The 70,301-nt window shown below is 49.3% G+C and overlaps 3 protein-coding genes across 4 annotated transcripts in view; 2 read left to right on the forward strand and 1 right to left on the reverse strand.

Moving 5' to 3' along the window:
* The first annotated feature begins 233 nt into the window (after nt 1–233).
* On the forward strand, nt 234–17,562 carry LCA5L (lebercilin LCA5 like). Its single transcript, XM_062175193.1, has 7 exons — nt 234–436; nt 4,638–5,152; nt 6,968–7,105; nt 11,054–11,138; nt 12,584–12,690; nt 13,281–13,398; nt 16,754–17,562. The coding sequence occupies exons 2-7, from the start codon at nt 4,706–4,708 to the stop codon at nt 17,476–17,478; spliced, it is 1,620 nt and encodes a 539-aa protein (XP_062031177.1). The 5' UTR covers nt 234–436; nt 4,638–4,705; the 3' UTR covers nt 17,479–17,562.
* Nucleotides 17,563–26,023: 8,461 nt separating this feature from the next.
* Nucleotides 26,024–43,506, reverse strand: GET1 (guided entry of tail-anchored proteins factor 1). The gene is made up of 5 exons (XM_062204894.1): nt 43,363–43,506; nt 32,925–33,090; nt 30,424–30,491; nt 27,901–28,015; nt 26,024–26,870 (listed from the first exon to the last, which is right to left on the reverse strand). Exons 1-5 carry the CDS (start codon nt 43,462–43,464, stop codon nt 26,797–26,799), a joined length of 525 nt encoding a protein of 174 aa, XP_062060878.1. The 5' UTR covers nt 43,465–43,506; the 3' UTR covers nt 26,024–26,796.
* Nucleotides 43,507–67,887: 24,381 nt separating this feature from the next.
* The window catches only part of HMGN1 (high mobility group nucleosome binding domain 1), a 6,622-nt gene continuing 4,208 nt past the window's right edge, over nt 67,888–70,301 (forward strand). The window contains exons 1-4 of one of the 2 annotated variants that reach the window (XM_062204896.1): nt 67,888–67,974; nt 68,186–68,218; nt 68,308–68,337; nt 69,093–69,143. In XM_062204896.1, the coding sequence (XP_062060880.1) occupies nt 67,960–67,974; nt 68,186–68,218; nt 68,308–68,337; nt 69,093–69,143 (129 nt within the window). In that variant the 5' untranslated portion in view covers nt 67,888–67,959. The remainder of the gene's footprint in view (nt 67,975–68,185; nt 68,219–68,307; nt 68,338–69,092; nt 69,144–70,301) is intronic. The other variant, XM_062204901.1, reaches the window with a different exon arrangement.

Consider the following 70,301-nt stretch of genomic DNA (forward strand, 5'->3'; position numbering starts at 1 on the left):
TCACACTCCTAATTAGCCATTTATAGCTAAAGAGAATACAGTAAGGCATGGGTTATTTTCACGTCAGTAGTGATACGTTAAAACATCTCTTTCTTTATTAGGATGTCTGCTGTGTCTCTGGCTGATCCCACAAAGCCAGCTGTCGATGACCATTTCCCCGGCGCGGTGCTGGAGCCCAGCGCGGCCCCTGCGGAGCGCACGGGCAGCCCTGGCGCCCGAGCTCCGTCGAGGAGAAGCACCGCGTCCGACAGGAGCGTGGACTACAGCAGGTCGCAGTGCTCCTGCGGCAGCCTGGGCTCCCACTGCGACTACTCGGAAGACTTCCTCTCCGAGTGCTCCGAGGCAGCCGAGAAGAGAAGCCATTTAGAGCAGCCTGCGGCCGGAGGAAAGAGGGAGAAGAAGAAGTACAATGCCTGCAAAAGCTCCCAGCCTAGAGGTGAGAAGCAGGCTCTCCCGTCGCGTCGGCTCGGCTGGCTCTGATCCCGTTGCCATTCACTGCGCTAGTGACGGAGGCGACCCGTGCTGTCTCACTGTCTTTTTCATAATGTGAATGTGCATTGCAGGCCAGCTTTGAGAGGAGGAAGTAGGAAACAGAAATTAGAGCAATGACATGCTTGAACGGGATGCCTACTCCTCCTCCCACAGCTGGCTGTGCTGGAGCCCGCTGGTGAGGTTCGTTGCGTTTGCAGTTAACAGGTGGCCTTGTTACAGAGCACAGCAGTACTTGGATTTCACTGGCTTCTTGCCTTTCATCGCCACTGAAGAATCCAGGTTTGAACCAGCAATGAAAAGTAAATGCGTGGCTCAGCACCCCAAGAGGATGTTCTCCAAGTGCGGTGAGGCATATTGGCAAAGACGGTCTTTTGAAACAGACATGTTCAAGACACTGTCCATAATGTCATTTCCTTACGGATTTTAACACTACCCGACTCCATCAATCGCCCTCTGTCCAGATTGGAACGTGCCTTGCGCTACCCTCCATCTCCCTGCCGTGTAGACCGTAGTTCCTTCTCCTACGTGAGGCAATCTTGATCTGACAAGTGTTTCTTATGTAGAAATAGCTGTGCTGCTCTCCACTTTGACCATCACAGCATCCTGGGCCAACTGCTGGAAAGTGCTTACCAGCCTGCTGTTTGTGGTCCACGTCTACCATGGTTACAGTTACTCCGCATATTTCACCCCCGGCCTGGCATAACCAGGTGTGTCTGGGGCCCTTTGTCCCACTTCTGGAAAATCTAGAATCTTCAGTTACCCTTTCTTCTAGCAGCAGACTCATGTCTGTGAGCCTCCTGAAGCTCCATGCATTTTTTGTGTCCATTGAACTTGGGAATTTTGTAGAGAGAAGGAGCCATGGATTTCAGCTGGGCCTCCTCCACCCACTGGTGAGGCCCAGGGGAGAAGAGAAGTCCAGTTCCTTCTCTAACAGTGAGACTCCACCAATGCAGGAAGTCTACTCATGGCATTAGGAAGAGATTATTTCCAATGGAACATCACCATGGTTAGGTCCTACAGTTTCCACCATTCCGTATCCACATGTGAAATGTATGAGGCTCTGGAAACCACCCGTTGACTCCAAAACTGATTTGGCAACAAAAACCTGATTTGGTCTGATAGAAGGCTGGACTATATTTTGCCTAGTGTGAATAGTCATGTTTTAATTATAAAATATTGTTTGACTGAAGGGTGCTGCCCCAGATCTTACTAGGAGAACTACATGAAATGCTATACATGCGTTGACCTAAAAAAAATAAAACCCAAAAAACTCTGAACAATTCTGGTTCCAGGAGTTTATGACCTGGGATCACGACTCTATATAGTACATTCTATATTGATCTAAGCTTCTACGGGACTATGGGAGAAGGCAGTTAGCATCTATAAAAGTATTCCTACAAGGAACAAGCTGCTTTTGAGTTCTACATGTCTTATAATTTTGCTTTTTAAAAGTGATTCCTTATTTATTTACACTACAAATATCTACTGAGTCCTTTATGTAACATACCTATTCATAAATTAGGATCAACCTCATTGGTTCACTCACCTCACAGAGACTATAATTCTGAATTCCATTATCCAGAAGAGTGAAAGGTTTCATCTTCAATGTCCTTTTGTGAATAAATACTCTGAAATATTTTAAATAATTTTATGCATCTTTAATTAAAATTTTATATCCTGAGGACCTTTCCCAGTGTAAGATAAACTTGAAACAATAATTGTAACTGTAAGCTTTGTCACAGGATGATAAAATATTTTTCCTTGTTTTGTTTTCTTGTTTCTTTTGTTTTCATACAGCTCATGTTTTGCAAGTGTTTGCCGAGGTAATTTAAGCAGCAAGTAATTTGTTCCACCCCAGGGTAATATAATTCTGACCCAAAGCAAAGAGGCTTACTGGTAGCCAGTGCAGTTCTTTCTACAGTGAATGTTCAATTTCCCTTCAGCTTTCTGATATATTAAAAGTATGTCTCTGATGCCCAGGGCTGGTAACATTGGACTGGGAGCTACCCGTGGAGATCCAGGATTCACTGAGGAATAGGAACATCAGAGATTATTTTCAATTCCTATCTGCAAAGCAGATTTTATGGCAGGAAAGCAGTTGCATAGACAAAGATGTTGAGGATGAAGTGAGGACTTCCGTTGGATAGGACATTGCTTTGATCAAACCCTGGAGACATTAAGTCATTGTAAACAGCAAGTATATTTCTACAATGCGCTTATCAAAATTGTTTCCTTTTGTAGAAAATGTGCTTTTAGAATTCTTTCAGTTACATAGCCTGTTAATTAGAAAATTGTTTCCTTGATATATTTTGTCAATATAATACCAGAATGTGTAGAAATCATTCAAAATCTTGGTATGCAAAAAAAAAATGGTAATCAAATGCTTGGACAACTTTTGCACTGTGGTCCTTGGTCAGGTATAAGTGGAAAACCTAAGACAGTGTTGAAGAAACACCTCTGTCACACAAACCTTGGATGCTACTGAGAACAAACAAGGCAACACCCCTCCTTTGAACCCCTACTTTCCCCTGAGTCCTGACCTCCAGGGTCAGACCGCCCGAGCTGAAAAACATTACACATTGGGGTTCAAGTTCAGTTATGCTGGCCGTGGTGTGGAACACAGCCCCATTCAGCCCTTTACAATCCAGCCTGACCACCCTGCTCGAGGGCAGGGTTTCCCTAGCCAGTGCTCAGAGCGTCCAGGGTCTGACTGCACCACAGCTGACACCTGCTCACCAGCCTCCGGTAGGTGGCCCGGAGCTTCCATTTGTTCCTGCTCTGGAAACTGTTCTCAAATACTCAGATGTTCAAGCACAGGTCCTGCTAAATTGTTCCCAGTGGGAAAAAAGTATCTTTGAAGGGCATAGTTGCAAAAATACTCCACCAGTTGTTGTTGGGAATACCAGTGCTGTGACTGCTGTAAAGTCTGCACGGCCTGTCACAGTCATGATTCACATGTTCATCCTCAAATCATGCTTCTTTTTCATTGGTTCGTCATTTCCATCACAAGCAGAATTGCCTTTCCCACTACTTAGTCAAAATAAATGTGTCGGGCCGGCGCCGTGGCTCAATAGGCTAATCCTCCGCCTTGCGGCGCCAGCACACCAGGTTCTAGTCCCGGTCGGGGCACCGGATTCTGTCCCACTTGCCCCTCTTCCAGGCCAGCTCTCTGCTGTGGCTCGGGAGTGCAGTGGAGGATGGCCCAAGTGCTTGGGCCCTGCACCCACGTGGGAGACCAGGAGGAAGCTCCTGGCTCCTGGCTTCGGATCGGTGCAACGCACCGGCCGTAGCAGCCACTTGGGGGGTGAACCAACGGAAAAAGGAAGACCTTTCTCTCTGTCTCACTCTCTCTCTCACTGTCCAACTCTGCCTGTCAAAAACAAAACAAAACAAAAACAAACAAACAAACAGGGTAATGGTACAGTACTATTACACAGACACTGATTATACCCAGATTCAATTATAAAAGCCCAGTGATTTTTTTTTAGATAATCTTTGATTAAAATGGACCCTTGAGCACATGCCAAGTACTTCACTGCGTGGCCAGCCAAGGAGGAGGAGACAGCTGGCTGCTGTGGACTTGTTGAGGTGGAACATCCGCGTTGATTCCAGTTATATTCTAAGCAGTTTAATGGCTTTTTAAGGGTCATTCTGAATATATGACATCTCACATTGCGCTCTCACATTACACTCAAATTACCTCATAACATATTGCCGAAAGGATTAGGTCAGATAATCTATATATAGCATTTAGTCCAATGCCTGCCACACGAAGCACTTGGCAACGTTAGCTAGTCCGGTATCGTGAGTTTACCGTAGCTTTTCTATAGAAATCTTGACACAGCTTTTAGAGTCAAAGAAAGCTTGGCCTTCAGTGCCTTCAGGGTACCTCATAGCTCTGCAACCTTGGGTAAATGACTAAAATTCTTCAGCTATAAAGTAGAATAAAAATTGTATTAAATTAAATATCCATGTATAAAGTACAAAGCCTCAATCATAGGTATTCATGAAATGCTAGTTCTTTCTTGTTCTGGTTACACTCATGTTTGTATATATGTGTGCAGGGTGGGGCGAGGGCTACGCATATGGGCATATTTTTGCATATGTGATATATTGGTAATAAACTGGATTATCTGCTTACACAGGCCAGAAGGAAATCTCAATTGAAAAAAAGCACACCTGGAATGCAGCATTTTTAAATTCTCAAATCAGTATGATTACCCAGAGAAGGGACGCTATGGTTCATCGCATATTCTCAGCAAGGATTCATAAGTTCAAGGAACTAAAAAATGAATTAGCTGATGTACATCGTAAATTGGAAGCCATCGTCATAGAAAACCAATTTTTGAAACAACTTCAGCTTAGGCACTTGAAAGCTATAGGAAAATACGAGAATTCACAAACTAATCTACCTCAAATTATGCTTAAACATCAGAATGAAGTGAGAAACTTAAGGCAGCTACTTAGGAAATCCCAGGAAAAGGAAAGAACCGTGTCTAGGAAGCTCAGAGAGACGGACAGCGAGTTACTGAAGGTGAAAGATGCCTTGCAGGCACTGCAGAGGCTCAATGAAGACAAAAACCTGGCAGAAAGGGAAGAGCTCACGCAGAGATTGTCTGTTCTCACATCAAAAATGGAGGCCAATGACAAAAAAATACAGGTCTGTATGTCAGAGGCCAGCCGAGACATTTTAATATACCAGAGTGAACGCAGGGAGGGAGCACCTTGCGCACAGGTGCCCCTCCACAGCAGAGCGCTGCACACAGCCCAGAGTGGCAAGCCACCTGGAGCGCTTCTGCTGGCTCCCAGGCGGGGCGGGCAGGGAGAGGCCGGAGGCAAACACCAGGTTCAGAGCTGGAAATGTTCATTCTGTTCTAGGGACAGCGACGTTCACCCTAGTGAGGCTCGTCTCTGCAAATGAGGGCGCTATGTTAGGGAAGTTTGTGCATGCTCGCAAACTTGCATTGTGTTGTGTGAAACCTTAGAATCCAACCCTCTGCTCTAAACTGCTTCTTTGAAGGCCATTTCCCTAAACACCTGACCAGTGTCGCAGTCAGTCTGTCTCCTGTCTGGTAGTCTCCTCCAGCAATCTGGCCAGTCATTGCCACAGACACTTTTAGTTATTTAAGAAATAGGAATTTTCCCAGATAACAATCCTGAGAACAAGGAAGGAAAAGGAATTAAAATGACTAAGAGGTCAATGACAACAGCACGTGGTTGTCATATCATACCACAAGGGATGGTTTCAGGGAAGGCCCTGCTTGCTGAGAATTCTCCTGCCTGTTTTACATTGTGGATCGTTTTGGTCTCTATGGACATAAACATAAACGGGATTCATTTACTGTTTAATTCTTTAATACTTTATGGTAACAGGCAAATATCTCCTATGATCTTGAAATAATATCAGGTTCATGTTATCCACATCTCAATTATTTCTTCGATAAGATGAATACGTAAGAGCCAGAAAATAACAAGCAATGTGATTTGGTCTTTTAATTCATATTGGATCCATCCAGGCAAATGTCTCTTATGTAAAACTAAATATGTTTTACCTTATCTACATATTTTACATATAAATATTTAGGTAGTTCATGTGTTTGGACCTACAGACAAAATCAAAATTTACTAATGAACTAGTCAATGATTTTCCTGGCTGTCAGAAGTAGTTGGTAGCATGGGAAATTTCTGTTTGGTCATAGTGCATATGGTGGAGAAATGTTTTCAGGCCAAAACATGTAGTTTGCTTTAGCTCTAGTATTTTGTGAAGTGGTATTTTTAGTGATTATTTCATCCTTTTAGTGTTTGCCTTCCCCTTTGCCTTACTGGGGAACTATCAATATTAAAGGGAAGGCCCTATTTTATATTAAAAAAAAAAAACGTAAGTCTTTCGGGCCAAGCCTTCTGTCAAAATCCAGACCGCAGGGTCCTCAGCCGAGACAGCAGTTGAGTGTGTGCATATAGGGCTGCAGAGTGGGATCGGTCCCGGCTCAGCAATGGGTGTGGCATGGCAGTGTGAGTCCCTGGTGTATCTTTGAGTCTCTGTCGCCTGGGGAGTCAGGGTCCCTGATGGCCTGCACAGATGCAGAGCCTTTGGTGGAGGGAGACTTGTGCGGTTTTTAGAGTATCCTATGCAAGGACAGAAGTCAGTTCCTTGGGACAGGACTCATTAGGGTCTGTTTTAAAGTATGATGTCGCTTGTATTGATTGATTTTCAGGATCTATTCAAATTTTTTTAGCAAATTCCAAAGTATGTAAAAAAAAAAATCATGCTTGAAACATGTGGTGTTGAGCAAGGATCTGGGTTTTTTACTTTTGTTGGGGGGTTATCCTTAGTTCTAATAAATGTCCCCTTTACAAGCCATTCACTAAAACCATATTGAAAATTTACACAACTTAATTCATAATTACTTCGTGTTATAGTTTTTGTTAACACCAAATTGTTACCAAATAGTTGAACGATATATGCCATTTTCAGAGCTTGGAGAAACAGCTGAGGCTGAACAATAGAGCCTTTAGTCGGCAGTTAGCCACTGAAAACCGGAAGACCTTAACAGCCCAGACAGCTACCAAGAGTCTGGAGATGGAAGTAAAGCGCCTTCAACAAAAACTTAAGGTATTGCTTTTAAAGCAAACTGGAGGAAAAGTTGTGAAATTCTGTATCCCAAAAGATCAGAACTACTTATGCCTACTATATCTTTAAATTACTTAACTTAGGGGCCTGCATTGTGGTGCAGATGGTAAAGCCACTACCTCCAACACCAGCATCCCATTTGGGTGCCAGTTTGTGTCCCAGCTGCTCCACTCTGGATCCAGCTCCCTGCTAAGGGCCTGGGAACAGCAGCATAGGTGGTGACCCAAGTGTTTGGGCCCCTGCACCCAAGTGGGAGACCTGGATAGAGTCCCAGGCTCCTAGGTTCTGCCCGGCCCAGCCCTGGCCATTCCTGCCATTGGTGGAGTGTACCAACAGATGGAAGACCTTTCTCTGTGTCTCACCCTCTCCCCTTGCAACTCTGACTTTCAAATAAATAAATAACTTGAAGAAATTATTTAACTTGATGAATATGTTTTTCAAATCAAGTTTCTTCCCAACAATCATATGAACAGAGGATGTGCAATTATTAGAATGAGTTAACAGCCTGTGCGTATTTACTACAATTGGAAAAGTAGTGTTTCTGGTATCATTTTTATTTCATAACATTAAGTAATATTACTGCATTTTGTTAGCATTTTAAACCATTAAAGTGTTTAATTTAAAGCTTTTAATTAATTTAATCAATTAATTGATTTTTTAAAAATTAATTAGTTTAAATTGTTTAATTTAAACCCATCAAGCGTTTAATTCTGTGGATATTTCAGTGATATGATTTTTATTTCAAAGTCACCATAAATGGTAGAGTCATTGCTCAGTTAAGACTTTGTAGATGTCCTATAGACAGGATGATGAGACATAAGGGATTCATATAACCCAAAATAAGGTGGTTTTTTTTTTAAGACTTATTCTATTTATTTGAAAGACAGAGTTACAGAGAGAGGTAGTGACAGAGAGAAAGGTCTTCCATTCAATGGTTCACTCCCCAGTTGGTTGCACTGATCTGGACCTGCGCTGATCCTAAGCCAGGAGCCAGGAGCTTATTCTGGGTCTCCCACATGGGTGCAGGGGCCCAAGGACTTGGGCCATCTTCTACTGCTTTCCCAGGCCATAGCAGAGAGCTGGATTGGAAGTGGAGCAGCTGGGACTAGAACTGGGGCCCACATGGCTTGCCGGCACTGCAGGCCAGGACTTTAACCCACTGCGCCACAGTGCCAGCCCCTCAAAATAAGGTTTTAAATTTCAAAATTAATTTATAACATACATAATATATAGGGTAAAATATAACGGCCCATAAATGTTTTAAAGATGCATTCCTTTGAAAAGGTAGAGTGATGGAGGAAGACAGGGAGATTTTCCATCTGCTGGTTCACTCCCTAAATGGCCACAGCAGCCAGATCTGGGCCAGGCTGAAGCCAGGAGCCAGGAGCTCCATCCTGTTCTCCCACATGGGTGGCAGAGGCCCAGGGCCTCGGGCCATCTGCTGTCTTCTCAGATGCATTAGCAAGCAGCTGGATTGGAAGTGGAGCAGCTGAGGCCTGCACCAGCACTCCAGTGTGGAATGGCGCTGACACAGCAGTGACAACCCACTGCATCACAGTGGCAGCCCCTGGCCCACAAATTTATTTTAAGGTTTCACTTGCAAATATGTTTGCAAAACTGTCTTTTTTAGTGTGTGCACTGCTTTAAAGATAAGAATTTGTAAATAGTTATCTTTTTAGACTGCTTTTTGCCATCAAGATTTCTAAAATTTCCAACAGTTTGGAGAAACTAGATAAGACCTATTTTAAAGATTTATTTATTTATTTGAAAATCAGAGTTACACTGAGAGAAGGAAAGACAGACAAAGACAGAGACAGGTGTTCCATCATTCTGGTTCACTCCCCAAATGGCCATAACCACCAGGGCTGGGCCAGGCCAAAGCCAGGAGCTTCTTCCAGGTCTCCCACGTGGGTGCACAGGCCCAGGGACTTAGGCCATCTTCCACTGCTTTCCCAGGCACATTAGCAGGGAGCTGGATCTGCAGTAGAGCAGCAGGGACTTGAACTGGCGCCCATATGGGATGCTGGCACTGCAGACAGAGGTTTAACCCGCTGTGCCACAGTGCCAGCCCCTATTTGTATTTGTTTGAAAGGTGGAGTTAGAGAGAGAGACAAAAGAGAGAGAGATCTTCCATCTGCTGCTGCACCCTCCAGATGGCTGCAACATAAAAGATAAAATTTTCCAGGTAATCAAATGTGCTCCTCTAGCAGTAGGGATTTGGTGCAGCAGTTACGTCTGCATCTCCTACCAGAGCTCCTAGGTTCAAGTCCCAGCTCAGCTCTCCATTCCATCTCTTGCTAACAAGCACCCTGGGGGCAGCAGGCGACAGCTTGGGCAGTTTACTCCAGTCCCTGCCGCCCATATCCAGATTGAGTTCCTGGCTCCTGGCTTCTGCTTTGTCCAGCCCTGGTTGCTGCTGGCATTTGGGGAGTGGACCAGCAAGTGGGAGATCTGTCTCTTTCAAATAAATGAAAATTATTTTCTAAAAAAACTAAAAGACAGTATGCCCCTCTAATATCAAAATCTTTGTCTTAACCCGCATAGATGAGAACTCATTCTTCAATGCTTTGTACAATGGCCTTCTTAAACACCCCATCCAGATTATATGAGCGTACTTTAAAAAGGTCATGGATAAAAGGAATTAGAAGTTATATTTATTCTGGGGCAAAAGATCTGAAATTCATCCATATGTGGGGTCTTCAGAAGGTTAATAAAATGCATATTATGAAAAACTGATTTCCAAAATTTTGGGCCCCAAATAAATTTATCTTTTAAAAAATTCCATATCCATGCACTTTTTAAAGTGCTGTCATACTTGATCCACTTTTGCTGGTGATGAGTTGTCAGCAAGATTCTTGTTCAGACTACACATTACCACCATGAGAAGGAAAGGGAGACGCGGCTTTGTCCCCACTTTGGGAACCTGGACGCTGGAGAAGAGGAAGGAGCGTTCTGTGGAGCCCGAGTCTGTGCCTCTGTAACAGGCCAACGTCATGCCTGCACGGCACCAGAGCCTGCCCTGTACAATCAGACCTGCAAAACCCACTGTCCTCTCCATCTTCCGTGTCTGAACCTCTTCCTGCGAGCCCGGGGGGGGGGGGGGGGGGGGGCTGGAGTTGCACCGAGAATGGGCGATGTCTTAGTCTAGGTTTTCTACATCCTCCACTCATCTAAATGCAGCCCCAACAGCAGTTTCCATGGTGATGGGAATGTTCTGTCTGCACTGTCCAGTACCGGGGCCACTGGTCACATGCAGGTGTTGGGCACTTCATGTGCAAGCAGTGGGACTGAGGATGGATTTGAACTGTTTCATCCACATACAACTTGCAACATGGAGCTGGTGGTGACTGCAGTGGCCAGGGCACAGGAACAGAGAACGTCAGGCAAGGCCCAGGGACAGGAAGGGGGCAGTGAAAGCAGCGTGCCTGCAAGGCTCTTCACATGTATTGTCCTCAAGTCAGCCCTGCGGCGCAATGGGCCAAGCCACGGCTCGAGACACCAGCATCCCCGATCAGAGCTGAGCCCCAGCTACTTCGCTTGTGCCTGGAAAGACGGTGGAAGACCAGGATGAGGTTCCTGGCATCTGGCTTCAGCCTGGCCCAGACTTAGCCTTTGTGGCCATCTGTGGAGTGAACCAGCAGATGGAAGATCTTTCTCTGTCATTCTGCCTTTCAAATAGATGCATGAATGAAATCTTTTTTAAAAACAGAAATGTTGTCATCACAATAATGTGCCACTGTTAGAAAGGTAGGATTTTCTGATGTCAAGAGTGGTATGCAGTGATACAACCTATTCCTGTTTTTCTAGAATCTACAGATTTTACTCACAGGATACTGAGCTCACTTAAACTGCTTTTTTTTTTTTTATAAAGAAATCAATGTCCATAAAAGCAAACATTTATAGAAAAATTGGTACTGTGTCTCTTTTTAGGAGAAGGATCGTGAGCTTGAAATTAGAAACATCTATACTAATCGAATTCTTAAAAATCTGCTTGATAAAGATGAGTATCCAAAAGGTAGGTTTTAATTACTTCTGATCAAATTCTGTTTTTAAGTATCTAGTCAGATCTCCCTAATTAGCCAAAATAATGGATCGCTTTTAAAAATCACTTCATTAGGCACTAAAATATATTTTGTGATTCTACAAGATAAAATAATTAAACTGTGATTGACAAAAACATCCAGGAAAAAATGGAAATGCCTTATTTCCCCATTTTCGCTTATTCCCTTATGTCCTTCTCCTGATGGAACAAAGCATAATGTTTCTGCTTGAAACAAAGTACCTGACAAAAATTGAACTTTCCTTTTCTTTTAACCTTCCCAACCCTGCAAAAATTGAACTAAGTATATATGTTAGCCAATGTATAGCTTTTGAAAATGAACTTCACAGAGGTTTACTTTATCTCAATAAAATGCGCCCACTTTCAGCGTGCAGTTCAGTGGGTTTTGATGAGTGTTATGCCCATAAAACCATCACCTCAATCAAGGTATTGCACACTTCCACCTCCCCAGGGCTCTCATGCCCCTGTCCCAACCCCCGGCTGAGGCCACCCCTGAGTTCCCTTGTCACGTTAACTTCGTGTGCCCACTGCAAAACTCCCTTCCGGCAGATTCACGCCTGCTCTTCTGCGTCCGGCTTCTCTGCCACAGTGTTTTCAGGGTCATCCGTGTCGACGCTGATGTCATGAGTTTGGATCTTGCTATAGCAAAACGGTGCTTTTCCCTTCAAGACAGTGTGTCCTGGTTTTCCCCCAAGATCTCCCAGAATTGGAGCCTGCTCAGCCGAGGTCCAATAGGAACACTCACCTCTATTTTGGTCAGAGAAGTAACTGATGTTTACTTCCAAAGGCAGCAACCTCAAATGTCCTTGCCTTCCATTGCTTCTGGCTTATAATACTGGGTAGCAGCCACCAGAACAAATGGTGAGCCAGCCAAGGGAGGGTTAAGTGAGAGAATAGTCAAGGAATGTGAAGTCTAGATTCAATGGTCAGGCAGTTGAGCATGAACAACCTGGCCTCTCACAGGTGCACGTCTACAGTTCTGAATCCCATCTGCGAGGTCAGCCTTGTCCTCAAACAGCAACTGTCTTACCCGCCACCCACCTGTTCTGTATACAAACGCTGTGATCCCAGGAATAACCCTTGGCTCAAAAGAAGACAACTCTGTTTGGCATGGACCCAACCCAGCTTCTAGACTTCTCTTTCTCCCCAAAATAGAGCCCTCACTCTCCTGCGCATTTCTCTCACTGAATAAAATCCTTAAAAACTTTAAAAAAAAAAAAAAAGATAAAACCGGAGCAATGGCAGGTCTGACAACTGGCAAATGTTATACACACACTGAATATTTATGGAATATCTAGGATGCTCTGTTTTATTACTGCATTGCATACTTTAGTGTTGTTACTCTATATTGCTTTCAACTGTAAAACATGTTTCTTACATACAATCCACCTGTCCTGTAGTTTCTTCAACAAAATCAGTACAAGCAGACAAAAAAAGTTTGCCATCTACTAGTGTGAGACACCAGGAAACCCAAAAATCAGCAGAGGTCCCATCCCTGACAACCAAGGTATGGCTACTCGGGCAGTGTTTAATTAAATGTCTTAACAAAAATATGTTAGGCTACGTCACCTATTCTGAATAAAAAGTATTTGTGTCCATTAGAACAAAATACAGTTTAAAAGTATCTAGACCGGGGCGGGCAGTCAGCCTAGAGTTAAAGCGTTCCCTTCCCCTATCTGACTGCCTGGGCTCCCATGCAAGTTCCAGCGCTGGACTCCAGCTCCCTGCAGTGTGGACTGTGGGAAGCAGCTGGGTCCCTGCCGCCCACACGGAAGATCTGTGTCGTGTTCCTTGCTCCCAGTTTCAACCTGGCCCAGCCCCAACCATTGCATCCATTTGGGGAGTGAACTAGCAGATGGGAGGGAACACACTTGTGCGTGTTCCCCCCTCCCTGCCCCCCTCGTTCCCTCCCTCCCTCTCTCCCCCCTCCTCTTGTTCCCTCCCTCCCTCCTTCCCTCTCCCTCCCCCTCTCTTTTCCCCTCTGTTCCCTCCCTCCCTCTCTCCCCCCTCCTCTCTCCTCCTCCCTCCCTCCCTCCCAAACAATTTTAAAAATTATCTAGACCTTAAAAATGTTTTTGCTGCTTTTCTAAATTATAGGATAAAAAGGCAACAAGAAACATTGGTCATAAAGAAAAAACAACCGAAATAAATTACGAAATTTCACACAGTATCAGTAAACTACTAAACCAAGAAGATTCTAAGAGAAAATACGAAGGTAATCTTAAGTCTCCTTTTCCCTTTTGATTGTTTTAAATTGTGTCACTATGTATGAATGCAAATGCACACACATGAAACATAGATTTTCTAAAACAATGACGGAGTGCCTGTGTCCCCGGTGTGTCTCTTAGGAGACAGAACATCAGCGCTCGTTAGAACACCCGCAGTCCCTTCCGCCCGCTGCTCGCCCTGAGCGCAGGAGCCGCGGCCATCTAGAGTTTCCCGCACCTCATTCCCCGGTCTCCTCACCGCGCCTGTCCTCCCGGAGCTGTACTGGTCTGCCTGAGCTGCCACCACAAACCACCAACAGACACTGACCTCGCAGTCCTGGGCGCCAGGGAGGCCAGGCCCAGGGCCTCGTCACTTGGCTTCCGCTGAGCTCTGTTCTGGCTTGCAGCTGGCACCTTCCCTCTGTCTTCATGGCCTTCCAGGCGCACGTGCTGGGAAGAGCACCACCACTCTGCTATTTGTCCTTTTAGAGAGCATTTATTTAATACATATACATTTCATAGGTACTGATTTAGGACGATAGTGGTTCTTCCCCCCAACCCGACACCTGCCCTCCCACCCCCAGTCCTGTCCCACCTCCCGCTCCCTCTCCCATCTCATTCTTCATTAAGATTCATTTTTAATTATCTTTATATGCAGAAGATCAAGTCTATATTGAGTAATGATTTCAGCAGTTTGCACGCGCACACGCACACACACGCGCACACGCACGCGCACACACGCGCACACGCACACACACACACAGTATAAAGCACTGTCTGAAGACTAGTTCTGCCATTCATTCTCACAGCGCACCTTTCAGAGGGTCCCACACGCACACGCACACACAGTATAAAGCACTGTCTGAAGACTAGTTCTGCCGTTCATTCTCACAGCGCACCTTTCAGAGGGTCCCACACGCACAACCTCACGTAACCTGAACTACTTCCTTAAAGGCCCCATCTCAAGTACAGTCTCACAGGTTAGGACCTCAACATTTGAAACTGGGGAGGACACAAAGTCTTAAGTCCATAACAGTATCCCTAAACAGCGGATTCAGATCTGAACAACTGACTAGCAAATTCAAATCCGCCGAGCACAGACCAGCATCGCCTGTTGAATGCAGACTTCAGGAAGTGAGCTAAGGGCGACGCCAGCGGCAGCTTCCTTGAGTGTACCAGGGCCCAGGGGGCGAAGTCCTGAATTGTCCTGGGACACAGAGAGGCCATCAGACCCACAACCTGGCAGAGCTCCTCTGAGCGGATCCAGGAGACGTGGGGTCTGGGGGAGTGAGCTGCTCAGAACCTCCGAGAGCGACAGAGCGTGCCTCCGGCTCGGCTCTCAGCAGCAGGTCCAAGCAGTGTCTCTGCAGGGGAGTGTCCTCCGCTGGCCCAGGCCGCAGGTCTGATAGGGACTTCCATGCCCAATCAGCCCACGGCCAAGCAGGCCACGGCGTTGGCTCACTCGGCATCAGGCAGCCAGAGGTCAAACGAGCAAGGCTCTTGGTCTCTCTGCCTAGCGTGCGGCTGTCTTCCTGGAGGAAGGCAGGTTCCCACAGCACCCCCTTCTGTTTGCTAAACCATTTCCTCCTTGCAGATTCCATCAGTGGTAAAAGCCATGCCCTCTGCCAGCTTCTTGGGGATGGTGCATCTAAGCTGAGTTTGTAAGCCTTCCACCTGGGAATGGCACCTGATTGACGCGTTCCTGGATAGAAGATTCCAGGAGGGAGACGATTTTCTTCCAGGCACCTGGAGACACCACTCTGTTGTTTTCACGTTCAGTACTGCAGCCGGGAAAGCTGGGTGAGGCCCCCAAGGCCGGCAGCGCTCACGGGGCTGCGCATCACAGGTGTTCCCTCCGTGGAGAAGCCCTAGATAGACTCAGCGCGGACACAGCGCGGCAGAACTCACCGTGAAGCCGCTCCGAGCGGGACGGACGCCCACCACCAGCTGCATGCTCTCTGCTCACTGCTCCATTCAACTTTCCCACTTCGTTTTTAATTCATTTTGATAGTTCACGTTGTTCTAGAACGCTTATTCTTTCCTTTACCAAGCACCTTTGCAGCATTTAAGCGGCAGGCACTATTCTGGGCGGTGGAGAGATGGCAGTGAACAAAGACAAAACACCCCATGCTGAGGGTTTGTACTCTAGCGTGAACACACGTTCCGGCATTTCACACTCAGCCACCGCATTCTACACGATTGCCTAGAATCCCACAGGCTGCACCTGCGGTCCTGCAAGCATTGTTTTGCTCTGACAGATACTTAGGACATTTGCTGTCACAAAACCACGCAGCAGTAAGCATCCCTTTGTCTGTTTTTGTAGTTTTCCTTGAAATGAAGTCGTTGGGTCTACGAGTATGTTCACTTAAAATGTTGATAGAACTGCCACACTGGCCGGCGCCGTGGCTCACTTGGCTAATCCTCCGCCTGCGGTGCCAGAACCCCAGGTTCTAGTCCCGGTCGGGGCGCCGGTTCTGTCCTGGTTGCTCCTCTCTGCTGTGGCCCAGCAAGGCAGTGGAGGATGGCCCAAGTGCTTGAGCCCTGCACCTGCATGGGAGACCCGGAGGAAGCTCCTGGCTCCTGGCTTCAGATTGGCACAGCTCCGGCCGTAGCGGCCATTTGGGGGTGAACCAATGGAAGAAAGACCTTTCTCTCTCTCTCTCTCATATTAAATCTGCCTGTAAAAAAAAAAAAAAAGAACTGCCACACTGCCATCCAAAAAAGCTGTCTCGACTTACACACCTACCAAGGGGACTCAGGACTTCCCACACTGTGGGGGAATGTGTGGTGAAGCTGGTGAAGCCACTGTCCAGGATACGCACATCCTACATCAGAACACCTGCTTCAAACCCTGGCCATCCCAGTCCAGTCCCGCTGCCTGCTGACATGCCCGGGAATCAGCAGATGACCTATATACATGGTTCCTGCCACCCACAGGGAACACTGGACCAAGTTCCTGGCTCTGTGGGCAGCGGGGGAGTGAACCAGCACATGGGCACTCTGTCACTCTGCCTTTTAAATAAATCAGTCTTTTTTAATAATTCTAATTTCCCCATATTCTCACCATCTCTGGAAATTATTTGCAAATTGAATGGCTGAAATGTGTTTTCACTGACACCACATCCAGCTAATGAGGTCGAACACCTATTAATAACCTTATTGGCCTGGTTTCATAATTCCTGTTTACTTGGGATGTTCTAGGAAAGTATAACTTTTAGGCTAGCTTGTATTCTAGTGTGGAATGCATTTTCTTTTTAGTCATTTTAATGTGCTTTTCATAAGGTATAAATAAGTGCGCCTGACAGGCCATCTTGGTCAGAAATCCATTCATTTTAAGAACACAGAACTGTTTTTCTATCGTAGATCTACCAAAGAAAGAGGAACGTTTGGAAGTACAAGCAGCTCTGGAGAATACTGGAAGACAGAAAAAGGAGGATCAAGAAAAGGAAATCATTTTTATGAAAGAAAAGCAAGAACTACCACCACAAAGAATTCAGATAATTCATCCCGAAACAGAAGGCAGCCCGGGAGACGCCGCGGTAAAGGAAAACTGTGAACGCAGCGTGCAGGTGCACAACACGGGTGAGACGCCCGAGAGACACGTGGCCCCGAACGCCAAGGTGCCCTTGAGACACAGAAAGCGTTACTCCTTCACCGAAGCGACCGAAAACCTGCATCACGGCCTTCCTACCACGGGCGGGGTGGCCAGCACGGGCGGCACGAGGCGCCACCTCGGCGCGAGCCGACGGCGCAGCCACACGGAAGAGATGAGGCTGGAGCACCCCGTGGGTGGGTATGAGCCCTCTTTCGGCAAGTCTTCCAGAACAAAGGCCAGAGACACCGCTTTCAGGGACAAGAAAAGCAGTCTCATGGAAGAACTCTTTGGATCAGGCTACATCTTTAAAAGTGACCAGGCAGGCGCTGTTGTCCCAAGTGCAGCTGAGGAGACCCTGAAGAGCAAGAAGATGCCCCAGCCCCCTCCCAGCCAGGCCTCAGCCAACAATGCTTTTGGAGATTCTAAAGTAACGGTGGTGAATTCTGTGACGTCGTCTTCACCTGCAGAAGAGAAAAGAAAGATAATCATTTAAATAGAATCGCTATGCTAATACACCCTGGTTTGATACACTACTCACGTGCCTCTACGCTTGTGATTTTCAGTGGGAGAGACGGGGTTGTGTGTGGACGTGTGCCAGCACTTAAACTGACTTCGGAGAATCAAGGTCTTATTTTATTGCTAATCTAGTTTTCAAACCCACTGTAGGTTACTCACTGGTATTTTGTTTTGTTTTGGAGAAAGCTGTGGGGCCATCGCCGGGCTCACCCTCAACTTCCGAAGCGCCCGTTCCTGCTGACGGACGTCAGGGCAGGCCCTGGTCTGCACCCGCTCCTCTCCCGCCTCCTACCAGCGGGCGGTTTTCCCCTCGAGGCTGCTCACTGCTGGGCTGCTGGCAACCACGGCCCGGTGGCGGTAAAGCCTCTGGGTGACGACTTCCTCTCCAGATTCGGATCCTGACCTTACCCGCTCTCTCATATTCCACTCTGCTGAACCTCGGCCAGTGGTCCAGCGGTCACATTTTAAATACAAATGTTCATCTTATTTTTTTCTTGCAAGTAAGACTGCTTTATTATATGGCATTAGTACTCTGTGGAGTCCATGGCCAGTACTCAGGTCAGTCAGCCCAGACATGCATGTCTTGGGACAGGCCTTTGGCCTCTCAGTTAGGACACCAGAGTACCCGGGTTCAATTCCAAGCTGCAGCTCCTGATCTCAGCTGTGGCTGTGCGGGTGACACAGCTCCTGCCACCCACGTGGGAGGTCTGGACTGAGTGCCCGGCCCTGGTGGGCATCAGGGGAACGAACTAGCAGATGGGAGTCTGTGTTCTCTCATTCTCAGTTTTAAAATTTTTATCAGCAACAGTTTGTTGTGGCTTAAAAACATTCCCTTGGAAAGGATCAGTCACTATTTGAAGAAAAGTGTAGCGATTTCCAAGTTTGGTTTTCGGAACATCATTCCTGGGTATTCTCTAACTTAGCTAAAGTGGGCATCCAATATCCTGCTTCTATTGGTGACACTTTCCTCATGTACACCCAAGATTTGGTATTTTTTAAATTGGGATTTATTGCATACTTGTTCCTTGACTGTTTTTCTGTTAATCTTGTGAAAAAAAATAAAGGTATATCAGTGTAATTAATGTTCACTCAGGCTAGCTGCTCAGTCCTAACTAAAGTATTTATTCCATCTGGGATATCTGAAATCAGGACTATAGAAAGGCGGCTGTACTCCCAAACCATCTCCTTTGAATTTACCTTCATTGAGTTAACAAGGGCAACTTCTTTACAACCCAGACTATCAGACAATTCGTCAAAAATGTATACAGATTGTATGTAATAGTAACACACTTTTTAAAATTAAAAGAGCAAAAGTCATGATGCAAAAAGCATTGTATGTAAAACCATGCATAGGATAAGTACTAGAGTTGGCATAAGCATTGAGCTCATGGAAGTTAAGGTGGAAAAAAAGACAAAGGAAGGGAAAAGACGCAAATGTCCAGCAACTTTGAAACTGTGTTTTCTCATCACATAATTCTAACACATATACAAAAACTTGATCCCAGTATACTGAAAATCAAGAAGAAGTGGATAAATCTGTACAATAATGTGCTAAAGTTGACTCAAGAACAAATAGAAAACCCGAGTATGGAGCCAGCGTGGTAGCTTAGCGGGCACCCCATATGAGTGCTAGTGAGTCCCAGCTGCTCCACCAGTCCAGCTCCCTGCTAATACACCAGGAGAGCAGTGGAAAATGGCCCAAGAGCTTGGGCCCCTGCCAGTCACGTGGGAGACCCATCCAGCCCCTGGCTTTGGTGTGGTTCAGTCCTGGCTACTGCAGCCATTTGGGGAATGAACCAGCAGGTGGAAGATCTCTCCGTCTCTCCCTCTCTAACTCTGATTTTAAAAAATTCCTTTTTAAAAACATTTTTACTGGCCTGCCGTGGCTCACTAGGCTAATCCTCTGCGTGCGGCACCGGCACCCCGGGTTCTAGTCCCGGTCGGGGTGCCAGATTCTATCCCGGTTGCTCCTCTTCCAGTCCAGCTCTCTGCTGTGGCCCGGGAAGGCAGTGGAGGATGGCCCAAGTGCTTGGGTGCCTGCACCCACATGGGAGACCAGGAGAAGGCCATTGAACCCATGGGGGAGACCTGGAAGAAGCTCCTGGCTCTGGATCAGTGCAGCTCCAGCTGTTGTGGCCATCTGGGGAGTGAACCAGCAGATGGAAGACCTCTCTCTCTCTCTCTCTCTCTCTCTCTCTCTCTGCTTCTGCCTCTCTGTAACTCTGCCTTTCAAATAAATACATAAATCTTAAAAAATAAAATAAAGCAAAAAGGTGTTAACAATTCACAAAAATTTTTCTTTTCAATTTCATGATCTATTTTTTTAAATTGTCTCTGGGTCAGAGTTGTGGTGTAGTGAGTAAAACCACCACCTGCGATGCTGGCATCCCATATGGGCACCAATTCAAGTCCCAGCTGCTCCACTTCTGATCTAGCTCTCTGCTATGGCCTGGGAAAGCAGCAGAAGACAGTCCAAGTGCTTGGGCCCCACATGGGAGCCACATGGGAGATTTGAAGAAGCACCTGGATCCTGGTTTCTGCCTGGCCCAGCCTGGCTGTTGCCAACCATTTGGGGAGTGAACCAGCAGATGGAAAATTCTCATCTCAACTCTGTGTCTCCCCCTCTTTATATAACTCTGTCAAATAAAAAAATAAATTGTTAAAGACTTTTTATTCATTTGAGAGGCAGAGTTACAGATAGAGAGCAGAGAGAAAGGTCTTCCATCCGCTGGTTCACTCCCCAAACGGCCACAACAGCCAGAGCTGGGCCAATCCGAAGCCAGGAGTCAGGAGCTTCTCCCAGGTCTCCCATGAAGGTGCAGGGGCCATCTTTTACTGTTTTCCCAGGCCACAGCAGAGAGCTGGATCAGAAAAGCAGACAAGACACAAACCAGCACGCATATGGGATGCCGGCACTGCAGGCAGAGGCTTAGCCTATGATGCCACAGCATTGGCTCCATAAATAAATCTTGGGGAAAAAAAAAAAAAGGCGGGGGGTGGGGGGCAGTGCTGTGGTACAGTGGGTTGAAGCTCCAGCCTGCAGCACCAGCATCCCATATGAGCACCAGTTCGAGTCCCAGCTGCTCTTCTTCTGATCCAGCTCTCTGCCATGGCCTGGGAAAGCAGTAGAAGATGGCCCAAGTCCTTGGGCCCCTGCACCCGTGTGGGAGACCCAGAGGGAGCTCCTGGCTCCTGGCTTCAGATCAGTGCAGCTCTGATCTTTGCGGTCATTTGGGGAGTGAATGAGCAGAATGGAAGACTTCTCTCTCCTTCAAATAAATAAAATCTTTAAAAAAAAAAAAAAAAAGAATTCTTTCAATGCATCTTCTAGGCTAAAGTCTTTTTTTTTTTTGTCTTTTGGGTTTTTTTGGTGTGTGTGTGTGCAAATCAAACTTGATTATTCAACTTTTAGTCAGTTCTTATCTGATTCTCTACCTCTGGCTTGTTCTAATGTATTTAAAATGTTCCAAGCAATGAGAGATGTCATGTACTAATTATTTTATTCAACATTTTTCTGTTTCTGTAAATTATCTAGGAAGCAATGATTTTGTGTGTCATTAGGAAAGTTTCATTATTCTCCTTTGTCTTTACTGAGTTCTGACTGCTTAAGAAGAGCTGAGTTCTGGGCCGGTGCTGTGGCTCAGCGGGTTAACACCTTGGCCTGCAGTGCCCGCATCCTATACGGGTGCCGGTTCTAGTCCCGGCTGCTCCACTTCTGATCCAGCTCTCTGCTATGGCCTGGGAAAGCAGTAGAGGATGGCCCAAGTTCTTGGGCCCCTGCACCCACGTGGGAGACCTGGAAGAAGCTCCTGGCTCCTGGCTTTGGATTGGCGCAGCTCCGGCCATTGCATCCAACTGGTGAGTGAAACAGTGGATGGAAGACTTCTCTCTCTGCGTAATTCTGACTTTCTAATAAATAAATAAATCTTTAAAAAAAAAAAAAAAAAAGGCCGGCGCCGTGGCTCAACAGGCTAATCCTCCGCCTTGCGGCACCGGCACACCGGGTTCTAGTCCCGGTCGGGGCACTGATCCTGTCCCGGTTGCCCCTCTTCCAGGCCAGCTCTCTGCTGTGGCCAGGGAATGCAGTGGAGGATGGCCCAAGTGCTTGGGCCCTGCACCCCACGGGAGACCAGGAGAAGCACCTGGCTCCTGCCATGGGATCAGCGCGGTGCGCCGGCCGCAGCGCGCCTACCGCGGCGGCCATTGGAGGGTGAACCAACGGCAAAAGGAAGACCTTTCTCTCTGTCTCTCTCTACTGTCCACTCTGCCTGTCAAAAATAAAAAAAAAGAAAAGAGCTGAGTTCTAAAACAATTAAGATTAGCTCCTCATGGAGGCCAGCACTACGGTGCAGTGGTTTAAGCTGCAGCCTCCAGCACCAGCATCCCATATGGGTGCTGCTTCGAGTCCCAGCTGCTTCTCTTCCAATCCAGATCCCTTCTGATGACCCTGGGAAAGCAGCAGCAGATGGCCCAAGAGCTTGGGCCCCTGCACCCACGTGGGAGACCCAGAGGAAGCTCCTGGCTTCAGATGGGCACAGCTTCAGATCGGTGCAGCTCCGGCCACTGTGGCCAGCTGGGGAGTGAACCATCGGATGGAAGACCTCTCTCTGACTCTCTCTCTCTGTGTAACTCTTTCAAATAAATAAAATAAATCTAAAAAAAAATAAACTAAAGTGTATTTCTTGGCCGGCGCAGTGGCTCACTAGGCTAATCCTCTGCCTGCGGCGCCAGCACCCCGAGTTCTAGTCCCGGTTGGGGCACCGGTTCTGACCCGGTTGTTCCTCTTCTAGTCCAGCTCTCTGCTGTGGCCCGGGAGGGCAGTGGAGGATGGCCCAAGTGCTTGGGCCCTGCACCCACATGGGAGACTGGGAGGAAGCACCCAGCTCCTGGCTTCAGATTGGTGCAGCACCGGCTGTGGTGGCCATTAGGGGAGTGAACCAATGGAAGGAAGACCTTTCTCTCTCTCTCTCTCTCTCTCTCACTGTAACTCTGTGTGTCTCTCTCTCACTGTCTAACTCTGCCTGGCAAAAACATTTTTAAAAATTTTTAAAAAAATTAAAAATGGATGCATCTTGAAAACATCATGGCAGTGAAAGAATCCAGCCACCTCACAGCAGTCCATCTATATGAAAAGTCCAGAAGAGGCGAATCTAGAGTCAAAAGCCGGCCGGTGGGCAGGGGGAAGACGGCAGAGTTGGAGGCTCCTGGAAGCTCTTCCCATCTTGGCAGTACTTACACTCAGAGTTTGGAAACTCTGCAGATAGAGGCTTCCGACGTCCCGGAGAAGACCTGGGTGCTGCTGTCAGTAACCCCGCTTCTTCAGTCGCCCACCTCCCACACCCAGCCCCGCGGTGGGCAGCTGTGCCCGTGTTCCTGGAGCACACAGCTCTCAGGAGCCAAGGTGGGCAAAAGGAGCCCGTCCTGCCATCGGGGACCTGCGCTCTGATCGCAGACCACTGCGTCTGAGCACAGAGGTACAGGCAGAGGCAGCCGGTTGTAGCTACCACGCTCACCTGTTGTAAGCTGAAGTGACTTACAGGGATCTAGAAAGCCGGTACCCTTTTTCCTCCCCCTCTCAACCGTCTCTTGATCTTCCTTTGCGAGCCAAAGGCCAGAGCATTCGAAGCACTTCCAGGGACACACACATGGTGTAGCAGTTAAGAGGCCACTAGGGACATCCACCACCCATTGTGCCGTGCCTCCAGCGCCCCAGCTCTGCTGCCGGTTCCAGCTTCCTGCTGCTGATGCACACCCTGGGGCAGCAGGTGACTGCTCAAGTACTCAGTCCCCTGCCGCCTCCATGGGAGACCCATGGCTTTGGCCTGGCTCAGCCCCAGCTGTGACATTTGGAGAGTAAACCAGAAACAGAAGATCAGGTGCCTCTCTGTTTCTCTGCCTTTCAAATAAAAAAAAAAAATTTTTTTTTTGTAAATTGTAATCACATGGGGGCAGGTGTGTAGTCCACAGTTAAGACACCACTTAAAATGCCCGTGTTCCCTCTGAGCACCTGAGTCTGACACCCAGCTCTGGCTCCTGACCCCTGACCCCAGACCCTGGGGAGCAGCAGGGACAGTTCAAGTGCTTGGGTTCCTGCCACCTACACGGGAGACTTGGATTGAGTTTCTGACCCTGCTTTAGCCCTAGTGTTGTGGGCACTTGGGGAGTGAACAAGCAGATGGATTCACATGCTCTCTGTTTCTGTCTCAAGATTTTTAAAGTTTTTTTTTTTTTTTTTTTTTTTTTTTTTTTTTTTTTTTAAGAAAAGTTACTACAAAAACAGGGAAAATCAGAAAGTGCCTGTGCATGCCAGGGAAGGGTGCAGGCTCAGGAAAGCACTCAGAGGACTTTCGTACACTTGAGGCTGATCCCTAGCACAGAGACATCCTGTAACAACCAACACTAAACAAACTGCAGTCCAAAAAAAAAAAAATCTAGCCAACTGGAGAATGTGGAGATTCTGATTTCCAAAACCCACTGCAGTGGTTAGTCTCAGTTATCCAATTTTCAACAAGATTTCCCTGCTGGATGCACTGTAAGTTTATGACAAAATTGAGAAGCGTTTTTTGGAAAGACTTATCCACTCATTTATTTGAAAGGCAGAGTGACAGACTGGAAGGGACAGACAGAGAGAATGCGATCTTCCATCCATTTGTTCACTCCCCAGCCAGCCACAGCAAGCGGGGCTGAGCCAGGCTGCAGCCAGGAGCCAAGAACTCCATCCGGGTCTTTTTTTTTTTTTTTTTTTTTAGGCTGCCATTTGGGTGGTGGGCAGCTGCACGCCAGGAGGATGGGGGCCCGAAGCGGGTATGGGTTTCGAACGCCCGACCCCGAGACCCAAGAGAGGGGGCTGAGGCGCAGCCACGGAGCAGAGCCCAGCAACCTGAGGATTCTGAGCCATCTGGGTCTTCCAAGTGGGTGGCAGGAGCCCAGGAACTTGGGCCACCCTCCTTGGTTTTCTCAGATTCATCCCCAGGGAGCTGCACTGCAAATGGAACAGTCTGGACTCAAACCAGGATGAAGTGTCCAGGCGGCAGCTAAACCCGCGGCACCCCAACATCAGTGCCTGAAGTCGGGCTTGGGATGTATTTTAAATCAAGCAGGTGTTTGTCTTCACACAAAGCTGTCAAACACAGCCAAGATCGTTTAACAAAACAAAACCCTCCAGCTACCCACCATCACACACACACAGGTAGAGAAAGGCAGGGCACAGCCCCCAGCAGCAGCCACCCCTCGCCCTGCGGACACTCTCACTTGCCTGCTCTTTCTCTCTATGAATTTGGGTAAAAACAACAGCAGCAAACAAGTAGGTTTTTTTTTTTTTTTTTTTTTTTTTTTGACAGGCAGAGTGGACAGTAGAGAGAGACAGAGAGAAAGGTCTTCCTTTTGCCGTTGGTTCACCCTCCAATGGCCGCCGCGGTAGGCGCGCTGCGGCCGGCGCACCGCGCTGATCCCATGGCAGGAGCCAGGTGCTTCTCCTGGTCTCCCGTGGGGTGCAGGGCCCAAGCACTTGGGCCATCCTCCACTGCATTCCCTGGCCACAGCAGAGAGCTGGCCTGGAAGAGGGGCAACCGGGACAGGATCAGTGCCCCGACCGGGACTAGAACCCGGTGTGCCGGTGCCGCAAGGCGGAGGATTAGCCTAGTGAGCCGCGGCGCCGGCCAAGTAGTGCATTTTTTTAAGTTTCACTTTTATAGCTGTAAAATGTCATTATGTATAAATGCACGGGGTATCACTGGTAGACTTTGGGAGATGGCTGACAAAACAGGACGGGGGGAGACATACTTTTACTGTACCCTCCTGACACTTATTACATATTTATAAACCAATTCAAAGTCTGAGAAAACACAATGATGTGAGATACCAACTTCCCCACTGCACTTTCACAATTAACGTGTGCAAAGAGTTAACAGCCGTGAACGCCCAACCTTTCCCCTAACCTCTGAGATTCCTCAAAATCCCTGCAGCTGACAGCTGAAAGCACACATCCTTAGGAGATGAGGGTCTTGTCAGAGACATGTCACACTGGCCATCCCTGGCCTCCTGCCATTTAAGCCTGCAGCTCACTAAAAGTGAGCCAGGCAGGCACCCTCCATGCTGAAGCCTGGACAGGACCCCAGGCCCTGCAGCTTCCTTGTGCCGCGTGGTGACGGTGAGGACACACTGGAAGCTGCCGGCCAAGTCCTCGATGCTGCCTGCCATAAACACCACTGTGTCCCTGCTTCTGTGTCCTTTCCTACAGCGAGGTCAGCACGTGTTGGGGGAACCTGCAGCCTCCTGGGGGTTTAAACCCACTCCAGTGGTCTTTAGTCTGACAGTAAACTCGAGAATCAGAGTACTTCAAACAATCAGCCAAAATAATAATGGACGACTCATCAGATGATCCGGGCACACGAGAATACAAACGTGATGCTGCCCAGCCCCGCGGCAGGGTTCCACTTCGCCAGGCCGTGGTACTCATTTGGCTAAGTGCCAAAACCACGCGTCACCTAGCAAGTACGTGGCTGTGAGGAAGACTTCAGACAAGCACTTGCAGAGTTTAATTTGCAAAAATGTTTTACAAAGTAGATTTAGCGGAATCCCACTTTGAGCCAGACAGCGCCCACGTTAAGGTAACCAGGCTTCCTAGCAGGTTTTGTGACTGTCAGACCATTCTTCAGAGCATAAATATTAAATGCTTATAAAATACACCTCATTTGAAACGTTTTAAATATAAAACACAATCTGAACACCAAACACCACATTATGGTCTCATGAATACATTTATAAAACAGTGTAATGAACAAAATCAACAGCTTTAAGAAGAAAACACAAATACCTGGCCAACCAGTGACATTTTAAACGGAAGGAGGAAAAGCAATGTCAGTTAGTGTCATTGTTTAAGTTGTACAACATGGGATTAAAAACCAAATTTTCAAGTAGAGATATTAAATTATTTTCTAAATTGAGTTTAAAATACCCCTAAGTCTTCCAAGGTACTCAGGTTGCTAGGACTTCTGACAACCAGAGTGTGCCAAGAGTACAACCCACAAGGAACAGTGTGCAGATGCCCACAGCATCTCCCATTTCTCACGTGAATGGAACCGTGTGTGCTGGCTGGCACATGTCATAAACAGCCTCTCTGGCTCAATGACAAATGTAGAAAAATCGGGATTCTTATAAGAATCTCAAATAAAGTCCAAGAACAAACATAGTCACAAAGGAAACTAATCTGTGCGTCTTTGTCTCTTAAAAAGGAAAGTGTGGATCAGGTATCCAACCCGGCAGGAGGAAAGCCGGCCTGCTGCGTTCATCTTGCTCAGCTGAGAGGGTGAAGTACAATAGCCACCACTTTGTTACAGACCAAAATCCAACAGGTGATCCCAACACCACCTGAAAACAAAGAAATTCGGCGTCAGAAAGCATACCACATTGCCTTACACTTATAGGAGATTAAAGTCCTTCACCATGAGATTAAGTGTGTGTTTCCCAGGTTCAAGTTCATAAAGCTCTCTACAGAGTCCAGGGCTGGGCTCCTCGCTAAGCAGAAAGGCCACTGACCCAGACACTGGGTGAACTCCCCGTTCCCTCTCGAGAGATGCCTGTTCCTGTCTGTGGTATTAACAGACTGTAAGGCCGGTGCCGCGGCTCATAGGCTAATCCTCCGCCTGCGGCGCCAGCACCCCAGGTGCCCAAAGGATGTGCGCTCTCGCCTTCATTCACCGTGTGAGGACACAAGACACCCTCGAGAAGCCAGAAATTCTGGTGCCATCAGACGCCAAATCCGCTCGCACCCTGATCCAGCACTTCCCAGACGCCAGGACCGTGAGAAATGAATCTCTGTCGTTTGTAAGCCAACAGCTTGGTATTTTGTTATATCCCAAACAGAAGCACATGGGAACAGACTCACAATATAAATTAATCAGGGGCATGAAATGGTATGCACCAGATGACCTTAACTATATAAAAATAAATGGAAAGTGGTTGGAAAAAAAATCACATTAAGGGATTAGCCCCAGCTAACGGGGTTTTTACAAAAATGTGCCTGCATTTCTAACCATTCCACAAAGACATGCACTCCAATGAGAACTGTCTTCCCAATTAAAGCATGGCCGGCAGCAGCTGCTGCGGAGGCCCTGGAACCTAACCAGGACGCGAGAGAAATAACCGGGGGCCAGCGGGGATGTTTGGAGAAACGGCACAGCAGACTCCAAGCGCAGGCACGCCTGGGGCCTCACGCTGACCCTGGACGAGGCAGGTGAGTCCACCAGACCTCAGCATCTTCACAGCAAGCCTCAGGAGGCCAGGACTCAGGCACACAGCACTGGAGGAGGGGGAGGATGGCGTCAGGCCCCGGCCCTCCCACCGCACGCCTCCACGGAAGCCCATCCGTGCTCCCACGCTGTTTCCAGAGCAGTCTTACCTGCGACTCTGGAAGGGAAAGCCACCAGGCGGTCTAGCGGGGTGATCCACTTCCTGGGCACGACAGCCACAGGCACAGAGTAATACTTCCAGATGAGCGAGATCATCAGGGCCGCCTGCAAAGACACGTCTGCTGAGGGAGACGACCTGCCACGTCACAGCAGATACCCCAGACAGGAGGGGGAACACAAACAAGGGCTAAGGAAACTGCAGACTGATGACCTCACATCCTATCAGGGCGGCCCTCGCGGGCCACAGGCACAGCCACGGCTTCCACTGCAGAAACTACGTACAGGAGGACGCAGGCACACACTGCCCACGAGGGGCAAGCCCCTCACGTCAACCGGCACCTTCCTGCTTCCCCAGGTGGGACTTCAATGGAAAATGGGATTAAAAGGTAAGCTTAGGGGCCCAGCACTGTGGCCTAGAGGGTAAAGCTGCAGCCTGCAGTGCCGGCATCCCATATGGGCACCGGTTTATGTCCTGGCTGCTCCACTTCCAATCCAGCTCCTTGCTAATGTGCCTAGGAAAAACAACAGAAGATGGGCCAAGCGTTTGGGCCTCTACCACCTATGTGGGAAACCCAGATAAAGCTGCTGGCTCCTGGCTTCACTCTAGCCCAGTCCTGGCCACTGCAGCCATCTGGGGAGTGAACCAGTGGATGGAAGGTCTAACTCTGACTTCCAAAATAAATAAATAAATCATTATGTAAATCTACCTTTTACATATATGTGTAAATTTATTTTGGCACATAAGAATTCCATGCACAGTGTTTTCATAATACATATTTTTATTAACTTTTTGAAGAATCCTCATTTATATGAAGTTCACATCTTTTTTAAAGATTTATTTTATTTATTTGAAATAGTTAAAGAAAGAGGTAGAGACATACAGAGAAAGAAGTCTTCCATCCATTGGTTTACTCCCAAAATGGCTGCAACAGCTAAGCCGATCCAAAGCCAGGAGCCAGGAGCTTCGTTTGGGCCTCCCACATGGGAGCAGGGGCCAGCACTTGGGCCATCCTCCACTGCTTTCCCAGGCCATAAAGAGAGAGCTGGATCAGAAGAGGAGCAGCCAGGACATAAACAGACATCCATATGGGATGCTGGCACTGCAGACGGAGGCTTAGCCTACTAAGCCATAGCCCAGCTCCTACATACTCTTTCAATTAGCTGATAAATTAACCACGGTCTCCCACAACATGAGTGCTCTTTTCCCACTGAGGATCTCCTTAGAGTAGCCACACCACATGTTAAACTCACTGTATTCTCAGCAAGCTCCTTGAGAAAACAGTGAATTCTCCCTGCAGGTGTGCGTGTCAGCATGCAGAGGAGGGTCCTCCGTAAGTTTTATTTTTTTGGGGGGTGCACACGTGTCTGCTTTTCCATCCTTTCCCCAGAAGCATTCCTTCGATGGCTTTGAATACGCCACTCAGGCGACCCTAAAACGAAGGCCACTGTGTGTAATTGCTGTGTCTCTGTATCGCTGCATCACATCAAATGACAGTGCTTCTGGATCAGATAATTAAATGTACCCAAAAGAGGCGGGCACTAGGTGCAGTGGTTAAGATGCTATTGGGACTCCCACATCCCCTATCAGAGTGCCTGGTTTAAGTCCCAGCTCCTCCACTTCCAACCTAGCTCCCTAGTAATGCGCACACTGGGAGGTAGCAGGTGATTGCTTGGGTCCCTACGTGGGAAAATTGAATTCAGTTTTGGATTCCTGGCTTTGGCCTGCCCAGCCCTGGCTGTTGCAAGCATTTGGGGAATGAATTGGCAGATGGCATCTCTTTCAAACAAATAAATAAAAATTTTAAACATATACCTAAAAATCAGGACTTCTGCAAGATTGGCGTAAATACTTTACCTCGGGAAAGATCACACATGGTACTGAAACTCTGAGGTCACCAAGAGCAGCCACTAAACAGTGGCCGCACACCCAGCGCCTACAACAGCACGCCCAGCGCCTACAGCAGCAAGCCCAACGCCTACAACAGCACGCGGCATCAGAAACAGGAAGAGTCCTTCCCCCCTCACCCCCCTCCAAGAAGAAGCAAAACAAGCAAAAATCCCCAGGTAAGGGAGCTGGGAGCCAACTCTAAGGAGAAAGCCTGCTTCCCTCCCTGGAGGTAGAATCCTAAGTTTACCAGGGAACAGCAGCCACAGCTACTGACAATCTGAGGAAACACCAGATCCCTCTAAGCTCCTCACCACACGCCCCCAGGCCCATAAGGCTACAATAAAACAAGGGCAATGTGAAAGCTTTCCCAAAAAGTCCCTTAGACTTCATCGGCCAAAAGGCCCCAATCTTTCACAACTCCGATCAAGAGAAAGGCACTTTTAGTCTTAAGTCACAAATTCAAAGGGTGTTCAGAGTCACACGCTGCCCAAGCCACATGACCCAGCAGCTCAAAGTGGAAAAGCCTGAATTCCCAGCCCCAGATTCTGCAGGACACGCCTTTGGAGGCCACAACGGCGGCCACCGCCAGCTCTAATGGCCTGGGGTGACACCATAGCACACTTACTTGCAAAACGTAGAAAGCAACACTTATAACCCACTTTATCTTGGCTAACTGAGCTGTCCGTGCTTTCACTGAAAGAAAAACAGAACAATTACATAAGCTCTGAAAAACCAAGAGGACATTCGAGTACACAAAAGTATTATTTTCCCTTAGAAAGTATTTTCTGACTGTAAGTGCAATAGTCACTCAATACATTTTAAGAAACAGGCATTGGTACAGTAGTTAAGATGCTGCTTGGACTTGGACACCCACATCTGTTATCAGCATGCCTGGGTTTGAGCCCCAGCTCCGCTTCCAACCCAGCTTCCTCCTAATGCACACTCGGGGAGGCAGCAGATGGTGGTCCTCCACGCACTTGGGCCCCTGTCACCCACATGGGAAACCCAGCTTCAGCCTGGTCCCCTCCCAGCTGTTGCAGGCTTGTGGACAATAAAACATAGATGGAAGATCTGTCTTGTCCTTGTCTCTCTCTCCTCCCCCCCCCCCTTCCTTTTAAATAAGTTTTCAGGGCTGGCGCCACGGCGCACTAGGTTAATCCTCCACCTGCGGTGCCAGCATCCCATATGGGCACCAGTTCTAGTCCCGGTTGCACCTCTTCTAGTCCGGCTCTCTGCTGTGGCCCGGGAGAGCACTGGAGGATGGCCCAAGTGCTTGGGCCTCTGCACCCGCATGGGAGACCAGGAAGAGGCTCCTGGCTTCAGATCAGTGTAGCTCTGGCTGTTGCAGTCATTTGGGGAGTGAACCAATGGAAGGAAGACCTTTATGTCTCTCTCTCACACTGTCTAACTCTATCTGTCAAATAAAAATTTAAAAAAATAAGTTTTCAAAAATAAAATATAGGGGCCAGCGCCGTGGCACAGTAGGTTAATCCTCCGCCTGTGGCACAGGCATCCCATATGGGTGCCAGTTCTAGTCCCAATTGCTCCACTTCCAATCCAGCTCTCTATGATGGCCTCGAAGAGCAGTAGAAGATGGCCCAAGTCCTTGGGCCCCTGCACCCGCGTGGGAGAACCGGAAGAAGCACCTGGCTCCTGGCTTCAGACTGGCGCAATTCAGGCCATTGCGGTCATTTGGGGGGTGAACTAATGAAAGGAAGACCTTTCTCTCTGTCTCTCCCTCTCACTGTCTGTAACTCTACCTCTCAAATAAAATAAATAAAATCTTAAAAAAATAATAAAATAAAATAAAATATAAAATAGGATTTTTAAAAGATTTGGGGCTGGTGCTGTGGCGTAGCAGGTAAAGCCACCGCCTACAGTGCCGGCATCCCATATGCGCACCGGTTCAGGTCCCAGCTGCTCTTCTGATCCAGCTCTCTGCTATGGCCTGGGAAAGCAATAGAAAATGGCTCAAGTCCTTGGGCCCGAAGAAGCTCCTGGCTCCTGGCTTTGGATCAGCCCAGCTCCAGCAGTAGCAGCCATTTAGGGAGTGAACCAGCAAATGGAAAAGTTCTCGTTCTTTCTCTCTCTCTTTCTCTCTGTCTTTTTCCCTCCCTCCCTCCCTCTCTGCAACTCTGCCTTTGAAATAAATAATTCTTCTAAAAAAATAAGGCACTCGGCCGGCGCCGTGGCTCAACAGGCTAATCCTCCACCTAGTGGTGCCGGCACACCGGGTTCTAGTCCCGGTCAGGGCGCCGAATTCTGTCCCGGTTGCCCCTCTTCCAGGCCAGCTCTCTGCTGTGGCCCGGGAGTGCAGTGGAGGATGGTCCAAGTGCTTGGGCCCTGCACCCCATGGGAGACCAGGAGAAGCACCTGGCTCCTGCCTTTGGAACAGCGCGGTGTGCCAGCCGCAGGGCACCAGCCGCAGCGGCCATTGGAGGGTGAACCAACGGCAAAAGGAAGACCTTTCTCTCTGTCTCTCTCTCTCACTGTCCACTCTGCCTGTCAAAAAGTAAAAAAAAAAAAAAAAAAAAAAAAGACATTCATCATTTTGCTACATTATACAAAACAGAATCCAATTCAGATGGCGCAATGCTTTAATTTTTAAAATGCTTAATATTATTCACCTAAATCGGAGAATATTTTTAGGTTGAATTTACTACTTGCCAACAGGACTAAATTTTCTTCCATTTTTGGTCTATACAGCCCACAGATCCCTCCGTGACAGCTCAGCCCCTCTGTGAGTTTTACTCACTTCCTCCCTATGCACACACAGCAGGCTCTGGGAACGCCCTGCCCTGCAAACCTGGTTCACCTCAGCGCACTGTGAAGTCCGTGTTCACGTGCGGACAGCACTGGGCACTTCCTAGGGTGGACACAACAGCCCCCGGGAGCCTTCTCTCAGAAAGGAGCTGACTGTGAGCCCCCAGTAACAAGCTGGCTCTAAGGAAATCTACGACTACACACGTGTCTGTGTTTAGAGAGCAGGGAGAGGCTAATGGTCACTGTCACTGAGTTCCTCCCAGACAACTTCACACAGCCAAGCATGCGTCCCACTCATCTCTCCAGAATCCGTCTCTGCTCATCAGTGCGTGGGAGGGTCTCAGGCTACGCCTGGTGCAGTACCGTGCGTCTTGAGTTTATCTGTCATCTTGTTGATCTTCCTCTCCAGCCGGGCGTACCGAGCAAACTCATCCATCATGTTGACCGTGGACAGCTCCTGCTTCATGTCCTGGATCTCCGCCCTCATCTGCGACTCCTGCTCGGCGTCCTTCTGCAGCGCCCTCGACAGCTGGCAGGACGGACAGCGGGGTCAGCTCCCTGCACACGGGCACAGAGGACCCCGCGGCCCCAGCCCAGAAACACAGAGTCTTGGCACTCCACGCCTAGCCAGCTGCGTGCCTGCCCTGCAGGCCTGAGCCCCAGCTGGAGGCCTGAGCATTCCCAGACACTCAGAAAGCTATCTGGGTCCTTGCTCAAACACAGGGAGACTAACCCTGTTGCCACACGCACAGAATCCAGCCCCAGTCCTGAGCCCAAGTCCTTAAACACCCATGTAAGCTCCACAAGCCCCACGCACGGCGGACGGACCTGGGGAAATCGCCCCTTGTTCGCGCTGTCCTGAGAGCGCAGAGTGTTCTCACGTTGTCTACACCCCCAGTAAGTGCTCTGCACTGAGCCCTGGTGTTCAGTGGGGAATCACAGGCAGTTCCGCGAGGGAACACATCTGGCACTGTAACCGGAAAACTGCAACCATAAAATGAAAACCAAGCCGATCACCTGTCAGTCAACTGACAGGAAACAGGCTCTTCTCTTCCTCAAGAATTCAGTCCTAGGTTAGATGGGGCCGAGCAAGATGGGAGTGCAGGACACCAGCCATGAACCCCTGGCCCAGTGCCAGGGCCTTCCCGCAGAGAGGGAGGCTGTGGTTATACAAGCCGAGTCACATAGTCCCCAAGAAAGGGCAGCCTGGCACAGGGCCGGAATCTGAGCAGGACGAGCGCGCAGGAGGTGCAGACAGGAGGACGGAACCCAGCCGGGGGTGGGCGTGTGCACACATGTCCGTGTGGGGCTCACGTTCTAGATCAGAGCGCTGCTTCTGCTCCAGCCACCTAATGACGACTCAAGCACGTGGGTGCCCGCTGTGCCATGGGGACCCAAATGGAGTTCCAGCCTCTTTGGCTTTGGTTACAGGCATTTGGGGAGTAATCCAAAAGATGAAAGATCTCTCTCTCTGTCACTCTGCCTTTCAAGCAGATGAAAATAAATAAGTAAACATTAAGTGGGGGAGGGGGACCCAGCCAAACAGTGTCAGAGCCCACGTAGGGGTGAAGCAGGCGTCCACACCCGGGGAGGGGCTGGCAGGGAGGATGAGAGATCAGGTAAGAGGACAATCACAAAGGGTAACTGAGGAAAACGGAAGCAGTCAGAGAAGAATCAGAAGTACGCAACGGGGAGAACTAGAAGGAACCTTGTGGTGTTGGCCCAGAAATGGAACGTGTGAACTCTTGGCGGTCTCAGATGGAGACATACATAGAGACGTAAACATATGTAAAGAGGCCCCCGCGGGCACGTGGAGAGGAACCGTGTGTGCTGGAAGCTCGCCTGGCACACAGTGCCCACGCCCCGTCTCCTGTGCACCTGGCGCGCTCACCTCACACCTGCCAGATCCTTCCTGCAGCCCTGGCAGGCTGTGAGTGCAGGGTACAAGATACGAGATGCCAGAGGCCGCCAAGCGGCACCTGTGCCAGGGTCCACGAGGTCTGGAGGAGGCTGGCACTGGAAGACTAAAAATCCTCAGAGGATGCCTTGGAGACCTGCCCCAAATGATCAGCAAACATCCCCTCATCCTGCAAGATGTGATGGGGACAAGCAGGACCCCCGAGCATCCCCTCATCCTGCAAGATGTGATGGGGACAAGCAGGACCCCTGAGCATCCCCTCATCCTGCAAGATGTGATGGGGACAAGCAGGACACCTGAGCGGGACCTGACAGCCCAATCCCCACCGACTCGACAGCAGCACTGTACACGGAGCCACGTGTACACATCAGCGTGCCGTGGGCGGGGGGCTCAGGCTGACAGCTTCCTCTCAAGCGGGTCAGGAAGTAAAGCTGGTTCCTATACTGTATGAAAATCTCTTCTGCAAGCTTCTGTTTGTTTTGAAACTTTAAAAATATCAGTAAGATGGAACAGTGTATCTAAAACATACGGTACACAAATGCACAGTAAGTAAGTTTATCTCCCCAGCCCACAGGTTCCCTCTGCCTGCCGACAGTGAGGCAATTCCATTGAAAGCCCAGGAAGCTGAGCCGGCCCAGTCTCCCTGGGCACCGCGGAGGCCACCCCAGCTCCTGTGCATGAGGCCCTTTACGTAGGGCCGTGGGGTGGGCCACCTAGAATGCCTGCACAGCGTCTTGGCTAAGGCACAGCTTTTGAAGGCTCTGAGTCAGGAATAGGTTGCCTTTTCTAAGATTGATTTCTTTTTCTGAAAGGACGAAGTGACAGAATGTGAGAGGGAGAGAGATGGAGATCCTCTACCGCGGATTCACTCCCCAAATTTCTGCAACCACAACCTGACTGGGCCAGGTGGAAGCCAGGAGCTAGGAACTCCACCCTAACCTCCCACATGGGTGCAGGGGCCCAAGCACTTGAGCCATCATCTCCTCCTTCTCAGGCACATTAGCAGGGAGCTGAATCGGAAGAGGAACAACCAGAACTCAAACGAGCATTCTAAAATGGGATGCTGCCAAAACAGGTGGTGGCTTAACCCGCTGTGCCACAGCACTGGCCCAGGAGTGGGGTCTTCAAGCCCAGCTCTCTGAGGCACACTCTGCCCTGGCCTGACTACCACCCAACACTCCCACTAAAGGAGACATACTCCTGCCTGACCCACCCTGGAGAAGAAGCAGGAATGGACCAAAACCTCTTTAAAAATAGCAGAATCAGCTTTCAAGCGCAGGAAACCCACAGATGGAGTTTAAAATTTGAGCCAAGGAACAGGTGCAGAGTGGTGGAAAGGACTTTTTTGAGAGAATAATTTTACCACATGCAAATTTACCTCAATAAACATTACTTTAAAATTATTTTAGGGGTCAGTGCTGTGGAGTAGTGGGTAAAGGCGCTGCCTGCAGTGCTGGCATACCATATGGGCACTGGTTCGAGTCCCCGCTGCTCTGCTTCTGATCCAGCTCTCTGCTATGGCCTGGGAAATCAGTGGAAAATGGCCTGAGTCCGTGGGCCCCTGTACCGGTGTGGGAGACCTGGAAGAAGCTCCCGACTCCTGGCTTCGGACTGGCCCAGCTCTGGCTATTGTGGCCATTGGGGGAGTGAACCAGCAGAAGGAAGACCTTTCTCTTTCTCCTATGTAACTCTACCTCTCAAATAAATTAATTTAATCTTAAAAAAAAAATATGTGCAGAAATATCTTTTAGCATTATGAAAATGCACCAATTAATAACTGAAAAGGCAAAAATGGATATTCAGGTGACAAACATCAACATCCAAGAGCCACATGTGACAATCAAAATGTTCTATTATAAACTGAATTGTAAGATTTGAATTTAAATACAGCAATGCAGGGCCAGCGCTGTGGCATAGCAGGTAAGGCTGTGGCCTGCAGTGCCGGCATCCCAAATGGGTGCCAGTTCAAGTCCCAGCTGCTCTACTTTCGATCCAGCTCTCTGCTGTGGCCTGGGAAAGCAGTGGAAGATGGCCCAAGTGCTTGGGCTCCCGCACTCATCTAGGAGACCCGGAGGAAGTTCCTGGCTCCTGGCTTCGGATCACCCCAGCTACGGCCATTGCTGTCATCTGGGGAGTGAACCAGCAGATGGATGGCTGACCTCTCTCCCCCACCCCCCCTTCTCTTGCTGCCTCTCTGTAACTCTGCCTTTCAAATAAATAATTTAAAAAATATATATATAGCACTGCAGACAGCTTTTTAGAAGAATAATCTCTTGCGTCTTTTTATGTATCCAAAAACTACCTTCCAGGCCATAAAAACCCAGAACTGACGGCCATGGACAGCCTGAGACAGGTCTACAAAGAATTCCAAGGCAGCGAAGTTCACGCAGGTCTGTCAGGATGGCCCCAAACATGGAGCACAGGACAGTATCAGCCACCCTTGTCTACACCCAGGCCACCTGTGCTCACCACGTCCTCACTCCGGGCCACACAGACACTCACTGCCCTGGCCGACCTCGGGGGCCTGACCCACTCAAACATGAATCGGCGGCATATACCGTCCCCCACAGACCGACTCCACTGCCTAGGCAGTGAAGCTTCAGGCCAAGAAAGCCCCAAATGTCATTCTGCCCGGAACGCCCGGCCAGGGCACCCCCGGGACCGGGACACGGGCACCGCAGACACAGGCCCCGGCAGTGCACGCACACTCTTCCCGCTCGGAGGCCTCGCTGCAACAGGAAGCCGGACTCTAGGGAAGACCCCCAGTGGCAGGTCCTTCCTGTCCACCTTGCGCCTCAATATCATACATGGTAAGGGGAGTGGCCACATTTTAGAGCACAAAATGAAGAATAACCTTTTAAATAAAATCTAACAATGGTATTCGGCCCCAAAAACCAAGCTGCAGGGCAGATCCCAGGCCAAGCCCTGGAGCGTCCAAGGGGGTTTGGGAGCAAGGGGCGGCTGGCCCTGTGCAGTGGGTGTAGCTCGCCAGCCGGGCACTGGTGCCTGCGCACTGCGGCCCCCAGCTCCGTGCTGCTGCGCCTCCCACTGTAAGAAAACGCCCTGGGTCACTACAAAGCCAAGTGGGCTCTCTTGTCCGTGTGCCCCATGGCCAGTTAGATAAAAGGGAGGGACTTCAGAAGAACTCCAACCCACCAACACCAGGGACCCGTGTCCACACGCAGCCTCCCGCCCCCAAAGTGTGCTGGACCAAGGGCTTCGGACAGCTCGGACTTCCTAGGCCCCGCGGCGGAGGACGCTGGAACGGGCAATCAGAAGTGGAGGGGCTTGGCCCCATCTCCGCAGGCCTGCACTCCCAGCCCGCCTGTCGCTGGCCCTGGGTCTTTCCCTGTGCACCTAGTGACTGCAAGGGGGCAGCACTCAGCCTGCCAGGGCCAGAGTCGCACGCACCACAAACCCAGCCAGCAGGCAAAACGCATCTACTTATCCCTTTTCCTTGGCTGAACGACTACGGCGGCTGTACTTGCTGGGACAATTGTATGCTGCCCCTTTGAACAGTGTTCTAATTGGGGAAATGGGCTTTACAGGCATAACTGGTTCAAGGGTAGAGAGGCTGTGCTACCCGCAGAGGCACACACCTGGACACGGGTCCAAGGACAAGCCCACTCTCCCCACCCCCAAATGATCAACTGCCAGCCTTGAGGACAAAGCTTCAGGCAGGTCTACACTGCAGCAGTGAGCCTGGTGAAAGCAGACTCGCTGCAGAGCATGGAGCCCAGGATGCTGACAGGTGTTACGTATACCACTGCCATATCCCAGCGCATTCCCCACCCGGTCAGCTGACAAAATGATGGAAGGATCCAGGAGGCGGTACCATACACCCTCTCCGGGCAGCTGAGATGACTCTCGGGCTCCAGCATGAGGTGAACCGGGGTGCAGATGCACAGAAGAACGGAGGTGACGTGGCAAGAAAGATGCACAGGAGCTTACACATGGAAGAGTACAGACTTTACACAAAGTATCCATGGGGCCAGCATGGTAGCACAGCAACTTAAACCACTGCCTGAGGTGCTGACATCCCACTGAGCGCCAGTTCAAGCCCCAGCTGCTCCACTGCCAATCCAGCTCCCAGCTACTGTGCCTGGAGAAGCAGAAGATGGCCCACATCCTGGGGCCCCTGCACCCACGTGGGAGACCAGGATGCAGTTCCAGGCTCCTGACTTCAGCCTGGCCCTGGCCACTGTGGCCATTTGGGGATGAATCAGCTGGTGGAAACGGATACCCACCTACCCCCCCCCCAACACTTTCAAATAAATAAATCTTTGTACTGTGGCTGAGGTAAGCCTCCCATGAAGTGCCAGGATCCCATATGGGCACTGGTTCAAGTCCCGGCTGGAATCCAGCTCCTTGCTAATGTGTCTGGGAAAGCAATGGAAGATGGCCCAAATGCCTGGTCACTGCACCCACATGGGAGACCCGGAAGAAGATCCTGGATCCTGGCTTCGGATCAGCTCAGCTAAGGCTACTGCAGCCATGTGGGAAGTGAACCAGTGAATGGAAGTCACCCACCCTTGTCTACAGCCAGGCCACCTGTGCTCATCATGTCCTCATGAGCCACGCAGACACTCACTGCCCTGGCCAACCTTGGGGGCCTGACCCACTCAAACATGAATCAGCAGCATGCACCATCCCCCACGGACCGACTCCACCACCTGGGCAGTGTCCCTCCCTCTTTCCATAACTGTCTCTCAAATAAGTAAATAAATCTTTTAAAAAAATTATTTGCTAAAGCAGCTCACAGAACTCAAGGCAACACAGAGGTTCACTGGTTTCCTACGAAGTACACACACAGCTAGAGGTAGGAGGGCAAGGTCTGCAAGCGCCCTGGGCCTGTCCATCCAGGTCCTACTGGCCTCTCCACACAGCACCCCGTCCTCTGCGGCGTGGTGCAGGACTCCTGGAATGAGGACACAACGATCTGCTACCGGACAACACCAGCCAGGGAGCTTCTTCATGGCCAGCTCCAAGGCAAAGACGGGGGAAGCTTGGAGTGTACTGTTAGTTCCTACGACTCACCGTAGGGAAGAGAAATTCTAGTTTCTACGCCTGCCTTGAGGAGAAGCAGGCAAAAGGCAGGCAGGAGAGGATGAGAGAGAGACTGCCTCCTGACGCTGTTCTTGGGCTCAACGGTGGCCCAACATCACAACAAAACAGTCTTTCTCCTTCACTGACCTGAGGCCTGCCTGAAACAGCAGAGGCTACGGGAGTTACGTGCTGGGAACTGTGACAAAACCAAAATGTGCGGATAAAGCATCATGGAAGGCCGTAAGTACGTGAAAATATACCCAACATGGCCAATTAGTATGGAAATGCAAACCGAAACTTCAGCCAAAGCACTTGGCATCCATTAGGACGGCTATCATGGGGCGGGGGACAGGGCACGTTAGCATAGCAGTTAGGATGCCACTTGGGATGCCCACATCCCGTGTCATAGTGCCTGGTTTCGGGTCCTGGTTCTGCTCTCAATTCCAGCTTTCCAGCTTCCTGCTAATGTGAACCCTGGGAGGCAGCAATGATGGCTCAAGTAGCTGGGTTCCTTCCACCCCAGTGGGAGATCTGGGTGGGGTTTCTGGCGCCTGGCTTTGGCTGGACCAGCCCCAACTATTGCTAGCAGCCGGTAAGTGAACCAGAGGAGGCTGGTCATTCTCTTTCTCTCTCTCTGCATCTCAAATAAATAAAACAAAACAAAACAAAACAAAAAAAGATTTATTTATTTATTTGAAAGGCAGATTGAGAGAGAGAGAGAGAGAAGAGGATGGTGGTCGCCAGAGGCCAGGGGAGGGAGGAAGGGGTAGTTAACATTTAATGGGTACGGAGTTTCAGCTGCGGAAGGAGAAAACGTTCCAGATGGTGACGACGGCACAGCAACATGAACTCAATTAACGCCACCGCACCGAGTGGTTATGACGGTGATGTAAATTTTACAACAAAGGAAGAAGAGGAAAGACGGGCAGAGGCCAGCTCCACGAGGGCATCTAAAGCAATGCTAAGGACCTGGGTCATCACCTTTGGGAATGGGCACGGGGCAGACACTGTGGCACAGAGTTAAGCCGTGGCTTGGGAGACCCGCATCCAGTAAACACTTTTGGAGTCCTGGCTAGTCCACGCTTCCCATGCAGCTTCCTATGAATGCACCCGGGAGGCAGCAGGTGATGGTCCAAGCGCCTGGGCTCCCACCACCCACCCCTGATCAAGTTCCTGGCTCCTGGCTTCAGACAGGGCCGGTTCTGGCTATTGCAGGCCATTGGGCGAGTGAAACAATGGATGGAATCAATCACTTTCTCTCCCTATCACTCTGCCTCTCAAGTATATAAATCAAATAAATAAATCAGTGGTGGCATCAGGAAAGACTCTAAGGAGGCACCAGTGTTAAGAGAATTCACGGAGCCGGCGCTGTGGCGTAGCAGGTAAAACCGCCACCTGCAGTGCTGCCATCTCATATGGGCACTGGTTCATAGGCCAGCTGCTCCATTTCCAATCCAGCTCTCTGCTGTGGCCTTGGAAAGCAGAAGATGGCCCAAGCCTTTGGTCCCCCTACACCCACGTGGGAGACCCAGAAGAAGCTCCTTGCTCCTGGTGCAGCTCTGGCCATTGCGGCCACTTGGGGAGTGAACCAGCAGATGGAAGACCTCTCTCTCTCTCTGCCTCTCCTTTCCTCTCTCTCTCTCTCTCTCTCTCTGTGTGTGTGTGTGTGTGTAACTCTGACTTTCAAATAAAAATAAATCTTAAAAAAAAAAAAAGGGCCGGCACTGTGGCTCAACAGGCTAATCCTCCACCTTGCGGCGCCGGCACACTGGGTTCTAGTCCCGGTCAGGGCGCCGGATTCTGTCCCAGTTGCCCCTCTTCCAGGCCAGCTCTCTGCTATGGCCCGGGAGTGCAGTGGAGGATGACCCAAGTGCTTGGGCCCTGCACCCCATGGGAGACCAGGAGAAGCACCTGGCTCCTGGCTTCGGATCAGCGCGGTGCGCTGGCCACAGTGGCCATTGGAGGGTGAACCAACGGCAAAGGAAGACCTTTCTCTTTGTCTCTCTCTCTCTCTCACTTATCCACTCTGCTTGTCAAAAATTTTAAAAAAAAAAAAACAGAGAGAGAGAGCGAGCGCGAATTCATGGAGCCAGCACTGTGGCACAGCTGCTGCCTGCAGTGCCGGCATCCCATACGGGTGCCAGTTCAAGACCCAGCTGCTCCACTCTGATCCAGCTCTCCGCTATGGCCTGGGAGGGCAGTGGAAGATGGCCCAAGTCCTTGGGCCCCTGCACCCATGTCGGAGACCCAGAAGATGCTCCAGGCTCCTGGCTTTGGACTGACCCAGCTCCCACCATTGCAGCCATTTGGGGAGTGAACCAGCAGATGGAAGACCTCTCTCTCTCTCTCTGCCTTTCTGTAACTCTGCATTTCAAATAAATAAATCATTAAAAACAAACAAACAAACAAACAAAAAACTGGTCTTTAAGAGTCCTGGCTGTTCTGCTTCTGATCCAGGTCCCTGCTAATCCACCTAGGGTAGCAGCGGCAGACGGCCTGAGTACTGGGGCCCTGCCACCCACAGGAGACACCTGGATGGAGTTATTGGCTTTAGCCTGACCCACCCCAACTACTGTGGCCATTTGGGGAGTAAACCACCCAGGAAGATCTCTGTCTGTCTCTCCCTGTCACTCTGTCCTCACTGTCACTCATTATTTATTTCAAATAAATAACCTTTTGAAAAAGTAAAAGAGAATTCGCTGCATCACAAGACAATGGTGACAGCAGGGCCCCGGAATCCGATGTTGTGGAAAGCACAGGTTCAAACGAACAGTGGTGGAGTAACACAAGCAGCAGCAATCCCACCTAGTCTTCACACACCGCGGCCACCACGCATGCGCAGAAGACAGGCACTGCGGCCAGGACAGCGCTGGGACCCAGGCACCCAGGCTCCCCGCGCCCTAAGGGGAGCCCAGCAGGGACGCCATCTCCATCTCCGGGAGCCAGACTCAAAGCAAACCACCCAAATCTGCAGGCCAGGGCAGCGACTCCCGGGCCGGTGGACAGCGCTCAACGCCCAGCCCGGCGGGGGATGCGCTCCTCACACCGGAGGGGTCGCTCCACTCCTGCCGCCCACCCGGGGGCTCCCGGGGTCCGGCTAGGCCCCGCCCCGCCCCCGCCCCGGGACCCCGGAGCCGGACCTGAGGGAAAACCCCACGGGAACGACACGCAGCATCTCGCGGTGACCCCGGCCTGAGGCGGCCCGGGGAGACCCCGCTACGTCCCTCCTGTGCCGCAGAACACCGAGCCGGCGTCTACACCTGCCGCCCACCCAGCGGCTCCCGGGGTCCGGCTAGGCCCCGCCCCCGCCCCGGGACCCCGGAGCCGGACCTGAGGGAAAACCCCGCGGGAACGACACGCAGCACCTCGCGGTGACCCCGGCCTGAGGCGGCCCGGGGAGACCCCGCTACGTCCCCCCTGCGCCGCCGGGCACGGAGCCGGCGTCTACACCTGCCGCCTACCCAGCGGCTCCCGGGGTCCGGCGAGGCCCCGCCCCCGCCCCCGCGACCCCGGGAGCCGGACCTGAGGGAAAACCCCGCGGGAACGACACGACCATCTCGCGGTGACCCCGGCCTGAGGCGGCCCGGGGAGACCCCGCCACGTCCCCGGGCACCGGAGGGGTCGCTCCACACCGGCCGCCCACCCGGGGGCTCCCGGGGTCCGGCGAGGCCCCGCCCTGGGGACCCCGGAGCCGGACCTGAGGAAAAACCCCGCGGGAACGACACGACCATCTCACGGAGACCCCGGCCTGAGGCGGCCCGGGGAGACCCCGCCACGTCCCCGGGCACCGGAGGGGTCGCTCCACGCCGGCCGCTGGAAGGCCAAGCAGCCACTTACGAAGGAGGAGAAGGACGGGAGGAGGATCCGAAGGACATTGCACCCGAACACGAAGCTGAGCACCAGCAGCCACGCCCAGCGGTCGGCCTCCGCCGCGCTCATGCCTGGCGCTCGCCGCCGCCACAGCCCAGCCGGGACCACGCCGGCGGCCGCGCCTGCGCGCTGAGGCCCGGCGGCCCCGCGGAGGCGCGCGTGCGCACTGCGCGGAGGTGGAACCATCTTTCGCGGCACCCCCGAGTGCGGAGAGCGGTAGATACGGTCCCGCCGCTCCCTTGGCCTTCCGGGCTTCCGTAGGCACCTCGTGCCCGCCGAGCGCTCGCGCTGACACAGTGTGGATGTGGACCTGCTGGGAGCCGGTTATATCATTTAATTAATACTTTCCCCAAGTTGACTCACACTGATTCCTAAATGTAAACTTTAAGTGAAAGACCTCGTAGTAGGTGACTGTAAAAGGCCCTGGCCTAGCAACTTCGCCGCAGCGCTGGTCCCGAAAAGTGAGTTTATTGATCGGAAGGCGCGGGCTCTCATCTGCCCGTGGTAACCTTCGGAGATTAGGCTTTGCAGTTGGAGAAGCTCCACACACGTTTACGCACGGGGGATACACGGAAAGACGTTTAGCCACGGCTGCATCGTGGGAACTAGTTCCTGCCCAAAAGGTGCAAGAGGTGCGGGTCCACAGCTTCGCTTCGAGGGCACCCGTGCCGGGCAGGATGTAGTACCAGCGGGATGGGTTCTCTGCACGGAAGGGCATCCTGCCAGGAGGTGGCCGATGAACCAAGCAAAGCAAAGGACGGGAGCCTTCTCTGCCCCGGGACTTCTCCCGCCGCTGCACCGGCCAGGGCTCACGGCCAGGCGCGGGCCCTCTGCTGCGGGGCACCTAGACGGGGTCAAGGGCAGCTGCTCCCGGCCCCCTCCCTTGCCCCAGTCCCTGAGGAAAGCCCCCACCAAGTCCCACCGGCAGACCCCAGGTCACCTCGTTCCTGGTTGGTTGGTTGGTTTTTAATTTATTTACTTGAAAGGGAGCATTACAGAGAGACAGAGCGCTTCCACCTGCTGGGTCACTCCCCTAATGGCTGCAGTGACTGAGACCGCACCAGGCCAAGGCAGGAGCCTGCAATTCCACATGGGAATCAGGGGCCCAAGGGCTTGGGCCATCCTCCACTGCCTTCCCAGGCGCATTAGCAGGGAAATGTGCTGGAAGCGGAGCAGCCGGGACTCGAACCGTGCTCGTGTGGAATGCTGGCGCCACAGGCAACTGCCTAGCCCAGGCCCCACCACACTGGCCCCAGTGTGAGATTCTGGCACTGGAGCATGTCCTAGACTTCTTAGCAGAGGTGGGAGAGGACTGTGGGGGCCGGGCCTGCAGACACAGCCCGATCTGAGTAACTCCACTCCTCTGTTGCTTCCTTGGGGCAGCCCTCAAAATGAGCACCAGCGCTTGAAGGCGGAATTCTGCTAACATCTCAGTGAGTCACTCTAGTTGTAGTACAGCCTGAGGTAGCAAATGAAGCTCATAACAAACTGTGTTCATTTCTTCATGTTGCTAGAATCCACTGCCAGACTTGATGGCTGAACATTACAGAAATGTGTTGTCATTCAGGTCTAGAGGTCAGAAATCTGAATTGCAACTCAGGAGGCTAAAAGTGAATGTGTGGGACGGGCTGTGGCTTAATGGGCTGAGCCTCCAGCTGCGGCGCCAGAATCCCATATGGGCAACGGTTCGAGTCCCGGTTGCTCCTCTTCCCATCCAGCTCTGTGCTATGGCCTCGGAAAGCAATAGAGGATGACCCAAGTGTTTGGGCCCCTGCACCTGTGTGGGAGACCTGGAAGAAGCTCCTGGCTCCTGGCTTCAGATTGGCCCAGCTCTGACCACTGCAGCCATCTGGGGTATGTCTGTCTCTCCCTCCCTCTCTCTTTCAAATGTTTAAAATGTTCATAATGAAGACCTGGGAAAATATTTGATGATAAGTGTGTGCCAGTGCTATACTGCTGGTGCTCTATGTAGTTAGGATCCTTAAAATCATCTTAATTGGGCTGGCGCTGTGGCGTAGTGGGTTAAGCCTCTGGCTGCAGTGCCAGCATCCCATGTGGGCGCTGGTTTGAGTCCTGGCTGCTCCTTTCCTCTCCAGCTCTCTGCCATGGCCTAGGAAAGCAGTGGAGGATGGACCAAGTGTTTGGGCCCCTGCATCCGCGTGGGAAGACCCAGAGGAAGCTCCTGGCTCCTGGCTTTGGATCGGCACAGCTCTGGCCATTGCAGCCATCTGGGGAGTGAACCAGCAGATGGAAGACCTCTGTATGTCTTTCCCTCTCAAGTAAATAAATAAATCTGACAAAAAAAAAAAATGTGCCTAGCCCCTCCATCCTAGATCTTTTTTTAAATATTTATTTATTTATTTGAAAGAGTTACACAGAAAGAAGAGGTCTTCCATCCGATGGTTTACTCCCCAATTGGCTGCAAGGCCAGAGCTGCACCAATCTGAAGCCAGGAGCCAGGAGCTTCTTCTTGGTCTCCCACGCAGGTGCAGGGGCCCAAGAACTTGGGCCATCTTCCACTGCCCTCCCAGGCCATAGCAGAGAGCTGGATCGGAAGTGGAGCAGCCGGGTCTCGAACCGGTGCCCATATGGGATGCCGGCGCTTCAGGCCAGGGCATTAACCTGCTGCACCACAGCACCGACCCCCATCCTTGATCTTTTAAGACTGTAGCATTGGGGCCAGCACTGTGGTTCAGCAGGTAAAGCGCTACCTGCAACGCTGGCTTTCCATGTGGACACCAGTTCAATACCCGGCTACTGCACTTCAGATCCAGCTCCCTGCTAATGTGCCTGGGAAAGCAATGGAAGATAGCCCATATGTTTGGGCTCCTGCCACCCATATGGGAGACCCAGAAGAAGATCCTGGCTCCTGTCTTCAGTCTGGCCCAGCTCCAGCCATTGCAGCCACTTGGGGAGTGAACCAGCAGATGGAAGATCTGTCTCTCTGTCTGCCCCTCTGTCTCTATAACTTGACTTTCAAATAAAAATAAATTAAAAAAAAAAGACTGTAGCATTGTAACAAATGTTCATAAAGTAAAAATTGGGAAAAACAGTATAGCCATCCTCAAAAAATTAAAAACAGAATTATCCTATGATCCAACAACCCCACCTCCAGGGATACACTATATACAAAAGAATTGGAAAAGCAATAATTGAAAGTACAATCTTGAGAGTTTTGCACACCTGTGTTTGTAACAGCATTACTCACTCAGTGCCCAATGATAGGAGAATGGATAAACAAAATGTGGTCTACCCATTCAGTCTGACGAAGGAAGGAAATTCGGACACATGTTATCGCAGGAATGAACCTGGAGGTAAGTAAAATAAACCAGGTACAAATTCACAAATACTGTAGGGTGAGCATTATGGCACAGCAGGTCAAGCCACTACATACATGTTCTGCCAGCATCCCCTACGGGAGTGCCATTTGGAGTCTCTGCTGCTCCACTTCCCATCCAGCTTCCTCTCTACCACCTGGAAGGCAGCAGAAGATGGCTTAAGTGCTTGGGCCCCTGCTACCCAAGTGGGAGACCTGGATGAAGCTCCTGGCTCCTGGTTTTGGCCTGGCCCAACCCCGCCTATTATGAACATCTGGGGAGTGAACCCGGAGATGAAAGATCTCTCTCTCCCTCCATCCTTCTCCCCACATCCCCCTACACACTCTTCCTTTATTTAAAAGGGGAGGGGGTGCAAATACTATATGATTCTGGTTATGCGAGGTACCTAAAAGAGTCAAATGCATAGAAACAGAAAGTGGAATGGTGGTTATCAGGAACTAAGGGGCCAGGGGAAAGGGAAGGTGTTTAATTGGTATGGAGCTTCAGTTTTGAAAACACTTGTGCCATCTTCTGTCACTTCCCCAGGCACATTAGCAGGGAGCTGGATCTGAAGTGGAGTAGCCAGGAATTGAACTGGTGTCCACTGGGATGCTGGCATTGCAGGTAGCGCTTTACCTTCTAAATCACAGCGCTGGCCCCAATCTTAAAAGATCGAGGATGGAGGGGCTAGGCAATTTTTTTTGTCAGATTTATTATTTGAAAGCTGAAAGAGTTCTGGAAATTAATTGCATAACAATATGAACATACCTAACCCCACTGAAATGTACATTTAAAAATAGTGTGATGGTAAGTTTATGTGGTTTCTTGCCAGGATCAAATTATTTATTATTTAAATTTATTTATTGAAGAGGCAGAGAGAGAAAGAGAGAGAGAGAGATTTCCCATCTGCTGGTTCACTCCCCAAAGGCCCCCAGTGGCCAGTATTGGGCTGGGCCAAAGTTGGAAGCTAAGAATTCAATCCAGCTGTCACCTCCCAGGATGCACATTAACAAAAGCTGGAATCAGGAGTGGAGCCAAAACTTGAACCCAGGCACTCTGATGTGGCATGCAGTTGTACCACCTGCCATCTTTTATATATACATACATATATATATATATATATACACATAATTTTTTAAAAGATATATTTATTTACTTGAGACGTAGAGTTATAGAGAGAAGAGACAGAAAGGTCTTCCACCTGCTCCTTCACTCCCCAAACTTTAAATGCTAGTCCAAACACCTACCTTAACTTTTGTAAAAAAGGGGACTTAAAGCCTTCTAAGTGTTAGATACTTTACTAACTGCCGGATCAAGTATGTGGTGAACCAAGTACCCCCAGTCCTTGTTCTCCTTGGGCTTAACTAAACAAATAACCACAGGTACTATAAATAATTACAGTAGCACAAAATATTTTGAAATGACACAGGATTTTATGTAGGTGACTGTGTCCTGGTTCCAAACTGAATGATAGATTTATGGGTGCTTGTCATGTTCTCAGTAAATAACATAACAAGGGCTGATGGTGTGGCACAGTGGGTAAAGCCACAGTCTGCAACGCTGGCATCCCATTTGGGTGCTAGTTTGAATCCTGGCTGGTCCACTTTTGATCCCTGTTAATGTGCCTGGGAAAGCAATGGGAAATGACCCAAGTCCTTGGGCCCTTGCATCCATGTGAGAGACCCAGAAGAAGCTCCTGGCTCCTGGCTTCAGGTTGGCCCCGCCCTAACCATTTTGGCTGTCTGGGGACTGAATCGAAGATCTAGCTCTGTGACTCTCCCTCTCTTTCTCTGTAATTCTGCCTTTCAAATAAATAAAGTAAATCTTTTTAAAGATAACATAAAACGAAGGAGGGATATGCATGAAACAGGACTGTATGTGCATCATGTATGACTCTTTTCAAAAGTGCAGACTGGGCCTGACCCAATGTGGAAGCTGAGCATGTGAAGGTTAATAGAGATTTCAGATATTTCACTCTTTTCATCTCACCCCCATCGAAAAATACACTAGATTGTTTAGAGGTCTGTGTTAGAAAATTGTAAAAGAAAGCCGGCACTGTGGCTTAACAGGCTAATCCTCTGCCTTGAGGCGCCGGCACACCGGGTTCTAGTCCCGGTTGGGGCACCGATCCTGTCCCGGTTGCCCCTCTTCCAGGCCAGCTCTCTGCTGTGGCCCGGGAGGGCAGTGGAGGATGGCCCAAGTGCTTGGGCCCTGCACCCCATGGGGGACCAGGATAAGTACCTGGCTCCTGCCATCAGAACGGCGCGGTGCACCGGCCGCAGCGCACCTACCGCGGCAGCCATTGGAGGGTGAACCAACGGCAAAAAGGAAGACCTTTCTCTCTGTCTCCCTCTACTGTCCACTCTGCCTGTCAAAAAAAAATAAAAATAAAAAAGAAAGAAAATTGTAAAAGAAAAATGCAACCTCTGATCTCTTTGCTCCTAGTAGCACTGGATTCAATAGTGACACCCCAAGGAGGCAAATCTCTTTTCCTTTTAGTTGGCTCAGAGACGAGAGAGCATGCTGGAATGTTCCACATAAGTTTCACCAAGACTCTGAAAGTACTCCAAACAAATACACAAGCAAAATACACTAACCTGCAAGTCTAAGATCTATCAAAGAGTAACTGCGGGCCCAGGCAACAAGACAGGTGCGACCTGATCATGAGACGCCCTCACCAGATCCAACTCACATACACAGTTCAGAGTGACGAGCTGCTCACTCAGCCGGATCCACTGCAAGGCCATTCTGCAACATGCAAATGTGATCAGTACACTCAGCGGGAAGATGACGCAAGCTCGTGTGGGAAGAGACCCAAGTCACAGAATAAAACTAGGCTGTACCTATGTTCAATAAGCAGAGAAAACATGACTCAGCTAGTTTTTCAGTTAAACTATGCTTTGATTTCTCTGAAGGGAGAGGAAAATTAAGTCATTTCACATTTTCTATATCACTTAACCATAACAAAAGGCTACATATTATGGTCCTTCTATTCCTTAGAAAAGGTTACACAGAGGCTGGTGCCATGGAAAAATGGGAAAAGCCACTGCCTATGGCACCAGCAAACCATATGGGCACCAGTTCAAGTCCCAGCTGCACCCACATGGGAGACCCAGAAGAAGCTCCTGGCTCCTAGCTTCAGACTGGCCCAGCTCTAGCCATTCTGGCCAACTGGGGAGTAAACTACCAGATAGAAGATCTCTCTCTCTCTCAACTCTGCCTTTCAAATAAATAAATAAATCTTAAAAAAAAAAAGAAAGAAAGAAAGAAAGAAAGTTACACAAAACTGAATTCTTCATCAATCATGATGCTCCAGAACAGGATTCAGAGAGCAATCTCCTTAACTTGAAAAATGTAGTAGTAGCATTAAGACAATATTTCGCCAGGCCAGTAATGTGGCACAGTGGGTTAGAGCACAGGCCTGCAGTGCCAGCATGCCATATGGGCACCAGTTCGAGTCCCAGCTGCTCCACTTCTGATCCATCTCTCAATTTGGCTTGGGAAAGCAGTAGAAGATGGCCCAAGTCCTTGGATCCCTGCACCCACATGGGAGACCTGGAAGAAACTCCTGACTCCTGGCTTCAGATCAGCTCTGCTCTGGCCATTGTGGTCATTTGGGGAGTGAACCAGCAAATGGAAGGCCTTTCTCTCTGGCTCTACCTCTGTCTGTAACTCTGTTTTTCAAATAAATAAAAAATCTTTTTTAAAGAAGACAATATTTCTGTGCTTTAAGTTGTTGTCTTGGCCAACACTACCAGCCACAGATATGGAGCAACATCTAATCACACTTAAGACAACTTCCTCCTCTGGGTGTACACACAGAGTTTTTTTCCCCCAAAGAAACCTTTTATTTAAGGCATACAAACTTCATGCATTTCATAAGTACAACTTTAGGAATACAGGCATTCTTTCCACCATACTTGCCTGCCCTCCCACTCACACACCCAACCCCCTCCTCCTCCCTCTCCCAATCCCAGTCCCATTTCCACTAAGATCCATTTTCAATTAACTGTATACACAGAAGACCAACTCTGTACTAAGAGTTCAACAATTTGCATGAAAAAAATAAAACAACTGTTCCTCAACAGTTGAGACAAAGGCTATTCAAAGTCATTGCATCTTGAAGGTAATTTCACTTTATTTTAGAAACTTAATAAAATTTAAAGAAGCACCCAAGAATGATACATCTTTTGCAAGCACTTAGATATAATTATAATATTACTCTTTGGGGACAAAGGTCCTGCATGGGAAGTTAGTGCACAGTGACTCCTATTGTTAATTTAACATTAACACTCTTATGTATGATGTCAGTGATCACCCGAGGCTCTTGGCATGAGCTGCCTAGGCTATGGAAGCCTTTTGAATCCACAAACTCTGTCAGTATGTAAACAAGGCCATAAACAGAGTGGAAGTTCTGTCTTCCCTTCAGAGGAAAGTACCTCCTTCTTTGATGACCACTTCTTTCCACTGGGGTCTCACCCACTAAGGCCCTTCATGTAGGACATTTTTTGCTACAATTTCTTGGTTTTCCATGCCTGAAGTGCTCTCCTGGGCTTTTCAGCCAGATCAGAATGCCTTAAAGGCTGATTCTGAGGTCAGAGTGCTACTTAAAGCAGTTGTCATCCTATGTGTCTGCTGTGTGGACTGCTTCCCATGTTGGAGCATTCACTCCTTTTTAATTCTATCTATTGTTATTACTGGACACTTAATCCTATCCATGTGATCACTTCAACAGTTTTTTTTTTTATTTATTTGACAGGTAGAGTTACAGACAGTGAGAGAGAGAGAGAGAGAGAGAGAGAGAGAGAGAGAGAGAGAGAGAAAGGTCTTCCTTCTGTTGATTCACTCCCCAAATGGCCTCCATGGCCGGCTCTGTGCCAATCCAAAGCCAGGAGCCAGGTGCTTCCTCCTGGTCTCTCATGCAGGTGCAGGGGCCCAAGCACCTGGGCTATCCTCCACTGCCCTCCCAGGCCACAGCAGAGAGCTGGACTGAAAGAGGAGCAACCGGGACTAGAACCCGACGCCCATGTGGGATGCCGGAACCACAGGCGGAGGATTAACCAAGTGAGCCACGGCGCCAGCCATGCTTTAACATTTAAGATGGTATTTTTACCACCCAGCTTAAGGAGATTTTGGATCCCATGGCAAGTTTTTAAACTGTATCCTTAGAAGTAAGTCCATAGGAATAGATGCCAAACTATACAGCGCTACAGTTACAAACTTCATACACTTCATCATTACAACTCTAGGAACATACACAGAATGTTGCAATGGTTTGGATGTGATTTGTACTCCAAAGATATAAGTGTCAGAACAGGGAGTCCCTGGGCAGGCATTTGGCACAGTGATTAACAGAACCTCATCCAATATGAGTGATTCGAGTTCCAGGTCCTCTGCTTCCAATCTAGTTTCTTACTGATGTGCACCCTGGGAAGCAGCAGGTGATGGCCCACATACTTGTATCCCTGATACCCACATGGGAGACCCAGATTGGGTTCCAGGCTCTGTCTTCAGCCTGGCCCAGCCCTGGCTGTTGTGGGCATGTGGGGAGTGAACCAGCAGGCAGAAAATCTCTTGTTGGTTCACAGTGTGGCAATGTTAAGAAAAGGCATGCCTTTTAAGAGGTGGGGCTAGAAGGAAGTAATTAGGTTCTTGGGGGCACTGCCTGCCCACTGCACCTGGGAGGAATGATGTAGCTCTCAGTAAGACCCTGGTAGATCTTTGCCAGAGGGTTGTTACCAAAAAGTAGCAGGGTCCTCCCTACACTCCAGCTTCCTGACCTCCCCCTCTCAAAGGCACTCCACCATGATGCCGGCCACCAGAGTGTCACGCAGACACAGAGCACTCTCAAGACTGTGCTATCTTGAGTATTAAGTGGCTGGTCTTGGAGAGAGTGAGTCTCCTCTGCAGCTTCAGAAGTGGAGTGATCTGGGAGAAAAGAATCCTTCATGTTCAAATTTGGAAATCCAGACTTGACTTGTGGGGAGAGAAGGATGTGTTCAAATTCTTTCCCAAATAACAATCAGAGCTATGGACAGCTAGAAGAGAACTCTTGTAATGATAGAAATCCCAATCATCTTTTCTAGTAATAATTAGTTACACAGTCATGCTCCCATAAAGTCTGTAAGCAGGCTAGAAACATACCCCACGTGCTGAGTTCTTTGTCTGTTGGTCATGTGTGGGCTCATGCCTTGTGTTCTGGTGTTTCTGGCCCACTCATCCATCACGGTGATTGCAGACAGCTCCTGTGTCAGGCCCTATATTATCACTTCCATTCGCATCTCCTGCTTCTCATTCTGCAGCAGCTTAGATGTCCACCAGAGTGGTAGACACTAGGCTTTCCTTGCCAATGTTCTCACCATCACTTCCCGTCTTACCTCCTCTTTCAGTCACAGGCTTGTCTCACACCTACCCATGTTTCCATCTTCCATCTTTGCCATGAGGATAAACTGGCTCAGAGACCAGGTTTCTTGGGACGTACTATGGATCAGCCCAGCCCAGCAGGGTCTACAGCTGTGTCCATTTCTCTCCTTCCCTTGCACTGTGACTGCAGTCTACATTCTGTCCTGACATTCACTGACTGCTCCATCAGTCCATGTGGTAGGTGCTTTGTAAGTCTTATTTCATCCATACACACGCTCACATCTCTTCTTTAAAGAATGCCCTTCTGGGATGTGCGTTTGGTGCAGAAGGTAAGCCACTTGGGATGGCTGCATCTCACATCAGAGTGCCTAGGTTCAAGTCCCAGCTCAACTCCCAATTCCAGTTTCCTGCCAATTTGCAGTAGCTGATAACTCAAGTAACTGGGTCCCTGCTACCCATGTTGGGGACCCGGACTGAGTTCCTGGCTCCTAGCTTTGGCCTGGCCTGGCCTCAGTTGTTGTGAGCATTTGAGGAGTGAATCAGCAGATGGGAGATCCATCTCTCTGCCTTTTAAACAACTAAATAAAAAAGGAATGTCCTTCCCCTGAGCTCAGGGCCTGTAGATTTAACTCCCTGCTGGATGTTCCCCCAAGAACTTCAAACCCAATGTGTCCACACCAAACCCACCTGCTTCCCCTCAAATGCCTGTACCTCTGACTGGCAAACGGTTCCTCCTCCTCGGGTCCTGGTGAACACTACTGAACACAGCCACATTGATTATCCTTCTTGTCTTTCCTGGAGGAGCCCTCCTTTAGTCCAGGCCTGTGTTCCCTCTACTGGCTCAACTCCAGATGTAGCACTGATTTGACCAAACGATTCCCCCTGAATGTGACCAAATTCTGGCTAATGAGTAAAAACAGTTGGCTGAGGCACTAGGAAAAGGAATTATTTTTGTTTAAATATTGTAATCAGGATATGATGCCAAGAATTTCACTTTCAGGCTAAGAATGAAGCAAATTTAGGAAAAGGTACAATAGTGACAGATCTTGGGAAACCTGCGATCCATATTGGAATGCATGGGTTCAAATCTTGGCTTCATTCCTGACTGCAGTTTCCCGATAATGTGCACCATGGGAGGCAATAGGTGATGGTTCAAGTAGTTGAGTACCTGCTACCCATGTGAGAAACTTGGATGGAGTTCTGCTAAAAAGAAGCCAGAACTGTGATAACATTTTAAACTGCTGAATCCAACTATCTGGACCATTCCATTGTAGGAAATGATCCTTTTTTTTTTTTTTTTTTGAGATTTATTTATTTATTTGAAGGCAGAGTTACAGAGAGACAGAGGGAGGGAGAGAGAGAGAGAGAGAGAGAGAGGTCTTCCATCCACTGGTTTACTTCTCAGATGGCCACAATGGCCAGAGATAAACTGATCTTAAGTGAGGAGCCTGGAGCTTCTTCCAGGTCTCCTATGCAGGTACAGGGGCCCAAGGACTTGGACCATCTTCTGCTGTTTTCCCAGGTGATAGCAGAGAGCCGGATCAGAAGTGGAGCCGCCAGGACTCGAACTGGTGCCCATATAGGATGTTGGCACTGCAGGTGGCAGCTTCACCAACTATGCCACATTGCCAGCCCCAAGAGATGTTCCATTTTTTTGTTATTTATGATCATTTGGATGTCTGTTACTCCTACTAAGTCTCTCTTTTCTCCCTCACATCTGATCCACTGACAAATCCTGTTAGTCCCCACCACCACCAAAATATAGCCCCAGTCGCACCCCCACCACTCATTTCCATCCCCACGGCCAACATGCTCATCATTCATGGTCTACACTGCCTTAACAGGCCCCATCTAGTCTCCCAGGCCTCCTCCCAATGGGCCAACCTCATGGTTCAGCCTCTCAGGTGGACCTCTACTTGGTGTCTACTTCAATGACATCACTTCCCTCTTTTTCAGCCATTCATTGCTTCTTCATTCCCTTCCATGTGCCAGTCACTGCTCCCTTAGTCATAACACAAGCTGCCCTCGGCCATATTTCAATTCTTCAAACACCAAGGTGGAGCCTAACCTTTGTACCAGCTTCTTCCTCCATCAAGAAGGCTTCCCCTCCTCCTCATCCAAAAGCCAAGATCATCTTATCTTTCACTTCTCACCTCTAGGGGCCTGCCCCACCTCCCCCTACTAAGGCAGTCCCATTCTTTGTGCCTCTAGCACACTCCATAAGATGACATATTTTTCCTTCAAGGCACCACTATGTGAAAGGATCTTGTTTACTTGTTTATTGTCACACTACTATGTAAACCTCATGAGGATGGACATCTATTTTTTTTAAAATTATTGAAATATATGATTAGCATATAAAAAGCTTACATATTTAGTGTAAACATTGCATTGAGTTTGGGGATAATTATGTAATCATGAAACCATTACCACTATCAAGGCTATAAACATATTCATCAGCTTCTACAGGGGCATTACCCTTCATTGTTGTTTTGTTGTAAGAACATTTAACATATAAGTCTACTCTTCCTAGCAAACATTTAAAAAATATGTTTTTACTTATTTTCATCCACGTGAAAGACAGAGTGAAAGAGAGAGAGAGAAAGAAGTCTTCCACTGGCTCACTCCCCAGATGGTTGCAACAGCCAGGGCCTGGGCCAAGTCAAAACCAGGAACCTAGAACTCCATCTGGATCTCCCACATGGGTGGCCAGGGGCCCAAGAACTTGAACCACCATCTGGGATGCATTAGCTGGAAGCTAGATCTGAAGTGCAGAGTAGCCAGGACTCAAAACAACACTCCCATGTGGCATGCAGCTATCCCAAGCAGTGGTCACAATGCCTGCCCCTCTTAGTACACTTTAAATTTACAAAAGAGCTATGCTAGCTATGCTATGCTGTGTTGTACAGTAGATCTCCAGAATGTGTTTATCTTTTGTAACTGAAACTTTATACTTTTCAATTATAACCTTCTAATTTTCCCCATCTCATAGCTCCTGGCAACCAGCACTCTACTCTCTGCCTCTATGAGTTTGACTATTTTAGACTCCATGTGTAAATGAAATCATACAATATTTGTCTTTCTATATGTGGATTATTTCACTTAGCATACTGTCCTCTTGGGGCTAGCACTGTGGCACAGGGAGCTAAACCTCCACCTACAATGCCAGCATGTCACATCAGAGTGCCTGTTTGATTCTCACTGTTCTGCTTCTGATCCAGCTCCCTGCTGGTGCACGTGGGATGCAGCAGATGATGGCCCAAGTAATTAGGTCCTTCTCACCCACATGGGAGACCTGGATGGAGTTCCAGACCTGGCTGTTACAGCCATATAGGGAGTGAAACAGCTGGTGGAAGATATCTTTCTCTCTCTGCCTTTCAAAAAATTAAATTTAATTTAAAAATTAAATTTAAAAAACCCAAACATGCTGAGCTCTAGGTCCATCCATATTTTCACAAATAGCATGGTTTCCTTATTTTTATGGCTGAATAATACATACATATATCATAATTTCTTTATCCACTGGTGGACATTTAAGTTCTTTGTATATTTTGGCTGTTGAGAATAATGCTTCAGTAAACATAGGAGTGAAAGCATCTCTTCCAGATCCTAATTTCAATTCCTTTTGATACAGACCCAGAAGCGGCATTGCTGGATCAGAACCAAGATTGTGTAACATTTGTCTTTTTTCCACACCCTCCACAACATTTCTTATTTTTTGTCTTTCTGGTATTAGCCATCCTAACTGAGGTAAGGTGGTGTTTCGTTGTAGTTTGCTAGCACTTTGTTGAGGAGTTTTGCTCTATGTTCTTCAGGGATACTGAGGAACTGGTTTTTTTCTTGTAGTGGCCATGTCTTGATTTAGTATCAGTATAGTTCTGGCCTCACAAAACGAGCTGGAAAGTATACCTCCTTGTCAATTTTTAGGAAAATTTTGAGTAAAATTGGCATTAATTCTCCATTAAATGCTTTATAGAATTAGTCAGTGAATCTAACTGGTCCTAAGCTTCTCTTTGATGGGATTTTTAAAAATTCCTTTTTTTATTTGGAGGCAGACAGAGCTGGAGAGACATAGGTGTTCCATCCACTGGTTCACTCCCTAAACGCCCACAATAGCAAGAACAGGGACAGGCTGAAGCCAGGAGCCTAGAACTCTGAGTTGCTCCTAAGAGACCCACATATTTGAACCATCACCTACTACTTCCCAAGTGCACATTAACAGAAATCTGCATCAGAAGCAGAACTGGGTCTTGAATCAGGGGTTCTGGGATGTGAGCACACCAGGCAGAATTAATGGCTATCCCAAGTGGCCATCTCTGGAAACATTCTATTATTCTGTCAATCTCCTTACTCACATTGGCCTGTTTAGGTTTTCTGTTTATGTTTTGGTGCTAGCTGGCTCAACATGTAGTAATGTATCCATTTCTTCCAGGTTATCTGATTTGTTGGCACATAATTGTTCATACTAGTCTCTTATGACCCTTTATATTTACATGGCATTCGTGATGTCTCCTTTCCTTTATGATTTTATTTATCTGAGTCTATTGTCTTTTTCTTAGTCAATTAGCTGGCCTTGTCAATTTTGTTTATATTTCCACAAACCAACTTTTAAACAATCTTCTGTATTAGTTTTCTATTTTGTTTATTTCAGCTCTGATCTTTATTTCCTTTCCTCTGCTAATGTGCTCTTAATTTGTTCTCCCTTTTTCTGCTTCCTGGGGCATAAAGTTATGTTGTTTATTTAAGGTCTTAATTTTCAATTCCTTAATGTAGGCTTTATGACCATAAATATTCCTTTTTTTCAACTTTTATTTAATAAATATAAATTTCCAAAGTACAACTTTTGGATTATAGCGGCTTTTCCCCCCATAACCTCCCTCCCACCCACAACCATCCCATCTCCCACTCCCTCTCCCATCCTATTCTTCATCAAGATTCATTTTCAATTATCTTTACATACAGAAGATCAACTTAGTATATACTAAGTAAAGATTTCAACAGACTGCACCCACACAGACACACAAAGTATAAAGTACTGTTTGAATAGTAGTTTTACCATTAATTTGCATAACACAACACATTAAGGACAGAGCTCCTACATGGGGAGTAGGTGCACAGTGACTCTCGTTGTTCATTTAACAATTGACACTCTTATTTATGATGCCAGTCATCACCTGAGGCTCTTGTCATGAGCTGCCAAGGCTATGGAAGCCTCTTGAGTTCACAAACTCTGATCTTATTTAGACAAGGCTGTAGTCAAAGTGGAAGTTCTCTCCTTCCTTCAGAGAAAGGTACCTCCTTCTTTGATGGCCCATTCTTTCCGCTGGGATCTTACTCACAGAGATCTTTCATTTAGGTCATTTTTCTTGCCACAATGTCTTGGCTTTCCATGCCTGAGAAAGTTTCATGGGCTTTTTAGCCAGATCCAAATGCCTTAAGTGCTGACTGTGGGGCCAGAGTGCTGTTTAGGACATCTGCCATTCTATGCTGTGTATCCCACTTCTATAAATATTCCTTTAGAACTGCTATGTACTGCATTCCAAAAGTTTTGGTATGTTGTGTTTTCATTTTCATTTATCTTAAGTTTTTTTTTTTTAATTGAACTTTTGGTTTCTTTCTGGGCCAGTCTGTCCAAGAATGTGTTTCTTAATTTTTAGATATTTGCTAATTTTCCAATTTTGCCTCTAGTTACTGATTTTGTTTCATGCCACTGTGTTCATAAAAGACACTTGAAATGATTTCAATCTTATTAAAGTGGCTTGTTTGGTGGCCCAGTATGTGATGCATCCTGGAGAATGTTCCATGTACACTTGAGAGGAATGTAAAGGGGTCCTCAAAAAGCTAATGGAAAATGCGTGTTATGAAGAAATTTATGGCTTTCCTTTTTTTTTTTTTTTTTTTCGCACCAAAATACACTCATACTCACTTGTTAGGTCAGAGCAAGATCTATTTTGAGGTGCTACAAAGGATATCAGTCTGAAAATACTCCCCATTAAAGCAACATGAATTCTGCTAAAATTAAAGCTACAGCAAGTACCAAATTTATTGTGAAGTTTCCTCTGAACAAAGGTGAAATCACTGATATTTTATGAAAAGTTTATGAAAACAATGCCCCAAAGAAATCATCAATTTACAAGTGAATAACTCATTTTAAGAAGAAATGAAGTGGTGTTGAAGATGAAGCCTGCAGCAGCAGACCATCCACATCAACTTGCAAGGAAAAAAAATCATCTCATCCGTGCCCTAATTGAAGAGGCCTGATGTTCCAGCACAGAAACTAGCCAGCATGGTAGGTACCTCAGTTGTTCAGCTTACACAATTCTGACTGAAAAGTTAAAATGAAGCAAACTCTGATCGGAGACTGCCAAAATGCTTATGCCCACATCAGAGCTTTCTTTTCTTTTCTAATTTTATGTACTGATTTGGGAGGCGGGGTTGGGGGGAGGGAGAGAGGGAGAGAGAGGAGGAGAAAGAGAGAGAGGGAGAGGAGGAGAAAGAGAGAGGAGGAGAAAGAGAGAAAGAGAAAGAGAGAGAGAGAGAGAGTTTCATCAACTGGTTCATTTCCCAGGTGCCCACAATGGCCAGGTTTGGACTGGAGCCAGGGACAGGAGAGCTGGGCATATAATCCAGTTCTACCACGCATGTGGCAGGAGTGCAGTTACCTGAGCTATTGCCATTGCCTCCTACAGTCTGCATTAGCAAGACTCTGGAGTCAGGAGCCAGAGATGGAAATGGAGCCCAGGTGCTCCGAGGTGAATCATGGGCATCTTAGCCACTAGACTAAATGCCTGCTAAAAGAGAACTTTCCATGGAAACTTTTAACAAGCTGGGTCAAGATCCTGAAGCATTCTTTCTAAGAATTGTAACCAGAGAGGAACAACTCTTTCAGTACAATCTTGAACACAAAGCATAATCAGAACAATGGCAGGAAGAGGTGGAAATGGACCAGTCAAGAGCCAAGGTCAAGGCAACAGTTTTTTGGGATGCTCAATGTATGTTGCTTGTTGACTTTGTGGCGGGTCTAAGAAGGATAACATCTTATTAGCAGAGCGTTTTCAGACAGTTAGCCAAAGAAGTAACAGGAAAATGCCTGAAACTCTACACTCCAGCAGTAGTCCTGCTCATTTTCATCAACTAGAGGCAATTTTGTTGAGAGTTTCAATGTGAAATCCTCAAGTTTCCACCTTAGGGTCCTGATCCAGCTCCTTCAGACTTTTTGTTTCCTGCTCTTAAAACTGCTCACTTCAGCAGCACATATACTAAAAAATCTTGAAAGAGCACCCATTTTTATTCAGTTAATAACATAAAAAAAGGCTGTTGAGGTGGATAAATTTCCAAGACCCTTAGTTCTTTAGGAATGGACTGAGTGGCAGGTCTCTTCATTTACAAAAGTGTCTTGAATTTGATGGAGTTTATGTTGAAAAGCAAAGTTTATGTTTTTTATCATTTAATTTCATGTTCCATAAACTTCTTATTCTTTCCACCCTCCCACAAACATTTTGGATGGAATTTCGTATATGTCTGTTAGGTCCACTGGGTCTTTAGTGCTATACTGTTTGAGGGTGTTGTTTCCTTTATTGATAATTTGTCTGGATGATCTACTCATTGTTGAAAGTGGGATACTGAAACCCCCTACTCTACTGTGACTGTTTTGTGGCCTATTTCTCCCTTCGGTTAAGATTTCCTTCATGTACTTAGGTACTCTGATGCTGGGTGCTAAGTTTTGTTGTTGTTTTTTTTTTTTTTTAAGATTTACTTACTTATTTGAAAGAGATGGAGAGACAGAGACAAAGAGAGACACAGAGATGTTCCATATGCTGGTTTACTCCCCAAGTAGCGGCAATGGCCAGTGCTGAGCCAGACTGAAGCTAGCAACCAGGAACTCCATCAGGGTCTCCCATGTGGATGGCAGAGGTCCAAGAGTGGCAGCTTTACCCACTACCACAATGCTGGGCCCGGCGCTCAATTCTTTTTTTTTTTTTTTTTAAGATTTATTTTATTTATTGAAAAGACAGAGTTACAGAGAGGTAGAAACAGAGAGAGAGGGAGGTCTTCCATCCACTGGTTCATTCCCCAGATGGCTGCAATGGCCAGAGCTGCGTCGATCCAAAGCCAGGAGCTTCTTCCAGGTCTCCCACGCAAGTGCAGGGGCCCAAGGACTTGAGCCATCTTCTACTGCTATCCCAGGCCATAGCAAAGAGCTGGATCGGAAGAGGAGCAGCTGGGACTAGAAGCAGCGCCCATATGGGATGCTGGCGTTGCAGGCCAGAGCTTTAACCTTCTGTGCCACCGCACAGGCCCCATGGTGCTCAGTTCTTATATCCTCTTAATTCATTGACATCTTTGTCATATAATGACCTTTCTTTCTTAACAGTCTTTGCCTTAAAGTCTATGTTGTCTGATACAAGTATAGCAAGGTTACTTTTGCATGAAATATCCTTTTCTATCCCTTTACTTTTTGCCTATATTTGCTCTTAAGTCAAAAGAAAGTTTATGGTAGGCAGCATAAGTTGGATCTGTTTTTTCCTGATCTATTCAGTCACTCTATGTTTTCAGAAAATTTTAAATTTTATTTATTTATTTATTGGAAAGGAAGACAGATAATCTTTTTTTAAAGATTTATTTATTTATTTGAAAGGCAGGAGAGAGACAGAGAGACAGAGAGAGAGAGACAGAGAGAGAGATCTTCCATCCACTGGTTCACTCTCCAAATGGCTTCAACAACCAAAACTAGGCCAGGATGAAGCCAGGAGCCAGGATTTTCTTCTGGGTCTCCCATGTCAGTGTAGGGGCCCAGGGATTTGGGCCATTTCCACGCTTTCTGATCCAAGGGAGGCCGGCTCTGCAGATGGTGGTTTAACCCTCTGTGCCACAGCACCAGCCTGATAGAGAAATCTTACATCTGTTGTTTCACTGCCCAAATGCCTGCAACAGCTGAGGCTTATTTTGAACAAATTTAATCCATTTATATTTAGAGTCACTTTTTGATTCTGTTTTGTAATTCCTTTTTTCCTTTGTTCCTCTCTTGATACATTGTGACATTACAATCTTTGCAGTAATATGCTTTAATGCCTTTATCTTTTGTGCATCTACTGCAGGTTTTTTCTTTGTGATTACTATAAGGTTCACATAACACATCTTACAAGAGGCTAATTCCAAAAGTTCATAGAACAATGGAATTAAAACCCAGGTTTATTTTGGTGCAAAACAATTTTGAAATCCATACTGTTTTTTTCATAATATACATTTTCCATGAACTTTTTGAAGACCCCCCTCATGGTTATATAAGTCTAGGCTTCTCTGTGTCAAAAAAATATCTGACATGGAGGATCTCTGTGAGACCTCAGAGGAAAGAAAGGGTCATCAAAGAAGGAGACACTCTTCTCTGAAGGGAGGAGAGAACATCCACTTTGCTTATGGCCATGTCCAAATACCAATGGAGTCTATAGTCACAAAAGGCTTCCATAGCCTTGATGGCCTATGGCAAGAGCCTCGGATGATCACTAACGTCATAAAAAAAGAGTGTTAATTGTTAAAGGAACAACAGTAGTCACTGTGCACTTGCTCCCCATGTAGGACCTCTGTCCCTAATGAATTGTAATAAGAGAATCAAATGCAAATTCTCTCCCCAAACTGTACTCTAAATGTGTGTGGTGGGGTGCAAATTGTTAAAGTCTGTGCTTAGCATGCAGTTGATCCTCTGTATATAAAGTCATACTAAAAATGAACCATAATGAAGAAGGAGATAGGAGAGGGAGAGGGAGGTGGGATGGGAGCTGGGGGGAGGGGGGATGGGGGCATAGGGGAAAGAACCACTATATTCCTAAAGTTGTAACTATGTAAAAATGCATTCACTAAATAAAAATAAAAAATATGCATACAAAAATAAAAAGTCTAGGTTTATAACTATTTCAATTGCATAAAAACTTTTTACTTGTACTTCTCTCTCACATACTTAATTACTGATATCACAATTTACATTTTTATGTTATGTAATCACTAACACACTTTGTAATTATTTTAATACTTTAAAAATTAAGATTTATGGGGCCAGTGCTGTGGCACAGTGGCTTAAAGCCCTGGCCTGCAGTGCTGGCATCCCATATGGATGCCAGTTCGAGTATGCTCTACTTCCAATCCAGCTCCCTGCTGATGCCCCTGGGAAATCAGTGGAGGAAGGCCCAAGCCCTTAGGCTCCTGTACCCATGAGGGAGACCCAGAGGAGGGTCCTGGCTCCTAGCTTCGGGTCAGCCCAGCTGTGGCCACTGTGGCCATTTGGGGAGTGAACCAGCAGATGGAAGACCTCTCTCTCTCTCTCTGGAACTCTTCCAAATAAATTACATAAATCTAAAAAAATTTTATTTTTATTTGAAAGACAGAGTGGCAGAGAGAGGGAGAAATCTTCCATCCACTGGTTTACTCCCCAAACGGCCACAATGGCCAGGGCTGAACCAGACCAATGCCAGGAACCTGGAAATCCACCCAGATCTCCTACTTGGGTGGCAGGTGCCCAAGTTCAAGGCCATCTTCCACCACCTTCTCAGGCACATTAGCATAGATCAGAAAAAAAGCTGCAGGGACTCTGCAGGTATGCGGACATTGCAAGCAAAGTCTCAACCCACTGCACCACACCATCAGCCCCTATTTTTAATACCTTCGTCTTTAAATGTTCATATACTAAAGTTAAAAGTGATTTTCACACCACCATTATAGTTAGAGTATTTGGAATTTGAGTATATACTTAACTTTACCATTGAGTTTTTTAAAATATTTATTTGAAATGCAGTTAGAGTGGAGGTGCGGGTGGGGAGCTTCCATTTGTTGGTTCTCTCCTCAAATGGCCAAAATGGCCAGAGCTGGGCAGGCTGAAGCCAGGAGCCCGAAGCCCCTTTTGGGTATCCCATAGGGGGTGTCAGGGACCCAAGTACTCGGGTCATCTCCTGCTGCTCTCCCAGGCCATGAGCAGAAAGCTGGATGGGAAGTGGAACAGCCAGGACTCGAACTGGAGCTCATATGAGATATCAGTGCCGCAGTCTGTGGCTTAACCTGCTGTGCAATGATGCCAGTCCACCAGTGAGTTTTATAATCTCATGTTTTTACGTTGTTAGTAACTGTTCTTTCACTTTAACTTGAGGAATTCCCTTGAGCATTTATTATAAACCAGGCCTAGTAGTAATGAACTCCTTCAGCTTTTATCTAAAGTTTCTCTCCCTCCTTTCCGGAGGACAGCTTTGCCAGGTAGTATTCATGGTTGGCAGTTACTTTCATTCCGTAATTTGACTATGCCACCTCATTCTCTTCTCACCTGTAAGGTTTCTGCTGAGAAATCTACTTACACAGTTTTATGACAATTCTCTTGTAATTATCTGGTTTCTTTTCTCTCGTTGCTTTCAAAACTGACTTTCGACAATTTGATTGTAACATGTCTCAGTGTGTAGAACTCTTTTATGTTTAACCATTCCGAGTTCTTTAGGATTCATGGATCTGAGTGTTTTATTTTCCTCTTCCGATTTGGAAAACTTTCTGTCATCAGGCCGGCGCCGTGGCTTAACAGGCTAATCCTGCGCCTTGCAGCGCCCGCTCTAGTCCCGGTTGGGGTGCCGGATTCTATCCCGGTTGCCCCTCTTCCAGGCCAGCTCTCTGCTATGGCCCGGGAGTGCAGTGGAGGATGACCCAAGTGCTTGGGCCCTGCACCCACATGGGAGACCAGGAGAAGCACCTGGCTCCTGGCTTCGGATCAGCATGATGAGCTGGCCGCAGCGGCCATTGGAGGGTGAACCAGCGGCAAAAAGGAAGACCTTTCTCTCTCTCTATCTCACTATCCACTCTGCCTGTCAAAAAAAGAGAAAACTTTCTGTCATCATTTATTTAAACAAAGTTTCTTCCCCTTTCTCTTTCTCTGTGCCTCCTGGGACGCCCAGAATGTGTATATTTGGTTTACTGATTGCTATTCCCTAAGTTCTATATTCTTTCTTCCTTCTTTTGATCCTTTTTTCTGGACACTAAAGATGTTTCAGATAGAAAACTATAGCATATATACAATGGAAGAATTCAGTGATTTAAAAAAAAAAAACAAAACTCTTTCAAGGATAGGGAACAATCCCTTTTGTTAAGTGAAAAATCCAAGAGTGACAGGACCTGACACTCAGCTGTTGCAGGAATGTGGTAGGGGGGGAGTTTACCAGCAGATGGGGTTTACTGTTGTCTCTGTCTTCCTTTCCTGCCTCTAGAAATGTCAGGGGGAAGAAAGAAAAGCACACAACCAACATTCAGGCGTTGTGGCCCAGTGGATAAAGCTGCTAGCTGCTAATGCCAGCATCCCATATGGGTGCCAGTTCATGTCCCAGCTGCTACACCTCCAATCTAGCTCCCTGGTAATGGCCTGGGAACAGCAACAGAAGATGGTTCAAGTGTTTCGGCCCCTGCCACCCACATGGGAGACCTGGATGAAGCTCCTGGCCACTGCAGTCAACTAGGGAGTGAACCAGTAAACAGAAAACAGATTTTTCTCTCTCTCTGACCCTCCATTTCTAAAATCCAAATAAATTAAAAATAAATAAATAAAATAAATTTAAAAAAAAAAAAACTGAACCACTGAAGTTCTCTATTCTTCTCTCCTCCAATCACTAGTTCCTTATCCCACCTCAAACCAGAACTATTATCCTTTTTTAAAAATATTTATTTAATTGAAAGGCAGGGTTAGACAGAGAGAATCTTCTATCCGTGGTTCGCTCCCCAAATGACCACAACAGCCACAGCTGAACCAATCCTAAGCCAGGAGCCAGGAGCTTCTTCCAGGCCTCCCATGTGGATGCAGGGGCCCAAGCATTTGGGTCATCCTCTGCTGCTTTCCCAGGCCCATCAGCAGGGAACTGGATCAGAAGTGGAGCAGCCGGAACTCGAACCAGCGCCCACATGGGATGCTGGTGCCGTAGGCGGCAGCTTTATCAGCTTTGACATAGCATGGGCCCCAACTGCTCTGCTTTTGTACATCAAATAAACAGATACATACAGTAGTCTTTGGAGCCTAGCATCTTTCTCTTCACATTGTGTCTGTGATCTTCACTCATGCTGTTGCTTGTGGTTGCAGATGGCTGTTCTCATGGCTGACAATCTTGCCTTTCTTCACCATTCTCCTACTGAAGGCCTTTAGGTCGCTCCCAGCTTAGGCCCATAACAAACAGTTCAGTTATGAATACTCCCACTTCACGTTTTCCAAAGTGTGGAAGCATTTTTGTTCGGTGTATTTCTAGGAATGGAATTACTGAGTCATGAATGTCTGTGTAGCTTTAAAAGATACTGGTTGCACCATGTGTTGTGTCGGCAACTTAAAAAAAAACAAGGCCAAAGAAAATATGTGTGGGCCACCTCTTGCTTAATGCATCTCCAATTCTCAAGGGAGATTTTTATGAAGTCAGCTCACATCGTTGCATGTCATTTTAAGATCTTGCAATATCCCCCATTCTTGGGATAGTGACCAAACGCCTCTCAGTTCACTCATCCTCCTTTTTCTACCTACCCTCCCCTTTCATGCCATTTCCCATGTCTCCATTCCTGCCACTTTTTTCAAGTTCTTGGGCCCCTGCACCATACACGTAGGAGACTTAGAGGAATCTCCTGTCTCCTGGCTTTGGCCCTGGCACAGCCCTGGCCATTGTGGCCATTTGGAGAGTGAACCAGCAGATGGAAAATCTCTGTCGTAATCTAACTCTGCCTTTCAAATAAGCAAATATTTTTTAATGGTAGATAATGAATACGGAGTTGCAATTTTAAACTGAGAAATCAGGAGACGCGAGCACCCAGGGACAGAGGGTTAGCCGCCACCTGTGATGGAAGCACCCCAGGAGCTCTGTCAAACAGTCTACAGGGAAAAAATAAAAACCTTTTCCTGTGTTACCCCGGCCCGCTGCGGCCTTTCACGCCTCCGTTAAAGACACAGAACCGTGCCATCCCGGGGGCGCCGGGGTTCGCGACGGCCCCGGCCGCAGCCTCCCTCCACGTCAGACAGGTGCTGCCTCAGAAGCGGCCGCCGCGCCGGCCGGACGCGCGCGGGAGCGCCTCCCCGCCACCGTCCCGCGCCGCGGCCCCTCAGGAAGACGAGCCACAGCGCCGCAGCACCGGAAGTCCGCGCCGAGACGGCCGCATCCACGCGCGCGCCGACCCCGCGGGCGTCTGCTCTCCTTCCCACGACCTCCCCTCCGGCGCCTGCGCACTGAGTCCGTCCTCTCAGGCCCGGAAGGCTGCGGCGGCCAGCAGCCTCGCGGGCCGACGGCCGCTCGCTCCGAGACCCGCCACCGCGCCCCCGTCCCGGCCTGTCAGACGCGCGCCAACCGCGGGGCGCCAGCGAGGCTTCCGGGGAGCTCGCGGGCGCCCAGGTAACCGGAGGATTGTGGGCGGGGACGCCGGGGGCCACGTGGTGCGCTCCCGCCAATCGGCGCGCGCTCCGGACTTTGCGGCTCCGCTTCAAACAAGCTAGCGTGCGGCGCGCCGGCCTCCGCGCCCCGCCCCCCTCCGCGGGGTCTGGGGCCCCGGGAGATGGCGGGAAGGGGTGGGGGCGCCCAGGAGCGGGGGCGGGCCGGCGGGGTCGAGTGACGGCCGGCCTCGCCTATTCCGGGCGCGGGCTGCGGCGCGCGCGCGCGGCCGGGGGGCCCCCGCAGCCAATGGGGGTCGGGGGGCGGCCCGGCCGGCGGGGAGGGGGAGCCCGCGGCCGGGGGACGCGGGGGGAGGAGGGGGCGGGCTCCCAATCCGGTTCCATCCGGTTCTCCCACCGCCCCCGCCGCGGGTCCCAGCAGCCCGGGCGGCGGCGGCCAGGCAGCCCAGCTCCGCGAAGGCTCTCGGCGCGCCGCGGCCCGCAGGCACCGGCACGCGCCCCCGCGCCGCCAGCATGCCCAAGAGGAAGGTAAGCCGCGCCCGCGCCCGCGAGGCCGCGCCGGGTGGGTGCGCTCGGCGGCGCGGGGAGCGGGCGTTCCGGAACGTTCGGCGGCGCGGGGCGCCGGGGGCGGCGGGCTGACGTCACGCGGCCGGGCATTGTTCTGGCGGCGGGCGCGGGGCGCGGGGCGCGGGCCGGGGTTGGCGGCTGCGCCCACTCGCGGCTCCGCTTGTTCCCGCAGGTCAGCTCTGCCGAGGGGGCGGCCAAGGAGGAGGTGAGCGCCGGGCCGGGGCGGGCCGGGGCGGGGCGGGGGGCCGCGCTCGGGGCGCCCGGCTGACCGCTCTCTCCCCTCCGCTCCCGCAGCCCAAGAGGAGGTCGGCGCGCTTGTCGGCGGTGAGTGGGGCGCCTGGCGGGGCCGGGGTCGGGGTCGGCGGTGAGTGGGGCGCCTGGCGGGGCCGGGCCGGGGTCGGTGGTGAGTGGGGAGCCGGCCGGGGCCGGGGTCGGCAGTGAGTGGGGTCGGGGAGGGGGCCGGGCCGGGGTCGGCGGTGAGTGGGGTCGGGGAGGGGGCCGGGCCGGGGTCGGCGGTGAGTGGGGCGCCTGGCGGGGCCGGGCCGGGGTCGGCGGTGAGTGGGGCGCCCGGGCGGGGCCGGGGTCGGGGTCGGCGGGGAGTGGGGCGCCTGGCGGGGCCGGGCCGGGGTCGGCGGTGAGTGGGGAGCCGGCCGGGGCCGGGCCGGGGTCGGTGGTGAGTGGGGCGCCGGCCGGGGCCGGGGTCGGCGGTGAGTGGGGTCGGCGGTGAGTGGGGCGCCCGGGCGGGGCCGGTGTCGGCGGGGAGGGGGCTGGGCCGGGGTCGGCGGTCAGTGGGGAGCCGGCCGGGGCCGGGCCGGGGTCGGTGGTGAGTGGGGAGCCGGCCGGGGCCGGGGTCGGCAGTGAGTGGGGAGCCGGCCGGGGCCGGGGTCGGCGGTGAGTGGGGTCGGGGAGGGGGCTGGGCCGGGGTCGGCGGGGAGTGGGGCGCCCGGGCGGGGCCGGGCCGGGGTCGGCGGGGAGTGGGGCGCCGGGCGGAGCCGGGGTCGGCGGGGAGTGGGGCGTCCGGGCGGGGCCGGGGTTGGGGTCGGCCGGCGGCGAGCCTCCGCGCTGCCTTTGCCTTTCAGAAGCCGGCCCCCGCGAAGGTGGAAACGAAGCCCAAGAAGGCCGCCGGGAAGGTGGGTCTGGGGGCTCGGGCAGGGGTGGCCTCGGATGCCGGCGGGCGCTGGGCCCGGGGAGGGCCGCGCGGCCCCTCTCTGCCCCGAGGACGGTGCTCGCGGAGGCCGTGACTGCGCCTTCTGACGGCGCTGGGGGTCCGTGGGGCGGCGTCGCGGCACCCACGAGTGCCGGCAGCCTTGGGACGCTCTAGGTCGGAGGCGGCGGCTCAGCAGGTGCCCAGTACAGGGGTGGTTTTTGCGTTGGAAAGCAAAACAGGCGTAAATCGCTGGCTGATAGCACCCGCAGCGCTCCACGTGGTCTTGTAGGGTGAGCCCTTTCTCTGCTCAGAGCCTGAGAGAGAATTCTACAAAAAACACCGAATTCCGCGCTCCTTTGCTAAAAGCCTGGGTCAGGGAACCGTAGGAATCGGTGAAGTTCGTTTTCTAAACCCTGAGGCGTTTTGGGTAGCAGGGAAATTTCTCCTTAAAGGTACAAATTGCAGCTGTTATAAGCACATTGAAGGTGAATGGTAAACGTAGTAGTGTTTTTTCAACAGAAAAAAAAACTCCTTTGGCGTTTTAAATTGTTCAAGGAATTACAAGCAAAGTACAGCAATGTGGAGTTTTTAATATCAGAAACAAATGTATTGATTCTCTGTATATAAAGTCAAAATACCGTGAAAACGTCCCGTGAAGGCCCAAAAAATAGTGGCTGAGAGTGTTGGCTTCAGTAATGTGTTTTGCCCATCTTCTGAAGTTCGTTTTAAAAGCTGTAAGGAGTCAGGTTTTGCCCTGGTGAGTCTGAAACAGCAGAAGTGGTGCTTTTCCTTCCCCACTGGGAAGCCAGCAGGTAAGACTTGGCTTTTGTGTGTTTTTTGTAAAACAAGCTGTCAGTTTCACCTTCACAAAGGAAAATTGGGGCAAGAAATGTTTTCTGTGGTACTTAGTATCCCTACTAAATTTCATCTTCATAATGGACCCAGCCTCAGTGAGCTTGCAGAACGTTCCTGCATGTCCTTATGGTTGGTGTCTGTTAGGGGAGCTCTTAACCTGTGGGTGGACTTGACTGTAATTTCATTCATGCTGCATTCCTTCCTTACAGAAAATCAAAGGTTTAAAAGCTTCTCCACTTCTCGTTGATGGATGGCATCCAGAAAGTTTCATGTTTCTTTAAAATGG

Source organism: Lepus europaeus, chromosome 2, assembly GCF_033115175.1.
Source record: "Lepus europaeus isolate LE1 chromosome 2, mLepTim1.pri, whole genome shotgun sequence".
NCBI lineage: Eukaryota > Metazoa > Chordata > Mammalia > Lagomorpha > Leporidae > Lepus > Lepus europaeus.

Excerpts from the sequence above, each read along its gene's own strand:
- LCA5L (XM_062175193.1), top strand. The coding sequence starts at position 4,706 with ATGATTACCCAGAGAAGGGACGCTATGGTTCATCGCATATTCTCAGCA. Across the intron at positions 5,153-6,967 it reads CCAATGACAAAAAAATACAG|AGCTTGGAGAAACAGCTGAG; the intron begins GTCTGTATGTCA and ends TGCCATTTTCAG. Across the intron at positions 13,399-16,753 it reads TTCTAAGAGAAAATACGAAG|ATCTACCAAAGAAAGAGGAA; the intron begins GTAATCTTAAGT and ends TTTCTATCGTAG.
- GET1 (XM_062204894.1), bottom strand. The coding sequence starts at position 43,464 with ATGAGCGCGGCGGAGGCCGACCGCTGGGCGTGGCTGCTGGTGCTCAGC. Across the intron at positions 28,016-30,423 it reads TTGCTTTCTACGTTTTGCAA|GCGGCCCTGATGATCTCGCT; the intron begins GTAAGTGTGCTA and ends GTGTCTTTGCAG. Across the intron at positions 26,871-27,900 it reads TTTCCCTTCCAGAGTCGCAG|GTGGTGTTGGGATCACCTGT; the intron begins GTAAGACTGCTC and ends CTTTGTTTTCAG.